At 33.9% G+C, this 71739-nt stretch overlaps 7 protein-coding genes across 18 annotated transcripts; 1 reads left to right on the top strand and 6 right to left on the bottom strand.

Annotated features, from left to right (window-relative positions):
- Positions 1 to 17637: 17637 nt before the first annotated feature.
- Positions 17638 to 29726, top strand: LOC102622993 (G-type lectin S-receptor-like serine/threonine-protein kinase SD2-5). 6 transcript variants are annotated; one of them, XM_052445050.1, is made up of 2 exons: positions 17638 to 19026; positions 27439 to 29726. In XM_052445050.1, the coding sequence occupies exons 1-2, from the start codon at positions 18468 to 18470 to the stop codon at positions 29187 to 29189; spliced, it is 2310 nt and encodes a 769-aa protein (XP_052301010.1). In that variant the 5' UTR covers positions 17638 to 18467; the 3' UTR covers positions 29190 to 29726. The 6 variants fall into 6 exon arrangements, with proteins under 6 accessions (XP_052301010.1, XP_052301011.1, XP_052301013.1 ...); XM_052445051.1 differs by having other exon boundaries at positions 17652 to 19896; positions 28309 to 29726; XM_052445053.1 differs by having other exon boundaries at positions 17655 to 20121; positions 28534 to 29726.
- Positions 29727 to 36899: 7173 nt separating this feature from the next.
- On the bottom strand, positions 36900 to 38821 carry LOC102623473 (uncharacterized). Its single transcript, XM_025092486.2, has 3 exons — positions 37941 to 38821; positions 37687 to 37859; positions 36900 to 37328 (listed from the first exon to the last, which is right to left on the bottom strand). The coding sequence occupies exons 1-3, from the start codon at positions 38595 to 38597 to the stop codon at positions 37163 to 37165; spliced, it is 996 nt and encodes a 331-aa protein (XP_024948254.2). The 5' UTR covers positions 38598 to 38821; the 3' UTR covers positions 36900 to 37162.
- Positions 38822 to 41933: 3112 nt separating this feature from the next.
- On the bottom strand, positions 41934 to 44461 carry LOC102624242 (uncharacterized). Its single transcript, XM_006465269.4, has 2 exons — positions 44225 to 44461; positions 41934 to 42271 (listed from the first exon to the last, which is right to left on the bottom strand). The coding sequence occupies exons 1-2, from the start codon at positions 44451 to 44453 to the stop codon at positions 42138 to 42140; spliced, it is 363 nt and encodes a 120-aa protein (XP_006465332.2). The 5' UTR covers positions 44454 to 44461; the 3' UTR covers positions 41934 to 42137.
- Positions 44462 to 45557: 1096 nt separating this feature from the next.
- On the bottom strand, positions 45558 to 46216 carry LOC102622001 (EPIDERMAL PATTERNING FACTOR-like protein 8). The gene is made up of 2 exons (XM_006465422.4): positions 46038 to 46216; positions 45558 to 45932 (listed from the first exon to the last, which is right to left on the bottom strand). The coding sequence occupies exons 1-2, from the start codon at positions 46150 to 46152 to the stop codon at positions 45703 to 45705; spliced, it is 345 nt and encodes a 114-aa protein (XP_006465485.2). The 5' UTR covers positions 46153 to 46216; the 3' UTR covers positions 45558 to 45702.
- Positions 46217 to 50247: 4031 nt separating this feature from the next.
- LOC102624529 (26.5 kDa heat shock protein, mitochondrial) lies at positions 50248 to 51397 on the bottom strand. The gene is made up of 2 exons (XM_006465270.4): positions 51015 to 51397; positions 50248 to 50922 (listed from the first exon to the last, which is right to left on the bottom strand). The coding sequence occupies exons 1-2, from the start codon at positions 51307 to 51309 to the stop codon at positions 50510 to 50512; spliced, it is 708 nt and encodes a 235-aa protein (XP_006465333.2). The 5' UTR covers positions 51310 to 51397; the 3' UTR covers positions 50248 to 50509.
- A 901-nt stretch (positions 51398 to 52298) lies between these two features.
- On the bottom strand, positions 52299 to 56350 carry LOC102625001 (hypothetical protein). 7 transcript variants are annotated; one of them, XM_015530798.3, is made up of 6 exons: positions 56192 to 56350; positions 55971 to 56091; positions 54209 to 54470; positions 53929 to 54019; positions 52704 to 52812; positions 52299 to 52615 (listed from the first exon to the last, which is right to left on the bottom strand). In XM_015530798.3, the coding sequence occupies exons 2-6, from the start codon at positions 55977 to 55979 to the stop codon at positions 52562 to 52564; spliced, it is 525 nt and encodes a 174-aa protein (XP_015386284.1). In that variant the 5' UTR covers positions 55980 to 56091; positions 56192 to 56350; the 3' UTR covers positions 52299 to 52561. The 7 variants fall into 7 exon arrangements, with proteins under 7 accessions (XP_015386284.1, XP_006465337.1, XP_006465335.1 ...); XM_006465274.4 differs by having other exon boundaries at positions 52704 to 52770; XM_006465272.4 differs by having other exon boundaries at positions 54209 to 54465.
- Positions 56351 to 63224: 6874 nt separating this feature from the next.
- Positions 63225 to 64147, bottom strand: LOC102626047 (uncharacterized). Its single transcript, XM_006465276.2, has 2 exons — positions 63737 to 64147; positions 63225 to 63612 (listed from the first exon to the last, which is right to left on the bottom strand). Exons 1-2 carry the CDS (start codon positions 63882 to 63884, stop codon positions 63386 to 63388), a joined length of 375 nt encoding a protein of 124 aa, XP_006465339.2. The 5' UTR covers positions 63885 to 64147; the 3' UTR covers positions 63225 to 63385.
- Between the last annotated feature and the right edge of the window lie 7592 nt (positions 64148 to 71739).

Below are 71739 nucleotides of genomic sequence, written 5' to 3'. Positions count from 1 at the left end.
ACGACTTTGTGAAATAGTAAACCACTTTGTCAAGTACTAAGGACTTAATAATAAATATTACCTAATAGTTATTGTTTTCTCTTTCTTTTATTTAAAGATAAAGAGTAAACAAGAGTCTAACTATAATCTCTTAATCTTCGTTCTCCGAGAGCCAAATAGAGTGGCTAGTAAAACAAAGGAGTAACAAAATAGATTGACATTTCTTAATTTTGCTAATACTTGCAAACAAAGTCACAACTTTAAAATATCATGTTCACACGTGGGGTTCACTCGTGCTCGCCTAAAGAATAAGATAACATTCTTAAATTAACTGATCTAGAAAGTAGGTTTCGCATCCGAATGTGATGGTCTTTCCTGTACAAGATTGCTAAAAGATATTGATTGTTGATGCATAAATTTAGTCGATGGAGTTGTGACTAGGTGTCCATACCAACACCTAAATTTATTTTAATGGGATACAATACTTGCTAGCAACTCCTTTCTTCGAGTAAACACTAACAACCATAAGCACTTCCTACGAGATTCACCTGCGTTCACAAAGAACGGTTAGAGGAATGCCAGAGGTTTTTCTAGCATAAACCCTCTGGCGCTCAAGTTAGTTATCTAGGCTTTTTAGAAAAACTTGTGCCGTAACCCACGTGGCTCAATTATGGTTGCTTTTAAACAAGAAAGATTTAAAATAAATAAAGAAAACTGGAAGAAATTTAAGAGATAGAAAAAGAAAATTTAGTAGTAGAGAGAGATTACTTACCTAATTTTGAATTTTCAGGGATATGTATGGAAGACTGAGAATTACTAGATAAAGAGAGTAGCCGTTAGTGAGTCATGCCCTAGTCTTTCTGAGGAGATCCGCGAGTTAACTCTCAACCAAGTCTCCGAGTTAACTTGATTTGAGCCTCTTCTCGCATGATTCTTACGCGACCACATTTATCAAGCAACCTGCCCACTTCTTGATACCTCAAGCCAATTATTTTTTAGTTCTACTAGATCCACACCCTGAGGAGGCTCATGGCTACTCCCAATAATGAAGAGAGCATGATTTACCCAGAATTATGTCTAATCATGCTCCCTAATTTATCCCTCAAATACTAGTCCCTCAATTTCTAATGTTGAGAGTGAAACTAATCAAAATTGGAAACTAAATGCACTATGCTGCTTATAATGACTAGGTTGACATCTTTACTTACTCGACCTCAAAACATGGAACTAATAAGGCCACTCATTTTACGAGACCTCACCTGATTAACTGAGATCATCTATTTACCCAAGTAGTCACTTAACTTTAAATGTGTGTGACGTAGTGCACGTTAAGCCAAACATTTGAATTTCAAATGCATCAGTTTTGCATCCTCGAAGCATGTCTCCTTAAATGTCGTGCTAGTTACCCTAAGTCGTTTCATTTTCCTTCCCTTCGAATCTTTAATTTTCTAAACCACACCATCTTCTTTTTCGTATTTCCCTTTGCGTTTCCCAGAGAGTGTGAAATTTCTTTGCCAAAGAACAAGTTATGCAATACCACCACCACCCCAACATTGATTTCAGCTTGCCTTAGGTACTATTTCTTGAACTTCATCATTGGCTATTTGTCATTTTTGCTTGGGTTTGTTTGAGTTCTTTGGGGTTATTGGTTATCTTGGCTTTTTGGACTCCCATTCTAGGTTTTAAGAAATTTGTCAAAAAACAAAGAGAATAATTGACATTGAAGATGAATTGGACTTTTGCCCAATATGCTTGAAGGGCTTGCTTTAAATCCAAAATCCCTTTAGAGGATATGGATGGTACTAGTGTTGGGGTTAGTGTTAGAAAAATGTCTCCTGAGACTTTCACTTCATCTAAAAGCAAATCAACTAGTATAGATATTGGAGAAATTTCTAGTTCAGACCAAACTGTGAGTGAAAACCAGGAAAAAAGCTCTGGTGAGGATGAGAGCGACGAAGAAACGACACAAGAGGAAAGTCAACAAGAAAAGAAAATGAAGATAGGTAGCAAAACTCTGGCCGAGTCTTACCCTATTGATGAGATGAAGTATAGTACAACAAAGTGTGACTTAGATAAGCTTAAGAGATTTTACAGCATACTTGATGACGTGATTCTTAGGGTGCCTAGTCCTAAAGACACTTCTTGTCATCCTCTTGAGAGATAGATTATCTTATACTTGAAGTGCTTCAGATTGGGTCATTGGGGGTTAGGCTTCCTTTACAGCCTAACCCCCAATGACCCAATCTGAAGCACTTCAAGTATAAGATAATCTATCTCTCAAGAGGATGACAAGAAGTGTCTTTAGGACTAGGCACCCTAAGAATCACGTCATCAAGTATGCTGTAAAATCTCTTAAGCTTATCTAAGTCACATCATTGGGGGTTAGGCTTCCTTTACAGCCTTACTTTGTTCGAGTATTAGAAAGAATAAGTTTATCCCCTGGTCAGTTAAACTCAAATGGATAAAGAGTGCTTTCTAGTCCGTTCGTCTTATGGAACAACTGCGGGCAGGGTAAACCTATAATTAAAGAGATAAAGCATCTATACCAGCTAAAAAATAGTTCAAAAAACGAGTCATGTTATTATTTCATGTTGAGCACCAAGAAAAAGAAACCCATAACAAATATCTCCACTTCGAGTGAAAACTGAAAAAGCAAATTCTTTTTTATTGGGGGTAATTAGGGTCGGATAGCACCTACATATAGAGAGAATATACATGTTCCTTCTTATTTCTCTACTCTAGGTTTTTTACTAGCTCATGATATCTCTTAGCTGTTGGGACTAGGCAAAAAAACTTATCCGACTCGTTTCAATCTGAAAAAATCGAGTTAGAATTGGATCAGATTTGGTGAACAGATAGCTTTGTTGCCAACCCGATCAGATCATGATCGGATTTGGTGAAACCTGATTCGATTCAAAAAACCGATCGCGTTAGCTTTGAAAAAAAATAATAAGTGAAAGTAAATAACACTCATATTTCACAACCACACACCACACGAATAGTTCACACACAACACACATGTATTGTTTCTCTTTAAGAACAATACAATATACACACACAAAGCCTCAACTCAGGCCCTCACGACTTCACCCTCAAGCCTCAAGTTTTCAACTCATGAAACGCACATTCATACACAGAAATAGTCTTCATGCCTTACGCCTCACAGTTTCAGTTTTCACACACACACATCAGAAAAGCAAGTGACATCGATGTAGACATAGGCACGCAGCGTAGCCCCCAACCATCGATGTAGCCCACAATCATCGCTGACAACGATCAGATCTGCTGCTCTTGACTGGATTTGCTGCTCTTATGCTCTACGCCTCCAACATCACCAAGTTCCTCCAGCTCCAAGCTCTACTCACTCAAACCCAACAACCCGAATTTCCTTTTGAAGTTTTAATGGCATATACTATATAGTAATGATATATTATATATGCTATGTTAAATTGACATTTGTTAGTTGTTAATTGTTAATTGTTAATTGTTAATAATCTAAACACGGTTTCAGTCTTCACGTATTGTTTCTTTTCAAGAATCATATCTAATTTAAATTTAATCTGATCTGATCTCATCTGAATATGTTCGGATTGGATAGGATCAGGTTATAGGTTTAGGTTGAGTTTGAATGAATTTTTTCTCAACCTGATCGGGTTTTTACCCAGTCATATTAGTTGCTCATTAATTTTGAAACACACTCTTCATTTCCCTCTCCCTTTTCTCTTTTTTTTTTCCCTTACTCATCTCATCTTTGTGCTGCAGATTCCTGGAGCGTGGTCTACAAGATCAAAAGTAACCAAATGCAGAGTGTTGAGGTCGCCTTATCTAACCAGTATTCGTCCATGCACGTACTTTTTACGACCAACCTAGTGAACTACCATCTAGCATCGGCAACAGAAAATATGGATGAACAAGAAACACCCTGGTTCTGATGGTGCTTTTGAAAGCTCGAACAAAGGTACTACCTTGATGAAAAAGTTTGAGGTTTCTCAGCATGCCTCTCCTCTAAAAGTGCTTCCCCTACCTCTTTCTGTCGTGGGTGGAATAAAGTAAAGCGTCTAAAAAGAGTTTCAAAAGTCCCCTCTTCTCCAACTGCTGATCTAAGACCTTACTAGGCAGATGAGCGAGTAGATTACTTCGCCTCATACCGCAATGAATATACCAAGTTAGTGAAAAAGAAAGATCTTGAGAACATGGAGGGCCGTACACAAGGATGGCAATAGCCACTGCTCGCAGTGAGTTTGTCATTACCAAAACCAAACCCACACAAAATTTAAAATACCAAATCCATCCACAACCCATTCACTGCTAGTTTTGACAATTAGCAAACCCGAAATAGTACCTGGCAGATTTTTTTGTGAGTTTTCATATTTAAAATCACAAATATTTAATATGTAAATTTATAATAATAACCTAAAATCCCACATAACATACTTAATTCTAAATTTAGCCAATATAAATGGAATATTAAAATTTCAACATCAATCCAACACAAATTCTCAAATTTAAGTATAAAATACACAAATTTATAAAAAAAAAAGCCAAAAACTAGTGTCTAAAAATAACACTTATGATTTCATATTATCATTCAACACAAGCTCCAGGGGAAAAATTTCATTTCATTCACCACTATTAGCACTCATCCAACACGATTCCTATAATAATAATAATTAAGATTAATATTTTCTAAAGAATAATATTTTTTAGCAACTAATCCAAAGGATAAAATTATAATAATCAAATAATTCATGCATTAAGTTAAAGAATAATACTCCATACAAAATTATAATAAGTATATAATAATCCTTGCATTACGTTAAAGACTATTAGGACTTAGGCATGTTGCGACTTGCACACACATTTGCACTTTACATTATTTACTTTATATATGTTTATTTTTTAAATATTTTTTTATTAAAATTAAATTAAAAAATATTTTAATCAAAAAATATTTAAAGAAAAAAGCTCTGGTTTGGTGGATACTCATGCGGGTATCCACCGAATATTTAGCTAATACCAAATCCACCCGCAATCTAGTGCAGTTTTCAATTTATAATACCAAACTCGCCTGCAACCAACAAAAGTACCCGCAATGAGTGGGTTTGTGGATACCATTACCATCCCTAGTCGTACACTTAGTGACCAAGTGAATGCTTAGCACTTTGGGGTGTTTTAAATGTGTACCACAGCTTCTTACTATAAAGGCAAGATTGCTTACTACGAGAAGAAAATTCAGACTGATAATCAAACTCTAAAGAAAAAAAAATAAAACTTACTGAGGAGAGATCAGTAAAGCTCCACGTTGAGAACTTACAGCTAGAGGAATGAGCATCTCTGTTTGAGGGTAAAGCAACATAACTTGAGAATGAGTTAAATAATGTAAGAGAAGAACTTGCCCGCCAGAAATCCTTCAACGAGCATCAACAATCGACCTACCAGAGTCAGGTCGAGGCTCTTGGAAAATAGATTAATAAGAACTACAATGCTGAGCTTAGACCTCTTAGAAATGCATCATTGTTGTCCTCGAAAAGTAACGCCCCGAGCTGAATATAGATGAGTTGGCAACTGGAATTATCGAATACATGAATAAACAAGAAGCCAAAGAGGATGCAGGAAAAGATAAGCTTCTTAAAGCTGCTGAGAATGTCCCTCCTCTTGCTACCAATGATGACCTCCCAATGCTTCTCAAACAAATGGATTATCCTTATGATAAAATAGATCATAAATCCTACTGAATGTAATTAAGAATGTACCAATTGATGATTTCAAGAATTTTTGTTTGTATTTCTATTTCTTTTAAATGCTAAGAATATTTTCCAAAAGCTTATTTTATTTGTCTTTGAATATTCCAAGTAACCGTTATCCAACTTATCACTATCCAGCAAAAGCAGGCAAACTTTGACTCTTGTCTCATTTGGAAAAGACTGTTGAGATTTAAAGCTTGTATTTGCCTTGGAATAAATTTCCGTAAGTAATTGTCTGCTTACTTCATTGTTGTCGAGCAGGCATAGGTAAATTTTGACTTTTATCTCACCTCAAGGAGGCTTTGAAACTTAAAGCCTTATACTTGTCTTAGAAAATTTTTTGTAAGTAATTACTTGCTCACTTCATTGTTTTTGAGTAAGAGTAGGTAAATTTTGAATTTTGTCTCACCTCGAGGAGGCTTTGAGACTTACAACCTTATACTTGCCTTAAAAAATTTTTTATAAGTAATTGCCTTCTCGCTTCATCGCTGTCAAGCATGAGTAGGTAACTTTTGACTTTTGTCTCACCTCGACTTTGAGACTTAAAGCTTTATACTTGTCTAAAAAAAATTCATAATTAATTGCATGTTTGCCTCATCATGGTCGAGCAATCATAGGTAAATTTTGACATTTGTCTTACTTCAAGGAGGCGTTGAGACTTAAAACTTTATATTTGCTTTAGAAAAATATCCCTAAAGAAGAGGAGTAACTGGGCAAATGGATTTTATTGCACCCATTTTGTTTATGGCTTATGAATTACAAAAACAACTTAAGAAATATTGGATCAGTAATAGAGGTAACCAGCTTATTACAAGAAATTCTTACAAAAATGATTTGCATCCTAGGATGTTTTGACTTTGCGACCATCTGCATAGGTGAGCTTATATGCTCCTGGTCCCGTTGCTCGCAGAACTCTGTATGCCCGCTCTTAATTGAGACCAAACACACTATGGCTCGGATCTCTAATGTTTTAATTCACCATTCTAAGCACTAAATTGCTGCTTCGAACTGTTATACTCGTACATTTTGGTTGTACTAGAATGCAATTCTCTACTGATAAACGATTACCTTTTTAAATAAAATTTCTCTGTCGTACTTGTACATTCTAGTTGTAATAGGATCTCTTGACATTTTTTATTTAGTAGATCCAAGTTTAAGCACATCTGCTCATTGTTTTCCACATTATTAAAGTTCTTCATTCGATGCATGCTCATTCTTATTTTGGCTAGAACCTCTAGTTCATGATCAAAAGCTAAGACAAAAATGGTGTTTTATTTGTTGTTTTCTTTAAGTGGTTCTGTAGCCTATAGTATACCAGACAATTTGTCAATCCATGCCCTTTTTCTCTCTTAATCGAGTTTTCAAGAGCTTCTTAATAGTTTTGTTCGACACCTCCACTTGCCTGTTTGCTTTTGGATGTGCAGACAAATAGAATCTCAATTCGATGCTCAGTTTTCACAAAACTCCTTGAAATTATGGTTATCGAACTGCTTACCATTATTTGTTATGAGTGCATAAGGAATTCCATATCTACATACCACATTCCTCTAGATAAAGTCAGTTGTCTTTATCTTTGTAATCTTACTGAGAAGCTCAATCTCAACCCACTTCATGAAGTAGTCAACTGTCACAATAGTATGAGTTGTCATCGCCTGGTCTTTTCTTCTGCATTTCAGTGCATCATTGGCTAGAATCGCTTTAAAGGCCAAAGACCTTGCCCCCGAGTGATTTCCACATATCCCTTTAGGTATCTCCCTTAACACGGAATCTACTTCATCATCATCCAAGCAAAGTATATTCTCATCTATATAACACCCCGTCAATCAATGCATACCTAGCTGCTTGGCATTTGAGCTTCCTTGGTTGTGTTTTATCTACTGGCAATATTTCATCTCGCATGTATAAGACTATTGGATTTATCCATGAGCTCTGATTGTCTATCTTCATCATATATATTTCTTGTGCAATGCTTGGGGAGGTTTTAACTTTAACCAGAATTGACTTAGGCATTCTTGCATCTGTTGTGGCAATCATTCTAGCCAAAATATCTGTTCAGTAATTTTATATTCTCGATATCTACTCGATGTTAATATCCTCAAATTTCTCTATCATTTATGTGGTCTTCTTCAGATATAACTTTATCCTCTCACCTCTGGGTTAAAAGTTCTCATTTAAATGGTTATCAATGAGTTGGGAATCTATTCGAATTCTTATTATATCTACTTGCAAAGCTTGAGCCAACTTCATTGATTATTAATTGCTTTGAATTCAAACATTAAGGCATATGAAATTTCATCTTCTTCTGGACATTTTAAGTTCACTCATTCCCCGACTCATCAGTCACTAAAAGACCCATCCAACGTTACCAGCCAAATCTTACTGGCTACTACTTGCAGCAACTTGTGCACTATTAGCCTCCATATCTAGTTCCGTGAATGATTAGTATTAAAAATTGTTTAATTATCATGCGATAATAATGTTATTTTGTCCTTATGTTATAATTTATATTTGTGAGTATGCAATATATTAGGAATTATTAATTATGTATTAAATATATCTAATTTTGTGTATTTTTGTGTGTTTATTAGGTAAAATATTAATTTCATGCAATTCGAGGCTGCAAACAGATAAACGGATGTCAAATTTGGATTCTGGAGGTCCGAAAACCTTAAAATAAGTCAAGATTAGCTTAAAATTGGGCTTCTGTAAAAAGAGTTGACTTTTTCTGTTAACCGAACACTAATTGAATGATAAAATGAGCTTACAATAGATATGAGGGCATGGGATAGCTGACAATTTTGACTAAATTTCAACCGTTCATGATTCAATGGCCATGATTGTTCCACGTGGCAATGGTTGGTGAAATAAGTTGTAGGATCTGAATCTTTGTATTCGGATCGACCAGATCCACCCATTAACCCGCCAAATCTCAAATGTTCTTTGGCCAAATTAGACGAGTCAAATGATGCCACGTGTGATGTTGACTTTTGAAGTTTGACCGGCCGTTGGATTTTGATCTAATGGTTGTGAGGAGCGCATGCATGAAGATTATGACGGACCGCAAAACACTGAATTATAAATTTATTTTTCTATAAATAGGCCTCATTTTTATGTTTTTAATCATCTCTCTTCTTCTCAATTTCTCTCAATCTCCCTATAATCTTGATTTTCAGGTGTGTTTTTAATATTTTGTTTAATTATTTTTATAAATAAATTTAGTTTTATTTTCAATTTTAGTTGTTTTTATTACTTTTAATTATAAGTAATTTAATTTTAATAATTCTTTTTATTTCAATTATGCTTAACTAAATAATAATAGTTAGGGTAAGGTGAAACTCTTAGGAAATAAATATAATTTAATCAAATTCTATTTTTAATTTTATAAATTCAATTATTTTCTATTTAATTTTATACATATTTTATATTTTAAAATTTTGATTTATTGTAGACAAACAAGAGAGTTTGGCGTAATAAATTCTTAATATCTTAATATAAGGTATGATAAAATGGTATTTTGACTTATTGTAGACAAATTAAATTTTTGCACAATAAATACTTAATCCATCATAAAATTAAAGGGAAAATAATAATAATTTATATAATTAATCTTTTGGGCAATAAATCTAAAAAAATAGAAAAAAGAATTTATTAACTTTTATTTACTACTAAAAGTGGATCCACAACTTTAACTAGTTCAATTTCATAGTTTCATTTAAATTAAATTGTTTATATTCAAGTTTTATTTTTATTTTTAGATAAAATAAAATAAATTAATTAAATCTTTTCTCTGAGGATCGACCTTGGACTCACCGAACTATAATATAACAAGACACTCTTATACTTAGGAGTTAAAAATTACATTTAAGTTATGTGAGTAAACGCTGACACAAAATCTGCTAATGCTTGTGCTTTAATCGCTACTCCAAGCTTGTAGCTTATATCAAATTCATTCAGCTCTACTGACCATTTTACTAAGCATCCAGAAGCCCCCGGCTTGTACAATGACATGACTCAAAAGTGTATTACTCTCAAGTATAAGAGTGTCTAGTTATAATATAACCCGGTTAGACCAGGGTCGAACCACATGGAGTTTTAAATCTAGTAAAACTAAGAAAATTAATTGCGGGCCAAAGAAATTATTTGAAATTGATTTAAAAATAAGTTAAGGTTTAGGATCCACTCTCTGTATTCAAACTATAATTTTAATACTCTCTCATTTATATTTTGCCTCACTTTTACCAATTAATTATTATATCATTTAATTCTATGTGTGTGGATAAATATAGAATAAAGTACCTAATGTGCCACACTATATTAATGTGTCAATATTATGTCAAAATATCATAAAATCCACTGAGATTTATAAATTAATATGATATAAAAATAATTAGAAAAGAATTAAATAAACTTAAAAACTCATTTGAGAAAATAATAATAATTAATAGTTTGAAACATTGAGCTTCACCCTTCACCTCAGCTTAATAAAATTAGTTACTCATATTGAAAGAAAACACAATACTCTTTTTATTTGATAAACTTTTTGAAATATAATTCAAAGAAAATTGATACAAACAGAAACAAGAAAATAAAAGAAAGAAATGTAGAAATTCTTCAGTCTCGGCTTCAGCTCTCAAAATAGCTCTCTAGCTTCTCCGCTCCTCAATCTCTCCTCCCTTTTTATAGGCAACAATTGCCTTTAACTTTCTTTATTTTATTATTTATTTATTATTTTAAAATATATAAGTGTGTTGAAATGTGTGATGGTCAGGAGGCCATTGTTTTTGTTCTTTTGTTCTTTTTTATTTTATTTTATTTTATTTTATTTATTATTTATTATTACATCTCTTCAATTTTGTTCTAGTAATTCTTCTTTGTTCCCGCTTTCAATTCTAATTCTATCTTTATTTCTGAAAAATATTTACAAGATAAAAATTAACAAATTACGAATTAATTTAACATAAAATATATTTGGGGAGTATTAAAATAATTTAGAAATAATGAACGCATTAATCGACACAATAAGTGAAAAACTAATAATTTTATCCTTATTAAATGTACACTTTTTTGTGTCAATCATGCAGTGTTTATTAAAGCAGTTAATCTATCACCACAACAACAGGATAAGCCTGAGGGCCTCAACTTGCAAGCAACTATGACCAAGGCTAGAGCCCACTTTTCTATCTTTGGGTACCTCGTTTATGCCTTGAGTAAAGGTTCGCTAGTGTAACATACTAGATGTTGAACTCATGCTTACTCTCATACTAGCACTAAGCTTGTAGCCCATCTTGACATTGCTAGGTATAAGTACAATATATGACCTTCTCGTGGTGTTAACAGTAGCAGGGCTTTGAGCAGATACTCTTTCAATTATTGAAATGCCTCATCGCATTCCTACGTTCACTCTGTCTTCTTTTCTTTCCTTATGACCTAAAAAAATATGGCACTCGTCTGTTGTCCTAAATATGAACCAATCCAAAGCTATTAACTTTTCTGTAAAGCTTTATATCTCCTAAAGTGTGCGAGGAGACTTAATCTCTACTATCACCCGAATCTTCTTGGGTTCACCTTGATCCCTCTATGACTTACGCTGAACCCCAAAAACTTTCCCGAGCTAACTCCAAGTACACACTTCCCAGGGTTGAGTTTCACCTTATATTTCTTTAGCAGCTTAAAGGTCTCATGTAGATGCCTCACATGCTAGATCAGGTTTTTGAACTTGGTGATCATATCGTCTACATACACCTCTGTCGTGTGTCCTTGATCAGTGGCTTGAATATCTTATTCACCAGCCTCTAATATATTACTCATGCATTCTTAAGGCCGAAAGGCATCATTCGTGTAATAAAATAACCCATGGTTAGTGATAAAAAAAAGTATGCTTCTCGTCCAACTCGAACATAAGGATCTGGTTGTAGCCTGAAAACATATCCATGAAGTTAAATAAACCATGTCTAGCTATGGAATCGACTACTTGGTCGATTTTAGGCAAGGTAAAGTTGTCCTTAGGCAAGCTTTATTAAAGTCCGTAAAGTCCAGGCACATCATTCGTGTAATAAAATCCAACTCGAACATAAGGATTTGGTTGTAGCCTGAAAACACATTCATGAAGTTAAATAGACCATGTCTAGCTATGGAATCGACTACTTGGTCGATTTTAGGCAAGGTAAAGTTTTCCTTAGGCAAGCTTTATTAAAGTCCGTAAAGTCCAAACACATCCTCTATTTTCCATTAACTTTCTTCACCAGGACCACATTGAAAATCCACTCAAGGTAGTTAACTTCTCTGATAAAATTTTCTCGTAAAATTTTATCCACCTCATTATGTATGGCATCATATCTCTCTTGATTAAAACATTTTCTCTTCTGCTTTATTGGTTTAGCATCCTTACTCATAGCCAACTTGTGGCAAGCTAAGTTAAAGTTGATTCCAAGCATGTCTTCGTGTGACAAGTGAATACATCAGCATAAGCTCGTAAACATTCTACCGACCTCGCTTTTAATTTCTCCTCTAACTTTGATTCAATCTCTATAATCTTCTTAGGGTCATTACACCTTATACTTATACTTCACCTTGTTCCTGCCTCCCCTTCTTGAAATCACCTCGTGTATCCAATGAGATCATTTGTATAGTTCCCTAGCTGTTGTTGCTTAACATCCTCTTGCGATTATCTTATCGCCCTTCACAAGTCCTACCATACCATTTACCTAGTATTTATGCACCAGGTAATGTTATGACAAAACTAATTTACTAATCCATAAAAAGGGCCTACTAAAAATCATTTGGTATGGACTGTTTTCCTCTATCATCAAAGAATCCAGCATCACAATTTTCTCAAAGGGTCTCAAGCCTATTGTCACTAGTAGTTCCATCACTCCAAGAGGCGTCACCTTTCCTCTACCAAATTCCTTCAAGGAGGTGTTGGTGTGTTCTAACCTCAAATCTACGATCCCCATCTCATACAAAGTGGACTTAAAGGGAATATCCATTGAACTTCCTGAAGCCATGAGTATTCTGTTGAACTCCTTGCTCGTAACGTTGGCTTTTATCATTACGAAATCTTCATGGAGGTTCAGTATTTCCTTCTTATCATCTTCAATCCACAAGATAGAGACTTGCTTAGTTTTTGCTCGTTTAACTGCCAGCATGTTGAAAAGCACATGGCTAGTTATTGAGTATCTCTAATAATTTGTTTATACTCTATTTGAGTCTCTAGCTAGCATCGGGTCCCCTACAATGACTCTAACCACGAGCTGCTCGTGAGTAATGTCACAAGTATTATCCTCTATTATATATAGCTTATCTAAAATATTTTTAAAAAAAAGTCAATGAACTCATCGAGATAAAGATTCCTTATAAGATCCTCCACTAGATTTTTTAGATCGCAATATTGAAGTGTGGTATGGCCATAAGTATCATGAAACTCGTAGAACTTATTTCGATCTCATTTGTTAGCCCTCTGTGCGAGCAGTGCAGGAGGATACAGAGATCCCGATCCTTTATTGCATGGAACAACTTCTCCAGCGAAACTTTCAACGATGTGTACTGTCTGCTGCCTGTAAGCAGTGCTCTAGTCAATCATTTACATTGCTGTATCTCTTAAGAAATTACTATGAGCATGTCTAGGTAATAATGGGTCAGTTATATTGAATATGGTGCTTTGTGTGTAGTTGGTGTTGATGTGTGGTCGATGAGGCTCCCTCCAATGATCTTTGTTTAGATATTTGTAAGATGAAAACCTATCTTGGTGAAATTAAGGTGGTCTTTGATAACGTAGGTATAGAGCTGCTCGCCTATCCACTCCTTTGCTCATTGGTGGTTTTGCATGGCACCTCACTGACCCACTTCCTTTCTGAGCTTTCTTCTCCTACCATCTCATCTCTTATAATTATTCACTTCTAATTCTTGCTGATTTTTCTTCCCCAATTTTAATATCCTTTTTTGTCTGTTTATATGCAGCGAAATATGAACATATTATGGATTTCTTAAGTTATAACACACCTGCCCTATCTTCACTCCCGCTTTTAATAACCTCAAGGCTTAAGGATGACTGAAGGCTCTAAGGTCGAGGATTGCTTGATGGTACCTCCTTACAAACTTTCGAAGTGACTTGTCCTCTCCTTATTTGATCTAATTAGCTCTGTTATATCATCTTTTAGGGCCACCGCTCTACAAAATTGTTCCATAAACTCTACACACATCTGCTCGAAACTTATGATACTTCCGCGAGGCAGTTTATGATATCATTATGGTGCTTGCCTTTCTAATGTCAGCAAAAACTCTTTGCATATTTGCACTTGTGTCAGTCCTTGCACCCCTGTCATGCCATTGAAACTCTAAATATGCACCAAATGTCGCTTTTTCTAGATTTAAAAACAGAAATCCTTTAGGATTATGGTGCTCATAATTTCTACTGAGAGTAAGGACTCGTTGTTCAGTATAATTCTCCAGCTTAGAGCCTTTCCTCGACCTTACATCTCATCGATAATTTAAGCCAACCTTCACACCTCTCATTTTAATTCCACTACATGACTGGGATTCCTTGCAGTAATTTGTTCGTGTTCTCGTACTATATCATGTAGATGCTTCCTTAGCTCCCTTTCTTCAATATTTGTTCCCCTTGCAGCATTTGACAAATTCTAATTACCTCGAAATTGATTTCCTTCTCCAGGATTCTGCTCGCTACAAAACTAGTTTCTTACTTTAAGATCTACTCACCTCGAGATGTTCGATTACTAAGTTCTATGGAATCTTGATTCTCCTCCAGGTTTCCTCCACCAAACATCATCTGCATATCCCTCAAATCATGTAGCATTGCGGTGAGGGTCTCCATCTATCTTTTCATAAATTTCATTCACTCATGCATTGTCCTATCCTTGCTTCATTCGCTATCTCTCACAAAGTGACAGACTTATTCACCTCGGTCTCAATTCCTTGAACATAATTACCTCTCATATTTATGTTTGTTCGCCTTTTCTTCAACTTGTTGTAGTAGTGGTTTGCTTTTTCTTCAACTTGCTCTGGTAGTGGTTTGCCTTTTCTTCAACTTGCTTTAGTAGTGGTTTGCATGTTCTTTAACTTGCTCTGGTAATGGTAACTTTTCATTTTGTCTCCACAAATAACGCCAAAATATTGATGCAAGAATCTGGTCGATGTTGTTGCGACCAAGTGTTCACGCCAACACTTAAATTTGTTTTGATGGGACATAGTACTTGCTTGCACCTCTTTTCTTCGAGCAGACACTAGCGACCGTAAGCACTTCCTATGAGATTCACATGCGTTCACAAAGAACAGTAAGGGGGATGCCAGATGTTTTCCAGTATGAACCCTCTAACGCTCAAGCTAATTATCTGAGCATTTTGGAAAAATTTGTGCCATAAGCTCAATTATGGTTGCTTTTAGACAAGAAATCTTTAAAAGAAGTCTAAAGAAGACTGAAAAAAATTTTAGAGATAAAAGAAAAAGCAAAAGAAAGTTTAGTGGTAAAGAGAGATTACTTACCTGATTTTGAATTTTCAAGGGTATATATAGAGGAGTGAGGCTCTCATTACTGGATAAAGAAAGGGAAAATGTTACTTTCCCCAAGTCAAACCTTGGGTCAAACCCCGAATTATTTCAAAACAGCGTTGTTTTGGTTTTTTTTTTTTCTTTGCTTTTTGCTTGCATGAAACGTAGTTGTTTCAGCTAGTAAAAACAAAACAAACTAATCGGTCTTATTTCCTCATTAACATTTAAGTACTCCACAACAGAAAGCAACGAGCAAGCAAAATAACACATCTTTCTTCTTGAATTTGATCATTCTATCTCAATGGGAACTGTACAGACAGAGGGGCCGCCAAGCAAAGAACTAATAGTGGCGACCGAGGATCCTGCAATAGAAGAAGAGGAGATGTCCCCAATAGAGCAAATTCTTATAAATTCATCTTTTGTTCCCCCCACCACTTCTTCAACAGAAAAATATGCTTTTCTCCCTGACACTCTTAAAAAATGCTAAGTTCAATATCTTTAATTTCCTGGCTTCTTGCAGTCTATTTCTTCATCCATATTCTATCAAAGAAAATTCCTACAAAGTGTAAGTCTTGACAGAAATATGGAATAGAAGTGTTGGTCAAGCTCTCCAATGCTTTATCTGATGGCAGAGAGGTAATCATGGTCGATCAAATAGGTGAAGGAAATAAGCAAAAAAAATTTCTGGGTTCTGATTCAAAATCGAAACAAAAATGCTTGGTAGGGAAACAAATTTCTGGCTTCAGAATTAAAATCTTACTTCTGTTTTTATGAGCAGAGCAATGGGATACTTCTGATACACCTCCCTGCAACCAAAGGATGTATCGGTTAAGTTTACACTCTTCGAGCGAGTGCTAGCTCCAAAAAAATTAGAGAGAAAGAGCAAGATTGAAAAGAGAAGTTGAGAAATAAACCACCCAAGGGAAGATGAAAACGAAGAGGGGAAGACGAAAACGAATGACAAAAAACGAATGGCAAATTTCCCTGGTGAAACGAAGAGGAGAAAACGAAGAGGGGAAGATGAAAACGAAGAGGAGAAGACGAAAACGAAGAACGAAGAGGGAAAGACGAAGAGGAGAGCTTTTGCTAGGGTAAAACGGTAACGTTTCATGAAGAAGAGGAAACGGCGTCGTTTTAATTTAGTTTTTGGGATTTGACCCGAAATTTGACCTAAGACAAATAACAGAACTCTAAAAAAAGTAGCCATTAATGAATCTGGGTTGTACCCTAATCTTTCGAAGGAGATCCGCGAGATGACTCTTGACCGAGTCTCCGAGTCGACTTGCCTTGAGCCTCTTCTCGCATGATTTTTACATGACCACATTTACCAAGCAACGTGCCCGCTTCTTAATACCTCAAGCCTACTGTTTGTGAATTCTACTGGATCCACACTCGAAGAAGGATAATGGCCGCTCCCAGTACGCATAATTTACCCAGAATCATGTCCAATCATGCTCCTTCTTTTATCCCTCACATCGAACATGATAGTACCACTTAAGCGTCAGTCAATCAAGCGCAACGATCAATAATAAATAAACGTTAATAAATTGGGGAATATGCGATAAGGAATAAAAATAAAATAAAAAAGAATATTCTTATTTGATTTTTTAAATTCATTTCCAGTTGGCCTTGTCCCTCTTGGGCCTGGTAGATTTTGCTGAAAGCGTTGCATTATTGCCTTTTTTAAATCACGTAGGACCCACTAAAGTCAACGAAGGCTGAATTGGGGAAAAAAAAAAAGTTGTTACTTAGCAATTAACGACGGACGATGGCAAATTACTTTTCGATCAATTGTTAACAGCTTCAATTATTTTTATTTACCGAGATAAAAATAATTATCGAATCCCAACCGATAAAATATTCTAATTCTTTTTTAACATAAAAAAATGGCACCAAACTGCAAAGTGAAATCACACCAACTAAGATGCGTTTTGATTGGTTGTGGGATCTTGACCCTTATCATGGAGTCTTAATTTCACGGACAGCCATCGTCCTCTAAAACTCGTTCGAGCGAAGAAGACAAGATTGGGGGAAGCTTTCATTAGTGGCATTATGATTAGATGCAACACCTTGGTATTAATTTATTATGATCATGCAAATCTCAGTTGAGCAAATTGTATGATTAAATAATTGATTGAGCAAAGAATTTATAATATAGCTGATCGTATTATTAATTTGGCTTTATCTTATCCATCCATTAATTACAAATTAAGCTAGTGGTTGTAATTTGGAAAGCAGCAGTGAAGGAGCTTTCACAGTTTACATGCACTATGTTGTACATCAAATACATTCACACTAATAGTAGATAATCAAATTGTAAACAAAAGACATAAATTGTTGCATTAGAGACGGATATCCTGGATTTCAGGTCTGATCATAATTGGCACAGATTCTCTTATAATCTAATTTTTGTCAAGGTTTAATTTTTATTTTTATAATCAGTTAGTATCCAAATATACTGATGGGTATATGAGATAAGGTTTTAACTTAAATTAACAGTGTTACTTACTGATGCAATTCAAAGAAAATGAAGATCATGAGTAAGAGTTCATCTCACCCAAAAATAACGAAAGGCTGAAAATTCAAAATATAAACAGGGAAAGGCATCCAAGAAAGGACACACAGACACTGAAGTTGGTGGAAGCTACCGTGATAAATTTGGTATCAATCACATTCAATGCACGTAGATAAGAAACAAACGGAGCTGTACATGGATTAACATCATTGGAATTGAAGTCTAGGATTTCCGTCGCACAATCAACTTGCATTACCTGCTTTTCCAACTTTCTCTTCCTTTTTCTCTCCAGAGAAAGCGAAAGGATTGGCTTCTATTTCCTTAAAATAGGGGAAAACAGAAAAGAATGTGAAAAAAGGCACTCATAATTGAGGTCAGTTACCATGTTTCCAAGTTTATTTAGTCTTTTTGCTTTTGCACTTTTTAGCTTAAAGAAAAGATTTTTAACTCTTTGATTCACGCAGCTTGTAATTTGACTGATTCTTTATTTAGAAGGTCTGCAGAACAATTGCTATTCATATATTTTATCAGTCTTTTTACGATTTTTTTGTGATATAATTTCAACACACTTTGTTCTGTCTCAAAATTCTCCTGCAATTGTTTAAATTTTAAGAAATATAGCAAAATCTGTAATTTTTTTTATAATTATTTTGAGCTAAATTTTGGTTGTAAGTTTCTCTGTGTTTATTGGGAAAGTTGAGCGCGTTTTTGCAGTTAAAGAAGTTATGGGTTTATTTAGATACACGGGGGCCTTGTGTTTTTGCCTACTCCTTGTGTTCAAAACCTGCATTGCTGGCTCCCAACATATTGGCAAGCTTTATCCTGGATTTGAAGCAACCCAGATGGAGTGGATCAATAACAATGGGCTATTTCTAATCTCTAATAACTCGGTTTTTGGTTTTGGCTTTTATACTGCTTTAGATGTTCAATTCTTTTTGCTGGTTGTTATTCATATTAGTAGCACAAAAGTAGTTTGGACTGCCAATAGAGGCTTGTTGATTAGAGATTCTGATAAGTTTGTGTTTGAGAAAAGTGGGAATGCGTATTTACAAAGAGGAAATGGTGAAGCTTGGTCTGCAAATACTTCAGGACAGAAAGTTGAATGCATGGAATTGCAGGACTTGGGCAACTTGGTATTGCTTGGGGTAAGTGGAAGTATTCTTTGGCAGAGTTTTAGCCATCCAACTGATACCCTTTTACCTGGCCAACAGTTTATGGAAGGGATGAGGCTTAAAAGTTTTCCCAATAGCAATAACATGAGTGTTTATCTTGAATTCAAGTCGGGTGATTTAGTCTTGTATGCAGGGTATCAAACTCCACAAACGTATTGGTCCTTGGCTAACGATAGCCGGAAAACCAATACCAGTGTAGCTGCCAAGGTCCATTCTGCTTCTTTGGTGTCCAATGCTTGGAATTTTTATGATATTAAAAAGGCATTGCTTTGGCAATTCATCTTCTCAAAAAACAATGATGAGAATGCTACCTGGGCTGCCATTTTAGGCTCTAATGGGGAAATTACATTTTCTAATCTTCGTAACGGAAGGGCAGCTACTTCTGAGGTAATCAAGATCCCGCAAAATTCTTGCAGCGTTCCTGAGCCTTGTAACCCGTATTTTGTGTGCTATTTTGACAATCGGTGCCAATGCCCTCCTTCCCTCGGATCTCAATTCAACTGCAGACCTCCAGTTGCTTCAACATGCAATGAATCCATGAATTCGGCAAAGCTTTTCTATCTGGGTGAAAGGCTTGATTATTTTGCTCTTGGGTTTGTATCACCCTTTCCAAAATATGATATTAATACATGCAAAGAAGCTTGCCTACATAACTGCTCCTGCTCTGTGCTGTTCTTCGAAAATAGTACGAAGAATTGCTTCTTGTTTGATCAGATAGGTAGTTTGCAACGCTCTCAGCAGGGTTCTACCAGTTATGTTTCATATATGAAAATATCAAGCGGAAATGAGGTCTTAAACTCTAAAATTCGAGAAAGTGATGGAGGGAAAACCATCGTACTAATTGTTGTCATAGTTGTTGCAACTATACTTGTAATTGCCAGTCTACTTTATGCAGGACTCTGGCACCACAATAAAAGGAAGAGATTAACAAAATTTTCTCAAGAAAACTTGGAAGAGGATTATTTCTTGGAAAGTTTTTCAGGTATGCCCACTCGTTTCAGTTACGATGATCTTTGTAAAGCAACTAAAAACTTCTCTGCAAAGCTTGGACAAGGAGGGTTTGGCTCAGTGTATCTAGGCATGCTACCAGATGGTATCCAAGTGGCAGTCAAAAAGCTGGAGAGCATTGGGCAGGGGAAGAAGGAATTTAGCGCTGAAGTCACAATAATTGGGAATGTACATCATGTTCATCTGGTCAAACTCAAAGGTTTCTGCATAGAGGGAGCTCACAGGCTTCTTGCTTATGAGTACTTGGTAAACGGGTCTTTGGATAAATGGATCTTCAATAGTACTGAGGAAAGCCAGTTTTTGAGTTGGAATACAAGATTTAATATTGCATTAGGTACGGCAAAGGGATTAGCTTATCTTCACGAGGAGTGTGAGGTAAAGATTGTTCATTGCGACATAAAACCTGAGAATGTTCTTCTCGATGATAATTTCACTGCCAAAGTTTCAGATTTTGGTTTGGCTAAGCTGATGAACCGTGAAGAAAGCCTTGTATACACGACACTGAGGGGTACCCGGGGGTACCTTGCACCAGAATGGATAACAAACAATCCTATTTCAGAGAAGAGTGATGTATACAGCTACGGTATGGTCTTGCTAGAGATCATCGGGGGCAGGAAGAGTTTTTCTGTAGGGGATGATTCAGAGAAAGCTCAATTTCCTTCCTACGCCTTCAAGATGCTAGAAGAAGGTAAACAAAGAGAAATCCTTGATCCGAGGCTAGATATGGATGAAAATGATGAGAGTATTGCTACTGCAATTAAAGTTGCATTGTGGTGCATACAAAATGAGATGCAGTTGAGACCACCGATGACTAAAGTTGTCCAAATGCTTGAAGGTCTCTGTCCGGTACCTCAGCCTCCAACCCCTTCTCAGTTGAATTCATGGGCTTACTCAAGTTTCTCTAAGTGGAGCAGGGAAAAGGGTACTTCTTCGGGAGTAATTGATGACAATAGTGGTGCATTTTTGTCAGAAATTCAATTATCAGGCCCAAGATAGAAACAAATACTATAGACAGCAAATGGAAGTGTCTTCACTCACCTGCGGAAGGTTAGCTTTTGCGTTCATAGAAGAAACTTTATAGTTTTCTGGTCCTTTATGTGCAAATTCTTAAATATGCTTACAAGTTCTTACAAATTAGCTTTAGTGAATATGAGCTTTTAGTCTTGCCTTTTGGTGAAGTTTCCGAATTCCGATCACAATATCATTACTATATGTTATCCTTGTTCTACTTCTGGTTTCGAAAAAAGGCTAATGATCTCTGATTTAAGGTACCGGTAGTAGTTTGGATTGTTTGCGACAGATGAAATGGAAACTGTCCCATTTAATCTTAGTTAGATTCATTTAAACCGGAGGAGATTAATATTAGCTTCTATAATTTTCCTTCCTCCAGTCCAGCTTCAAGTTTTTTAATGTTTGGTATCAACGTCTCTCAGATTATAAAAAGATTGTTCATACTAGTATTCTATTACATCTAAAATTGATCTTGTTATTTGATGCGTTTCTACTATTTTGTGACAATCCCATATATAACATATGCAGAAAATATTTTTATGATTATTATATAGAGATATTTAATCAACTTTCAAGTAAGTAATCAATTGAGAAGACATATCACATCAGAGATTCAAAAGCAAGACTATTGCTGCTAAAACCATTTGCCATTTGCTCAATATCACACACTGTAAATTCAATCAGGAGGATTCAAGATAGATCTAGTGTTTCTGTTGCAATTTATGGTAGCTAGTGAACATTTTCTTTCGATGGGGTAAATGCATGTTAAGTCCTTATATTTTAGCTTAATAGGCCATTTAGTCTTTATATTTTAAATAATACCTCAAAAACCTCTACTGTTAAAAATATTATGTTCCTACCCTTAATTTTTCTTTCTTTTTATAATAATACTCTTGCAATAATATTTTTCAGATATTACTGAAAAAATTTTAATTTATCAAATTAATCTTAAACATAAAATAAAAACTAATGTAAATTTTTATGTTATAATTTCACTTTATTAATTTGGTAAATTAAAATTTTATATATAATTGTTAGTAAGATTATTGAAAGGATATCAAATATTACTTTAAGTTAGTCAATATTAATTTATTTATAAATAATTATTAGTAAGATTGTTCTGAAGGTACATAAAATCTTATTTTTGATATATTGATACTTATTAGTTAATTTGTTAATAAATATTTATTGGTTCATCTGCTAATTAAATTTTTTATAAATAAACTAATTAATGTTAAAAGTATTGTTGTTAGGATATTATTGTAAAAATAAAAAGAAAAATAAAGATAAGAATGTAACATAATTAATAATAGAAATATATTTTTAAAACATAACAACTAAACAAACACTTAAATTAAAATATAGAGATCCGTCCCTTTTAATATCTATGACCAACATATTATAAAATTCTCAATTTGCTTGCAGAGTATGAGATTTTCTTCTTGTTGCTTTCATAGATAGTCTTTGCGGATTGAGTTGTGGTAACATAAAATAATACCAGATTACATCACAAATCATTTTTTGCTTTTGGCTTCATTACCCCGGGAAAATTGTCCCCACGCTTTCACAATGAGACCATTCACAAGCTCTTCTGATGGAGGATTCTAGTTAATCTCAAGAGAGATTTTTTATGTATTTTAAATTATATTTATTGAAGAAATATCAATTGAATTGGAAACTATTCACATCCACCAAATCTCAAATGGTTGATATTGGTTCTGTTTCCCCGCTACCAAAGCCAATTCTAAGTTCAATGATTGAGATTTTTGTTCTGCTAAAATGTTCTTGGATCCTCAGCTTGATCTCTATCTTCCAATCCAATCCACAGATTGATTAAACTCAATTTAAATCCAATCCATACATCTGCGGATCGGATGCGGATTTGACTCAATCAATATTAAATCCATACTTCTGTGGATCGGATACAGATTTAACTTAATTCGTATCCAATCCACCATTTTATGCATTAGTTTCCGATTAAAATTTTTAGTTCTCCACAATCCATGAACTAATGAAATAAAAAAAACTAATATGAAAATAATTTTACTACCAATTAAATTTAAAATTAAATAATATTTAAACAAATTAACTGTTTAAATAAAACTAAAATAATACATTCAAAATTTCAAAATATAGCACATCGAGATTAATTGTTCAAATAAAGCTACAATAATATGTTTAAAGTTTCAAAATATAACACACTAAGATTAATTATTCAAATAAAGTTACAATAATACATTAATATAATACCGAAATTAATTGTTCAAATAAAGTCACAATTAATTGAAATGGCGAAGTTTCTGAAACCAAACATAGTCTAATCCTTAACCAGGGCTGTTGTACTTATAAAAAAGTGGTGATTACAAAGCCGTCAACGATGGGAACTAGGAGAAGTACGGGTGGTGATCTTAAAGGTTGTGATAGTGCAATTGTTTGATTGGAACTAGTGATTGTAAAGTGGCTCGATGGACTCCAGGAAGAAGATAGCTTGCTCTTGCTGGAATCGTGCAGCCGACATCTTTCAAATTGGTGTCGAGAGTACTGTATCGAACCAGTATTGGGTGTTGCTAGTGCATGTGACGGCGGGGAAGCTTAGGGTTTTTTGTTTACAAATTGTTGGTGACTTGACGTTATGTTACTTTGATTTCGGGTGACTTTGCAAATTGTTGGTAACTTGGCATTATGTTATTTTGCTTTTGCTAGTGCGTGTGACTTTGCTTTTATTTTGTTTTACAAGTTATATTCGTATATTTGATTATTTGATTATTTTTTATTATTATTGGGTAATGGCTAAGATATGTTATAGTGCTTATGTAATTATGTAATGTCACATTTATAATATTCTTTAATTAAATTTATAATAATTTTTTAACTAAACAAATATATATTTTTTTTTTTTGCGGATTCGCGGATTTTTACGGATTTACAGAAGTAAATCCATATCTAATCCATCAACTGCGGATTTTTAAATTTTCAATTCATATCCAATCCACGGATCGGATTTTCGCGGATTAGACGGATTGAGCGGATCAGATTGGATTCTGAACACTCCTAATAGCAACATAAAAAATATTTAGTTGTCAAATACTTAAGAAATAAATTAATATTTAATTAACATTTTTAGCGACAAATATTTCGTAGCTAAAGACATACATTAGCAACGAATTAGCTTTTTGTTGCTAAAAGTTTTAGCGCCAAACTAAATATTTTGGTACCAAAACATTTAGTAAGAGAATCTTCGTTGTCAAATAGTTTTGTTACGAGAGAGTGACCAATGGCGGTCTATGTAGTTAAAATTCTGAATTTAAAGATTTAACTTCTTAAGTTCTTGACTTTTTATGACAAAATTTGAGTTTTGTTGTTAAATGTGTATTTATAGCAACATATTCTAATTTTGTTACTAAAAGTCAAAGATTAAAGATTAAATCATTTTATTTCTACCAAACATTTTTATTTTTTGAGACAAAGATAAAGTTTATCACGAATGTATACTTTTAGCAACAAATGTAGAATTTTGTCTCTAAACAAATTGAAAATTTTTAAAATAAAAGGCGGGTGGTTTGCCGCCAAAATAAGTTTTAGTGACAAAATTTCAATTTTATCGCTAAAAACTCCATCTCTCTATTTATATCTCATACACTTTATTTCTTTCACTTTTTATTCTTTCATTCTCTAACTTTTATTCTAAATTCTCTCATCTATAAGTTTCTTTAACTTTCATTCCCTCATCTCAAATGTATAATTCTCATTCTTTCATTCTCTAACTCAATCTCTATCTTCATATCTCTTCTATTGTTCTTCAATATGGTGTAATTTTTCTTTATTTTTTATTTATCTTTTTTTATTACAATATTACATGATTATTACATTTACAAGTTAACTAATTATTGTTTGTGTTTTTTTGTAGGGAATATTGAAGTTCAAGCATGGGAATATTGAAGTTCAATCATACCACGAGATGAAGAAAATTAATAAAGTTATATTCATTTGTAATTTAAAAAAATAGATATTACATCTTGCAATAATTTTTATGTATTTGTCATCAATAATAGTAATTCTTTTGAATTAATTAATTTCTTTTTTCTTATAATGGTATTAATTATCATTGTATTAAATTTAAGAAATTTTAATATAATTATTTTGTTGAAAAAATTTTATTTCTACACAATTGTTTTGTAGTAAAATTATTTATCCTATTTCTTAGCAACAAAATAATATTGTTGTAAAAAACATTTAGTGTAAGGGCAACAAAAGAGTTTGTTGCAAAACAATTTTGTAAACTAATTGGACACTTTTTTATTACGAATCTATTTTGTTGCAAAAAAATGTTTAAAGCAAGAAAACTTTTGTTTTGTTGCTGAATATAGAGCGCGACAGTGCTAGGTCGACGACCTTAAAGACAAACGTATTTTTGTTGCAACAATCTAAGGTAACAAAATTTATACTTTGATCAACAAACCCTTGTTGTTGCAAAAGGTCATTATTGTTGTAGTGACAGCTTCAATCATTTTATCGAGATAAAAATAATTATCGATCCCAACCAATAAAATATTCTAATTCTTTTTTTAGCATTAAAAAATATCACCAAACTGCAAAGTGAAATCAGATGCGTTTTGATTGGTCGTGGGATCTTGACCCTTATCATGAAGTCTTAATTTCACGGACAGCCATCGTCCTCTAAAACTCGTTCGAGCGAAGAAGACAAGATTGGGGGAAGCTTTCATTAGTGGCATTATGATTAGATGCAACACCTTGGTATTAATTTATTATGATCATGCAAATCTCAGTTGAGCAAATTGTATGATTAAATAATTGATTGAGTAAAGAATTTATAATATAGCTGATTGTATTATTAATTTGGCTTTATCTTATCCATCCATTAATTACAAATTAAGCTAGTGGTTGTAACTTGTAAAGCAGCAGTGAAGGAGCTTTCACAGTTCATATGCACTGTGTTGTACATCAAATAGATTCACGCTAATATTAAAATAATCAAATTGTAAACAAAAGATATAAATTGTTGCATTAGAGACGGATATCCTAGATTTCAGGTCCGATCATAATTGGCACAGATTCTCTCATAATCTAATTTTTGTCAAAGGTTTAATTTTTATTTTTATAATCAATTAGCATCCAAATACACTGATGGGTATATGAGATAAGGTTTTAACCTAAATTAAGTAACAGTGTTACAAAGAAAATGAAGGTCATGAGTAAGAGTTCATCTCGCCCAAAAAAAGTTTCCAAGAAAGGATAACGAAAGTCTGAAAACTCAAAATGTGAACAGGGAAAGGCATCCAAGAAAGGACACACAAATTTGGTATTTGGAGTCAATCACATGTAACGCACATAGATAAGAAACAAAGAAAGTGAAAGAAACTAGAAAGGACAAAACGCAACCACACATGGATTAACGTCGTTGTAATTAAAGTCTTGGTTGCAGTTGCACAATCATCTGCATTACCTGCTTTTCCAACTTTCTCTTCCTTTTTTCTATCTGGAGAAAGCGAAAGGATTGGCTTCTATTTCCTCAAAATAGGGGAAAAGCCAAAGACCCCAGCTATGCAGTCGCATTTGTTTCTGTAACACAATTGAGGTCAGTTGCCACGGTTCCAAGTTTCTTTAAGTCTTTTTGCTTTTGCCCTTTTTTGCTTAAAGAAAAGATTTTTGACTCTTTGATTCACGCAGCTTGTAATTTGACTGATTCTTTATTTAGAGGGTCTGCAGAACAATTGCTATTTATATATTTTATCAGTCTTTTTATGATTTTTTTGTGATTTAATTTCAATACACTTTGTTCTATCTCAAAGTTCTCCTGCAAATGTTTAAATTTTAAGAAATATAGCAAAATCTGTAATTTTTTTAGTTATTTTGAGCTAATTTTTGGTTGTAAGTTGCTCGTGTTTATTTGGGAAAGTTGAGTGCGTTTTTGCAGTTAAAGAAATTATGGGTTTATTTAGATACACTGGGGCCTTGTGTTTTTGTCTACTCCTTGTGTTCAAAACCTGCATTGCTGGCTCCCAACATATTGGCAAGCTTTATCCTGGGTTTGAAGCAACCCAGATGGAGTGGATCAATAACAACGGGCTTTTTCTAATCTCTAATAACTCGGTTTTTGGTTTTGGCTTTTATACTGCTTTGGATGTTCAATTCTTTTTGCTGGTTGTTATTCATATTAGTAGCGCAAAAGTAGTTTGGACTGCCAATAGAGGCTTGTTGATTAGAGATTCTGATAAGTTTGTGTTTGAGAAAAATGGGAATGCGTATTTACAAAGAGGAAATGGTGAAGCTTGGTCTGCTAATACTTCAGGACAGAAAGTTGAATGCATGGAATTGCAGGACTCGGGCAACTTGGTATTGCTTGGGGTAAATGGAAGTATTCTTTGGCAGAGTTTTAGCCATCCAACTGATACCCTTTTACCTGGCCAACAGTTTGTGGAAGGGATGAGGCTTAAAAGTTTTCCCAATAGCAATAACATGAGTGTTTATCTGGAATTCAAGTCAGGCGATTTAGTCTTGTATGCAGGGTATCAAACTTCACAAACGTATTGGTCCTTGGCTAACGACAGCCGGAAAACCAATACCAGTGTAGCTGCCAAGGTCCATTCTGCTTCTTTGGTGTCCAATGCTTGGAATTTTTATGATATTAGAAAGGCATTGCTTTGGCAATTCATCTTCTCAGAAAACAATGATGAGAATGCTACCTGGGCTGCCATTTTAGGCTCTAATGGGGAAATTACGTTTTCTAATCTTCGTAACGGAAAGGCATCTACTTCTGAGGCAATCAAGATCCCGCAAAATTCTTGCAGTGTTCCTGAGCCTTGTAACCCATATTTTGTGTGCTATTTTGACAATTGGTGCCAGTGCCCTACTTCCCTCAGATCTCAATTCAACTGCAGACCTCCAGTTGCTTCAACATGCAATGTATCCATGAATTCGGCAAAGCTTTTCTATCTGGGTGAAAGGCTTGATTATTTTGCACTTGGGTTTGTATCACCCTTTCCGAGATATGATCTTAATACATGCAAAGAAGCTTGCCTACATAACTGCTCCTGCTCTGTGCTGTTCTTTGAAAATAGTACGAAGAATTGCTTCTTGTTTGATCAGATAGGTAGTTTGCAACGCTCTCAGCAGGGTTCTACTGGTTATGTTTCATTTATCAAAATATCAAGTGGAAACGAGGTCTTAAACTCTAAAAGTCGAGAAAGTGGTGGAGGGAAAACCGTGGTACTAATTGTTGTCATAGTTGTTGCAACTATACTTGTAATTGCCAGTCTACTTTATGCAGGACTCTGGCACCACAACAAAAGGAAGAGATTAACGGAATTTTCTCAAGAAGACTTGGAAGAGGATAACTTTTTGGAAAAATTTTCAGGTATGCCTACTCGTTTCAGTTACGATGATCTTTGTAAAGCAACTAAAAACTTCTCTACAAAGCTTGGACAAGGAGGGTTCGGCTCAGTGTATCTAGGCATGCTGCCAGATGGTATCCAAGTGGCAGTCAAAAAGCTGGAGAGCATTGGGCAAGGGAAGAAGGAATTTAGCGCTGAAGTCACAATAATTGGGAATGTACATCATGTTCATCTGGTCAAACTCAAAGGCTTCTGCATAGAGGGAGCTCACAGGCTTCTTGCTTATGAGTACTTGGGAAACGGGTCTTTGGATAAATGGATCTTCAATAGTACTGAGGAAAGTCGGTTTTTGAGTTGGAATACAAGATTTAATATTGCATTAGGCATGGCAAAGGGATTAGCTTATCTTCATGAGGAGTGTGAGGTAAAGATTGTTCATTGCGACATAAAACCTGAGAATGTTCTTCTCGATGATAATTTCACTGCCAAAGTTTCAGATTTTGGTTTGGCTAAGCTGATGAACCGTGAAGAAAGCCTTGTATACACGACACTGAGGGGTACACGGGGGTACCTTGCACCAGAATGGATAACAAACAATCCTATTTCAGAGAAGAGTGATGTATACAGCTACGGTATGGTTTTGCTAGAGATCATCGGGGGCCGGAGGAGTTTTTCTGTAGGGGATGATTCAGAGAAAGCTCGATTTCCTTCCTATGCCTTCAAGATGCTAGAAGAAGGTAAACAAAGAGAAATCCTTGATCCGAGGCTAGATTTGGATGAAAATGATGAGAGTATTGCTACTGCAATTAAAGTTGCATTGTGGTGCATACAAAATGAGATGCAGTTGAGACCACCGATGACTAAAGTTGTCCAAATGCTTGAAGGTCTCTGTCCGGCACCTTAGCCTCCAACCCCTTCTCAGTTTAATTCATGGGCTTACTCAAGTTTCTCTAAGTGGAGCAGTGAAGAGGGTACTTCTTCAGGAGTAGTTGATGACAATAGTAGTGCATTTTTGTCAGAAATTCAATTATCAGGCCCAAGATGATAGAAACAAATACTATAGACAACAAATGCAAGTATCTTCAGTCAACTGTGGAAGGTTAGCTTTTGCGTCAATAGAAGAAACTTTCTAGTTTTCTGATCCTTTATGTGCAAATTCTTAAATATGCTTACAAGTTCTTACAAATTAGCTTTAGTGAATATGAGCTTTTAGTCTTGCCTTTTGGTGAAGTTTCCGAATTCCGATCACAATATCATTACTATATGTTATCCTTGTTCTACTTCTGGTTTCGAAAAAAGGCTAATGATCTCTGATTTAAGGTACCGGTAGTAGTTTGGACTGTTTGCGACAGATGAAATGGAAACTGTCCCATTTAATCTTAGTTAGATTCATTTAAACTTGAGGTGATTAATATTAGCTTCTATAATTTTCCTTCCCCCAGTCCAGCTTCAAGTTTATTAATGTTTGGTATCAACGTCTCTCAGATTATAAAACGATTGTTCATACTAGTATTCTATTACCTCTAAAATTGATCTTGTTATTTGATGCGTTTCTACTATTTTGTGACAATCCCATATATAACATATGCAGAAAATATTTTTATGATTATTATATAGAGATATTTAATCAACTTTCAAGTAAGTAATCAATTGAGAAGACATATCACATCGGAGATTCAAAAGCAAGACGATTGCTGCTAAAACCATTTGCCATTTGCTTAGTATCACACACTGTAAATTCAATCAGGAGGATTCAAGATAGATCTAGTGTTTCTGTTGCAATTTATGGTAGCTAGAAAACATTTTCTTTTAATGGGGTAAATGCATGTTAAGTCGTTATATTTTAGCATAATAGGTCATTTAGTCTTTATATTTTAAATAATACCTCAAAAAACCTCTACTGTTAAAATTATTATGTTCCTACCCATAATTTTTCTTTCTTTTTATAATAATACTCTTGCAGCAATATTTTTCAGATATTACTGAAAAAATATTAATTTATCAAATTAATCTTAAAAAAAATAAAAACTAATGTAAATGTTTATGTTATTATTTTACTTTATTGATTTGGTAAATTAAAATTTTATATATAATTGTCAGTAAGATTATTGAAAGAATATTAAATATTACTTTAAGTTAGCCAATATTAATTTATTTATAAATAATTATTAGTAAGATTGTTGTGAAGGTGCAGAAAATATTATTTCTGTTATATTGATACTTATTAGTGAATTTGTTAATAAATATTTATTGGTTCATCTACTAATTAAATTTTTTATAAATAAAATAATTAATGTTAAAAGTATTGTTGTTAGGTTATTATTGTAAAAATAAAAGAAAAATAAAGATAAAAATGTAACATAATTAATAACAAAAATATATTTTTAAAACGTAACAACTGAACGAACACTTAAATTAAAATACAGAGATCCGTCCCTTTTAATGTTAAAGAATAATAAGAATATGGAGGCAAAGAATAAAGAAGTTTTATTAGGATTTGAGACGTGTTTGCAAACAATCTTTAAGGTTTTATTTGTGCAAATGGAAGCTGAGAAGAGTTTGATATCATTTATGAATTCTAGTGTCCATCTCGATCGTTTTGATGGAACTAATTTCACTCGTTGGAAGGGAAAATTGTTCTTTCTCCTTACTGTACTTAAAGTGGCATATGTTGTGGATCCGAAATTGGAACCATTTCCAGAACCAAGAGAAGATGATACCGAAGTTGTTAAGGCTGCAAGGAAACGTCGTGAAGATGATGAATTGATGTGCCGGGGTCACATACTCAATACACTTTCTGATAGGTTATACAATCTCTACAATTCTATGACTTCTCCGGTTGAAATTTGGAATGCTCTTGAGTACAAATACAAAACGGAGAAAGAAGGTACTGACAAATTCCTTGTATCTAAATATTTTGAATTTATTATGGTAGACACAAAATTCATTCTTGATCAAATACATGAGTTACAGATTATTGTTGCTAAGCTTCGAGAGTTAAAAGTTGAAATTTCTGAATCATTTCAAGTTGGGGCTATTATTGCTAAATTGCCTCAAAGTTAGAATGATTATAGAAAGAAACTTCTTCATAGTAAAGAGAACATAACTTTAGAAGAATTGCAAAAACACTTGGTAATTGAAGAAGAGACTAGATCTCGCGAATCCAAGGATAAGTATGATTCTACTAAAGTTAATGTTGTTGAAGCTAGTAAATTCTCAAAGAATTTTAAGGTCAAGAATGACAAGAAATTCAAAAAGTCCAGCACACAAAAGTTATCTGGAAATTGTTTCTTTTGTGTTAAGAAAGGTCATCGCCAAAGTGATTGCAGATTCAAGAAGAAAAAGGAAGAAGTGAATTCCCATAAAGCTAATGTCATTGAAAACAAATCTGAAGAGATTTGTGCTATGGTTTCTGAAATGCAAATTGGCATGATTACCGAAACCAATATGGCTGAAACTAAGTCCTATGATTGGTGGCTCGATTCGGGTGCAACAATTCATGTTTGTAATGATAAGAAATTTTTCTTATCATACAAAGAAGAAACGGAAGGACAAATGGTTCTCATGGGGAATAATAATGCAGCCATAGTAGCAGGGAAAGGAGTTGTTGAGATCAACTTCACTTCTGGAAAGAAAGTCACATTGTATAATGTCTTTCATGTACCTTCCGTTAGGAAGAATCTTATTTCTGCTAGTTGTATGTGTAAGCATGGGCTTAAGACTGTGCTTGAGAGTAATACTTGTATTATCTCAAAGAATGGATTATTTGTTGGAAAATGGTATTCTTGTGATGGAATGTACAAACTCAACATTAATAATAATAATATCAACTTAGCTTATATTGTTGAGTCTTGTGATGTTTGGCATGCTAGATTAGCACATTTGAACTTTAGATCTTTGAAATACATGTCTAAGCATGGTTTGATTAATTGCAATGATGTTAAAGGTCATAAGTGTGAAATCTGCATCCAAGCTAAATTAACTAAGAAACATTTTCCTAAAATTGAACGAAATACTCAAATATTAGATTTGATACATACCGATATTTGTGAGTATAATGACATTTTAACAAGAGGAGGTAAAAGATACTTTATCACTTCTATTGATGATTGTTCTAGATACACTTATGTGTATTTACTTAGAACAAAAAATGAAGCTTTTAATAAATTTAAAATTTTCAAAGCTGAAGTTGAGAACCAAAAAAATAAGAAAATCAAAATGGTTCGTAGTGATAGAGGTGGTGAATATTTCTCAATTGAATTTAATAATTATTGTGAAGAAGTTGGAATTATTCACCAAAGATCAGCTCCATTTACTCCTCAACAAAATGGTTTGGCTAAAAGGAAGAATATGATCTTCACGGATATGATAAATTCCATGATCCTTAATGCAAAACTACCAAATAATTTGTGGGGGGAAGCATTACTCACTGCATGTCATATTCATAACAGAATTACATCTTTGAAAACACATATATCTCCTTATGAAATTTGAAAAGGAAGAAAACCAAACTTGATGTATTTAAGGGTCTGGGGTTGTTTAGCTTTTTATAAAAGACATGATCCTAAGTCATCAAAGTTGCGTGCTAGAGGTATAAAAAGTGTTTTCGTAGGATACGCTGAAAATTCCAAGGCATATAGGTTGTTAGATTTAGATTCTAATGTGATTGTGGAATCTAGAGATGTTGAATTTATTGAGAATAAATTTCAACATGATTATAATATTGAATTAGAATCAAGTATTGATCAACCATGTGTTAATACTCCTAGTACCTCCACTAACAATAATAAAAGAAAAGAGTCTATGACATCTTTCGAACCAAGGAGGAGTGAACGTGAAAAGAAAGAAAAGAGTTTAGCTCCGGATTTTATTTCATCACAAGCACTACTCTTCTTGGTTGAAGGGGATAGAAAGAATGTACTTAACAAAGTACCATTGTTGTTAAATATTAAAAAAGATCCAAAGACATTTAGCGAGGCTATGTCTTCTAGAGATGCTTCTTTTTGGAGAGAGGCGGTAAGTGATGAAATGGATTCGATTATATCGAATCAAACATGGGTCTTGGTTGATCTTCCTCCAGGATCTCAACCAATTAGCAGCAAATGGGTATTTAGAAGAAAGTACAATAGTGATGGTTCTTTGCAAACTTTTAAGGCTAGATTAGTAGCAAAAGGGTTTAAGCAAAGAAATGGTATTGATTATTTCGATACATATGCTTCGGTAGCTAGGTTAACTTCTATAAGAGTGCTATTTGCAATTGCTTCATTGAACAATTTATATGTGCATCAAATGGATGTTAAAACAGCTTTTCTTAATGGTGATCTTGATGAAGAAATCTATATGGAACAACCTGAGGGATTTGTTTTGCCAGGAAATGAGAAAAATGTATGCAAGTTAGTCAAATCTCTTTATGGTTTAAAGCAAGCACCAAAACAATGGCATGAGAAGTTTGATTCGGTAATTTTATCTCATGGCTTTAAGCATAATAATGCTGATAAATGTATATATTTTAAATTTACGAATGACTTTGGTGTGATTATATGCTTGTATGTTGATGACTTGCTTATCTTTGGAACAAATATGCAAGGAGTAGATGATACAAAGAAGTATTTAACTTCATAATTTAAGATGAAAGATCTTAGTGAAGTAGATACTATCTTAGGTGTCAAAGTGAATAAACATAGTGGGGGTTACTCGTTGTGTCAATCTCATTATATAGATAAAGTGCTTTTTAAATTTAATTATTTGAAATTTAAAGAAGCTAATACCCCATATGATTCTAGTATTAAATTACTAGAAAATTCAGGCCGAGTAGTAGCACAACTAGAATATGCTAGTGCTATTGGTAGCTTGATGTATGCTATGCATTGTACGAGGCCTGATATAGCATTTGCAGTTTGTAAAATGTCAAGATTCACGAGTAACCCTAGTGTTGAACACTGGAAAACAATTGGTAGGATACTTGGTTATCTTAAAAGGACCATTAATTTGGGTTTGTTTTATAATGATTATCCTGAAGTATTGGAAGGATATTCATATGCTAGTTGGGTAACCAATACAAGAGATAATAAATCCACTTCTGGTTGGATTTTTACAATTGCTGGAGGAGCGGTTTCTTGGGCTTCAAAGAAACAAACGTGCATAACTCATTCAACAATGGAAAGTGAGTTTATAGCACTTGCAGCTGCAGGCAAAGAAGCAGAATGGCTGAGAAATTTGTTGTTTGATATAATGTTGTGGCCACAACCGATGCCATCTATTTCTTTGTACTGCGATAGTGAAGCTACATTGTCTAGAGCTTATAATAAAGTGTATAATGGAAAGTCTAGACATATTAGCTTAAGACATGAATATGTGAAACAATTAATAGCAGATGGTGTTATTAATATTGTTTATGTTAGGACTAATAAAAACCTAGCAGATCCTTTAACAAAAGGTCTTTCAAGAGACTTAGTTAAGGATACATCTTTTGGAATGGGATTGAAACCTTTACACAATAAAGTCACCAACGACGGTAACCCAACTATGTAGTAGTTACACCGCTACTCCATAGTTAAATCGGTAATAACAAGTTGTTGTTATGTGACTGGATTGGCACCGAGTAATAAATAATCTCATTCGAGATATTCGGTGCAAATAGCTACGAGGTTGAGGTTGAGTATTTATTCTTAATGAAGTTCAAGTCTTATAGTAGCTAAAGACATGATTTGAAACTTCACCTAAGTGAACATAAGAAATGGTGCCGTTTCTAACAATGTCCTGTTTTAATCTTGTAAATGTTCATGAATCCAAGATAGAGCACAAGGCCGGAATAGTGCTAACTATTGGAACACAACTTTGAAATCTGGGATAACTTATATGTGATGTATCTCCGGTATTTACTTAAGAGACAAAGTTTAATGCTTAGCACACTATTGTCTTGTAAATGCTTTGAAATACACTCACTAATTAAAGGTTAAAATCGAAAGATACCTTTTTGTATGTATAAGTTTATCATTAATAAATCTCAAAAATATTACAATTTAGTGAGGATTGTAAGAGAGATTGTAACATCTTTCAAGTTTTTTGGTTTGATATTCTGGACGAAAACGGTTTGCCGTTTATTGAGAAAACGGCTAACCGTTTAAGTCCAGAGAGCATGTTTTCTGTTCTGGGTAAAATAGCGTACCGTTTATGGAGAAAACGGCTAACCGTTTAACTCCAGAGAGCATGTTTTATGGTCTAGAGAAAACGGCTCACCGTTTATGGAGAAAACGGCTAACCGTTTAAATCCAGAGAGCATGTTTTATGGTCTAGAGAAAACGGCTCACCGGTTATTGAGAAAACGGTTAACCGTTTATGTACAGAGAGCAACGTATTTGACATTCTGGAATAAAACGGCTCACCGTTTATTGAGAAAACGGTTAACCGTTTATTTCCAGAAAGGCGTCAACTAGAAACGGTTGACAAGCTTGAAAATTTCAAGTGTTAATCGTTGCAAATTCAAACCAAAAGAGTTTTTTGAAGAAGTACCATTTCGAATGGTTGCATTCTTTTGAATTAACATCTTCTTCATAAAGGAAACATATACAATTAGATTAATATCAGATTTTGCAGGTTTCATATATGTTCTGGAAATACAATCTTATTTGTTAGAGATTGTATTCAGGATTTGATATATCTTGGGGGTAATTTGCCATTAAAACTCTATAGCAAACCAAGATTGGTGAGGGCAAATAAAACCTTAAAGGAAAGTGTGCAAACACGTCTCAAATCCTAAGAAAACTTATTTGTTATTTGCCTCCATATTCTTATTATTCTTTAACATTTAATATCTATGACCAGCATATTAAAAAATTCTCAATTTGCGAGTATGAGATTTTCTTCTTGTTGCTTTCATAGATAGTCTTTGCAGATTGAGTTGTGATAACATAAAATAATATGCCAGATTACATCACAAATCATTTTTTGCTTTTGGCTTCATTACCCCGGGAAAATTGTCCCCACGCTTTCACAATGAGACCATTCACAAGCTCTTCTGATGGAGGATTCTAGTTAATCTAAAGAGAGATTTTTAATGTATTTTTAATTATATTTATTGAAGAAATATCTATTGAATTTGGAAACTATTCACATCCACCTAATCTCAAATGGTTGATATTGGTTCTGTTTCCCTGCTACCAAAGCCAATTCTAAGTTCAATGATTGAGATTTTTCATCTGCTAAAATGTTCTTGGATCCTCAGCTTGATCTCTATCTTCCAATCACTTTCTTGGTGATGTTATGAAAAAAATAACTTGGGAAGAGATGTCATTTGTCCACCAAGGCCACCATGTATATATCTCATAATCACCAAAGAAAAATGACAAAGGAGTCTCTGCAACTCCATAACTAATAATTAATAATCAGAGCATATCAACTTATCCTCTTATCGTATATGAAAGAAAATGAAATCTAGTGACCCACATAAATTGGTTAGAATGTAACAAAGGATTTTGAGACACAAAAAGTAAAGAAATGAGAGGACTGATTCTGTTGGCCATTCATTTACCCACTCTCCCTCGTCTGTTCTAGATTATTTTAAGACTTAGAGATGGTTGGACTTCTAACTTAAAATTATTGGAAAGAATGAAGATCCTGAAAAGTGTCTGTCCATAATACAGAAAAAAGGGCAAGTTACATGGTACATGGGCTCATCATGTAGAAAGATAGAAAGATACATATATGATACATGGTTCGCTCCCTACATTTTACATATTTAGGCATAGTTATTGTTAGGATATTACAGTGAGAAAGTAACTATGTTAATATTTTTGTTGGCTACACATTAGTAATATGTTGGCTTGGCTATCTTACAACTCATAGCAGCTATCATTGGTTTTAACTCTTTTATGCTTCTTATGATGCAGCAGTTAAAGGAGAATGATGAGAAGCCCCGTGGAAGAAATTAGGTGGTGACGTATGGCTGTGATCAGTTTGATGTTGGCCCTCTTCATTGTCTTGTTCTTCTTCTTCATCCTCTCCAGCATCCCACAGAAATTTAGCATATGATGCAAGCACATAACTGCACAAAAAATTCAATTTTCAACATAAGACTTCTTCAGTGAGTATTTAACAAGCCATATCACAAACAGGAAAGCACAAACAAACTTCTGAATATCTAGACACCCCAAGTTCCAAAAGATCCCAAATTGTTCTGATCAAATTCCACTTCGAAGAACCTACATGGAGTTATAAAGTTACTACTTGCCCGTTAGGCATTGACGTGCCGTGGCTTTTAGAATCACTAACTATCAAGTAAAAGCTCGACAACTTGTCATGCAGTCACTATAAGTAACAAAGTCAGCGTCTAAGTAACAATCAAAGGTACAATTTAATCAAATTCAATCAATGCATGCATTCATATGGGTTTGATCCCTTACCAATCATCAGGGGCAGATTTAACAGCTTGATCAAAGTAACTCTCAGCTCTTGAAGCATCTTTATGAGCTTGCCATATTAGATCCGCATAGAGTGACAAGATATTACCATCACTTGGGTTAGCCAAAATTGCTCTTCCACATAACTCCTCTGCTTTTGCAAAATCTCCTCTGACCTGTCCATTCATAACCAAAAAATCTCAGCAAAATTCTTTTTATTTAAAAAAAAACAATATCCCCAAAACTAATAACATTACCTCTTTCAAGAACCTGGCATAATTTCCAAGCAACAAAGCGTTTCCAGGATTTGCTTCTATCATCTTCTCATAATAAGCATCAGTGCTACTACTCCCATGATTGTTATTACTATAATTATTATTACTCCCAGAAAACCCTGACCCCCCACCCCCACCACCAGCATCTCCGCCGCCACGGCCGTCGCATATTTTCCCGCCATTATTTCCCAAACCGCCACCCATGACCATTGTTTGCACATAACTACCACCACCGTCTTCAACTTCACAGCCTTCTTTTTCATCATCATCATCCTTCTTCAGTAATTTCTCCCCCAACCCAGAACTTGAAAACAGTCTTTGAATCCTTGAACTTGATTCTTTTGCTTGATGATGATCATGAGAATGACTTGCTGGTGGTGGCTTTAAAGCTCTGATATTGCCTTTCTTGTTCATTTGTGAGTCCCTTATTTCTTTCCTTTGGTAAATTGTAGTTAAAAGCTTCTGCTTTCTTGACTGATGATGATGATGATCATCGGATAATGAAACTGATCTTGTTCTTTGGAGAACCTGAAGCTCTGGCTCTGGTGATGAATTTGATGATGATGATGATGCTGAGTCTTTGCTATACTGGGGTAGCCATGAGTGCAATATTGGCGTTGACGAGCTTCTTAGCAGCATGTTTGCTGAATGTAGTAGACTGAGAAAAAAAAAACGCTTTTTGAGAAAGTGCTTTCCTTTAGGTAAATAAGCAGAGGAACAAACTCCTCTGTTTGGAGCTGCAAAGTATTGTTGGAGAGTGCTTTCACAGAAGAATGAAGAAACTGGGCGTGATGAAATCTCCGCCGTTGACTTTAGTTGATGATAAGAATCAAACGGGCTGGCAGAGAGCTCATGATTACCGTCTATGGCATGTAAGCCCACGAGGTGAGACATTCACTTGTAAAGCGGCCACGGCCTCTGATCAAACGACACGTCGATTGCCTGTTTATATTGGGACCCAGCGGCCTCATTTGTTTATTTTGTTATTGCGGGGGAATTGACGGTCGAGAATTAAGCTTAGGGAGTGACTGAAGTGGACATTACTGTAGTTTAGCTTTGCTGAATGTTTCGACGAAAAGATGATCGACACGTGTCAGGTCTTTTTAATAGATAAATTAGAAAACGACTTAACAGGATTTTTCACTTTAATGCTAGTGAAATGAAATTGTGCCTACTTGTTCACAAAGTGTCAATTATTTAGAATTATTGAGCCAGCAATAGTGCTTCGATGGGAGGAGAAAGAGAGTAAGAAAATTTATCAAATTGGCCTAAAATTAGGTTCTCGATCATGATAAACAATTTTTATCAGCTTGCAATGTATTAATATTCACAATAAAAAAATCTATCGAAGACTCTTAATTTTATTTAGTGATAGTTCAATTTAATTTAGATATTTAAATGTAACAATAACACATATATACTTTTACAAATATTAAAATAAAAATAATCTTCTCAATACATACGAGAGGACCTAAATCTCAAGAGTGAGACAAGGAGATGGTCATTACTCGATCACAAAACGACTTGCCAACAAGGAAAATTCAATAATGTTTGGTAATAGAAAAAAAAAAAAAAAAAAAACAAAGAAATGATGGTAAAAACAAAAACAGAGCAAACAAAAAGCCATCCCTCTTATCATCATTTAACAATTGTTCCATTACATCGCATGCAGCTGGTATCCATTTGGGATTTTCACTTATGCAGTAAATTAAAAATATATATATATAAAACATAAATTTGATAATTATGAACTGCTCGATGTCGAAAGATAAGAATGCGGACAAGCCGTGGCTTGTACTTATATCTCATTATTAAGATTTTTTTTTGGCTTCATGTGCGGACTCCTGACAGAGCCGAAATTGATGTTTTGAAGATTTGATTTTTACTGAAAGACGATGGCATAATAATAAATTGTGTTTTTCAACTATTTATCAATTTTGAGTACAAGATGGCAGCTCATTACTATTTAACCACTATAGAGATCGTATCAACCCCAGTGGCTTGATAATTTATTAATGAGCTTAATATGAGTGTTAAAACTCATTGAACTTGTAAACGCTTGGGATAAGATTAATTTAACTTTTTGTTTCTTGTGATAAGATAGACGGTTCATTGGTCTTGTGTTGGGTACGAAGATTATACATTAATAAACATTATTATAGTCACAATCACGGTCACCTATTGATATAAGATTATCATCGGCCAGTTTGAAGAAGAAGAAGAAGAAATTGGCTTTTTGTTTGTGGGTCTGAAAATGGCATCTTTAGCTAAGTCACTATATTGGGTTATTTTCACGTACCATCAATTATTATCTTCATTCACACCAGATCATGTGTTGTTCACTTGGAATTCCAATTATTACCAAACCACTATTTGCTATCACATGTGAATGATAACATGTTAATAGATAGATTGGTGTTTAATGTTATGTTCTATGTTTGATTTTACGCATCATACCATCAGCGACTACCGAGCTTATTGGGAAATACTAAGCTTCTGGTTAAATTTTCAATAGCACAACGGGCTAAAATGCGTAATACATGTCAACTTGTACTCGTATCTAATGTTCACCGGAATATTCATCAACTTATATGCTAAAATTGGTGATTTCCATTTTACGGGGCTGATCACGCGTGCAGTGCGGGTCAGGCTCCCATCGGGGAACTGTGTGCTCCACAACTCAGCTCCTCATAATGAAAGCTTGACATGCACAGAGTCGCGCATCAAATCACACTCCTTCATTTCACAGCAACTAAGCTGGGCGCGACCTGATCACACTCCATTCTACGGCAACTAATTTGGGATAATACCCTAAGGGCCAGTCTGGTAATGATGTAGCCTTTAAAATAATTATTGTTAGCTGTATTGTAGAAATAATCAGCTGTAAAGAGAATCAATTAAGTGTTTGGTAGATTTTATTTTCAAAAGTACTATGAATTTTAAAAATAGTTACGGGTATTTGATAAATCTTACTGTTAAACTACTGTAAGAAAATAAATAACTAAAATATACATAAGGTATGATGAAATTTACTTACACATATAAAAATATACACATACAATATCTTTAATTGTGTATTATAATAATTTTAACTAAAATTAAAATTTATACTATAGTGATTTTATTTCTTTTTTATCTTAAAACAATTGATAATTAAAAAATCAACTACAATTTTCATTAAATAACACCAAGTAAAGTATAACTAAGTATTCCAAAAATAAACGTAAAAAAATGTGATGAGCTACAAAAACTCAAAACAAAAACAAATAATAGATTGTCAATATCATATTCACATTAAACTTGCAGCAATATTATTTCTTAGAAGGATAATTTCGGGTTTAAGTAATAATAATAAGGATATTTATGGAATTATATTAAAAGATAAAATTAATTTTCAAAATCAAAATTTAAAAGCTACTCCTTCCCTACTTTTTTAAATTAACTGTAAGGGAGATTGATTCTGACAAAAGTGATTTTGATTTTTTTTTACCAAACACCAAAATTAACTTTTAAATTTTTAAAATCACTTTTAACTTTCTCAAAGGCAAACCCAAACGAGGCCTAAATCTTCCAGATAATTTTGGACCGTTAATTCCAAGATCACTGATGTTAGAAATGAGACAAGCTCAAGCATCAAGTCATGAGTGGCTCTAGGAACTACTGAAGGGGTGTATTATGCCCAGCCAAGATATTTTCTAGGAAAACCCTGGAGACAATCGGTCGAAAATCTGTAAATGGGCTGCCTTTGACTAATCTAGGACCACTCAAATCTGAAGATATGCAAGAAAATGAACCCTCAAATACCGTAAGTTGACGGGAGCATTTTGAAATAATTATCAGCCATACAAGAAATTTAATACAAATGGCCAACAATCGAGAAGTATAGCACATTGATAACCTAGTCTGAAACCGGACGTATCGTTGCTGAAAAGAGCAAATATAACCTGCTAAAGGAAATCTCTCACAAGCAAAGTATTGAAAAAAACCTGGAATTTTATTTCCATTTTGAAGTTTGTTTCCTCACGTGATACACAAAAGTGGACATGTAACTTCAATGAACTAACAGATGATGATTCATACAAGTTTCTGAAAACTATGCATCTAAACAACATTGAATTTTCTTCGTGTATTTCTAAACCTACTCCAAGTCTTACATATATACGCGATAATGTTTCTCAGTTACTTTCTAAATCTTGATCCCTTGTTCGGTGTACCATTATTTCTGTTATCAAATGCGGATGCCCAGAAGAACAGAGACATCCAGAAAAGAACTGCAATGAAGATGCGAATGCGGTCTTGGAGTTTAGAGAAACCTGTTCCATAATCAAAACATGTAATTTCAAAGCACTTCAGTAGTGATTTTAAAATTTAAAATGGAATAAAGAAAGAGAAGAGCCAAATTAGGGCCAAAGCAAGGATTGCATATTGCGAAGTATAGCACTAGGCACCAGGTCGAGAAACTAAATTTCCTGCTACAAAAGTTTGCTTATTTCTTTCTTATGACGTATATATCTTTGATAGGAAACTCTAGGAAACCTCACCGTTAACATCTCAGCTAAGGGCTTTAAAAACCCACTATTTCCTACACCGACATCATACTATACTTTCTAACATACCGTAAATATTAATTCATGTCTTTTTCTTTTTTTTATTTTCTATTTTCTTTTCTATTCCTCGTGTTATGCTCTTCCACCAGATTGGTATAGAAAGGTAATGGTACACTAGTGCATGTATAAGTTTATTACCAGTCAAATAGCATATGCATCACTTAGCAACCACTTTGTGGAATGTAAAATATGAGATTATTTATTCTGATGACAAAAACGCATACATTTTATAGCTTGACCAGGTCTAACAACTAAAATGATTGGGTGATGTCAGAGATTACCTCTGGTAAGAAAATTACCATTATGTGGTACTATTTAATCTTGGGACAGTTTACAAAACTCAACTTCAGAAAACAGGCAGTGAAAAAGCATATTTATTCTTTATAAAATCAGTGTAATTCACTGTATTCCGTTCTAGTTCATGAAACAAGTTTATATTCCTTGATGCCATAAAAGGTCATTTACAATGTTTGCCTTCCTTTGATGATACATCATCTTATTCAGACAACACCTTAGATTTTAGGCCTAAAATGAATGCTAACTGGATTCATTTTGCTTCAGAGTTACAAAATGAAATGAAGACAGTGGATTTCGAAATGACAACTTTAGAAGACTATGTATTAGTAGCTTGACTTCTTCCACTTATTATTGAATTAGACTACCAATGGAGAAACTAAATTAATCCAGACTCTCAAACAAGAAGTTATGCAATATTATGAATAAAGAACTTCAAAGACTCTTCTTATCAAATTACACTCCTGGGTTATTGCCATCACAACAGCCCATCACAGCAAAACAAGAAACTAGAGAACATCCCTGGTCTCCAAAAACAGAACTCTTAAGGGTCCATTTGGTATTGTATAGAGAAAAAAAATAATAATAAAATTGTAATAGTGAAATAAAAGTAGAAAGTTTTTAGTAAATATGATTTTTTAAATAATAATTTTGACAAAAATAGTAAAGATAATATACATTCTACATCATACAAGTGAGGGATAACTTCATCTTAGCTTCCAATCCATAGCTGTAAGTGTTTACCAAACACTTTAGAGCTGTAGCAATATCAATACCAAACGCATCCTAAATATATTGAGTATTATACATTTAGGCTCTGTTTGGTATGCTAACTAACAACTATGGCTTTTCCAGCTACAACTCTAAAGTATTCAATAAACACCTGTGACAATAGTTTAAAAGTTAAGGTGATTTTACCCTTGAGTTGTTTGATTACCTTTACTATCTTTTTTCAAAATTATTTATTATTTAAAAATCATGCTTACTGAGCTAAAGCTTTTATTTCACGGCAGCTATAACAGCAAAACAGAGCCCTGTGATATTATGCAAAACCATGGGATTTTTTTTTTAAACTCATTTCCACCATATTCAAAATTTCCCATGTTATAAATTTAGTGGATAAGTGAAAAATACAAAGGTTCAACAAAATATGAACATTTACAACTGATATAACAGTGCTAATACTGTTAATAATTTTTTTTTTGTGTAACAATAATATGCAAGAAAAAAAAATCAACATAATGAGCTAATAAATACGCATGAACCATTAATTCAATTTCAAAAATGACATAGCGATTTCATCAACAAACTTAAATTGCCAAATGAGAATATTTGACCATTCAAATTTCAGTTAAAATAACTGACCTGTGGGCTGAATTGGGTCATCCGGGGGAGGCGGGTTGGACTGGGGAGCCGGGCCGGGGCTAGCTGCGAGACAGCTGCGGAGATGCGGCCTACTGGGAGTTTTACGGAGGAGCGGGAGAGACGGACGGTGGGGATAAAACGGCGAGGAAATGGTCGGTGGAGATTGGTTTGCGTGGAAATACTTCAATGGTGGTTTAAGGAGTGTGCGTGTCGGAGAAAGAATCTCCATTTTGGTTTTGTTTATTTTCGTCATTTTTGGATTTGGAATATATAGTGGGACTTTGAATTGGGCCCGAATTTGGGTAAATATTAATTGGGCCTCCAACGTTTTTAAGCACACCCACTATGAGAGTTCTACTCGATGCTATTTTATTGGATTTGAATTCAGTACTAACTAGACTTCGTATAATTTGTGATGGGTAGTTATTGGATAACTAGTAATTTATTTAACTAATCTTAATCGTACCCTTGCTATAATATGCCTACAAGGAGGATGGGGGTTAATCAAATGAGCATCATCGCTCGACTGCATCATCGCTCCACTGCCTATAATTTTTTTTTTTTTGTTTAAACCACCCGGTTTCCGGTAACTGCATTAGACCCTAACTAATTCAGATTCAGAGTGTAGTCACAGTTAAAGCTCCTTACCCATTCCAAATGGTGTATTTAGTGGGGATCGCCAACTGAGCTACAACTGTTTGGTTATTATTATAGTATTGTTGCAATGTAGTTTTGTTACTATTCCAATTAGGATGTGGTTTTCACCTCTAATAGTTGAGCTTGGTCAATTAAGTCAGTGCCATAAAATTCCTCTAATACTTCGTGAGATTTTACTGTGCGAAGCCATTTAGTCTTTTTTTTGTTTTAAAATTTATAGTTCTTAATTACTTAGTCGTTGGGTGTTCTCTAACTTAAAACTCCTATAAATTTTATTTAATGCTGACCTTACATTTATATAGTGATGTATTGTTGGTCTTTTTTAACCCCAGTAATACAGTGATTATTGTCAAAAAAAAGTCACAAAACAATGATTATGAATTGATGCTTTATGTTTTCTCGTCCTTTACTTGCATTGCTAGCTACTCATTACTGTTAGAAATGGTAATGTTCCAAATTAAATCATCACTCTGTGCTAGCGTTTTGTTTGTATTATATGAATCATGTGCAAACATGACATTACATATAATATTATTGACCTGTCGTTTTATCACATCCAGAGATTAGTCTTTTCATCACCTTCATGTTAGATTGTACAGCTTGTTGATCGTATTATTGTACAAATACATATAAAATCAAGAAAAGATCGAAAAGAGAAGTATGCACGCATCAAATCTTAAGCAAATAACTAATCAATCATTAAACATCTTAATTATGCATTCGTCACATATAATACATAATATTTTTCATAAGCACACACACGCACAATACCACAAGTGAGATTTAATTAATTAATTAATTAGCTGCTACCAGCTAGCAAGTCAAGGTTGAAAGAGCTTATTCCCACATCTGCATTTCCACGAAAGCAGATAATAACTATCATCATCTCCATGAGAATTAAATGACGCTTTAAGAAGATTCTTGTGAGAAGGCACAACAAGAGTGGCCACACAAGGCCTGCAACTCGAGCACTTGTTGACGCAGGCGGGTGGCTTTGATCCCAACACCATTTTCTTTTTAAACAAACTCTCATATTCATTACCCTTTTCACCTGAAAATTAAAAATAAAACTACCCAAATCATTAAAACTCAAAAAAAAAAAAAAAGCAACTATATATAACAGATGCATATGTGGGAAAGAAAAATTTTATTATACCTGCTGATGTGAGAGGCAGCAGCAGGAATATTATGAGAGAAATGATGAAAGCCACAGTGACATGTGGGCGATGATCATTTGATGATCTTGATGCTGTACCCATGATGATCGGCATACGGGGTGTGTGTTGGGAGAGAGGAGAGAAGTTAACAAGAAGAGATGTAATGTGCGGGGGGGGGGGGGGTGAGGAAATGAGGAATGGATAAAAATTGCTTGATATATATACAGTGATTTTTAACACTGTTGAGGACTGATGCCTGTAGAAGAGGGGACATGTCTCTGATTCAATGGCTTGTTAACCAATTAAACAGTTTTTACCGCGTTGGCAAACAATAAATTCTTCTTTTTCCACAGTCTTTCTTTGGAAACTGGTGAGTTGATGACTGATCAGACATTGGTTCATCAACCGTTAGAAGACTTGACTATGCTAGCAAAAATACTCACCATTTCTCACTCAAATCGTATTCATCTCAAACAAAAAATATATATTTAAATCCCATTATTGATGACACTTGACATTCTGTATTCATCCATAGGTTGTGCCCTAATTTTTCATTTGTTTTCATGTTTTAACAAGGGAATAAGGATTAAACCGCAAATTTTGAATTTATACTATCATTCTTTAGCACATATTCATACCTGACAACCAATATGTTTTTCAGAATTTTTAACCATCTTTAATGATTTTCGAAATTATTCTATGTGAAAACTCACCAAGTATAACAAATCTTGTGTTGTCTTTCAAAAATATCTTAGCTTTCTCTATTATAGCACTGAGATCATTCTTTCAAATTTCAATCAGAGTGTTTTAGGGATGATATTAATATTAAAATTATTAACTCATATATGTTAGATGGAGTAAAATTTGAATAACCCTTAGCTCAGAAGTTACATTTGCATAAAATTTGGCCCGTGAACTACTAGTATTGATCATGATTCATGCTCATTCCTTTATCATCTTTCAAGTTATCAATCGTCACACAGGCATTTAATGCTATTAATTGTGACCACCACCAATGTCTCGATATATCGGTATTGGTCTGATACGGCATCAAATCAGGACACCTTGGGATGATGCCTTGGACTTCTAAGTAAGCCTCTCTTTTTTAACTTTGAGATAAAATATGGAAGCTGGAGAGTAAATTCAGGGTGAGTTTCAAAATTCAGATGTCCTAGTTATTCTACCAGCCATAGCAATATTCACAAGGATGAACAATATTCATGAAAATGATGCTCCACATTAAAAATTACAGAATATTTATCTGTTATTTAGAGTAGTTTATGTTAAAGGTATACATATAAATATTTTAAGAAGACTTTCGATGTTTAAGTTTCGCAAAAAGATAAATTTCATTTTTTAGCATAACAACTGCAACTACCTCGTTTTATTATTAAAGTCGAGAGTAACCTTCTCGCTTCATCATTGAAGATTACAAAAATGTCTTCAAGCGTTCGTCTAAAATTGAGTAAGATACGCTTAAAAATTTTATATCTCAAATGACGTGGTATTTGATATGTCATTCATTTATTAATATTATAAAATTATCTTAATAATGATGATATAAAAAAATCAATTATATATTACAAAACTCAAGACAATCACCGATTAATTTCGTGTCATTCTGGATACAAACGTTGTCTCCCAATTTTATAAGTATATCATTATCCATTAAAATTGGATATTATTTATATTTTAGTAGTTATACCACAATCCCTAATTTCGACTGCTTCTTATCTTATATATGATATATGTTTACGGTTTTCTCATTTTATTCTAACTGTATATCTATAAATAACTTGTACCCTAATACAAAGATGATTATTACCTTAAGATAGTTTTCATGATATCAAAGTCAGATCATGTATAAGTGAGTGTTAGTTTTCGTTAGATTTATAGTTTCCATAAAGAATCTGAGTTCCTTCCTGTGTATGTTTTGCGAATAAAGTTTTTATTCCGACATTGGATTTGAATGGAATTTGGTCATTGGTCTCCAGCCAAGCATGTTCGAGCTGGGCAAACTTTTGATGCAATTGTCAATATACTTGTAACTGACCAGATTTGAAAGCCAGACCTGTTAAAAATCCAACAAATCAAAGTCAACACACTGAATCAAAAACCCCCTTCAAGAAAAAAAAGGGGGGGGGGTGTAAAAAGATCAAGATATTATTCTTTTTTTCATTATTGAATTCATGTAGGGTCAAGTAAAAGGTAAAAGATCCATGTCGGTGGCAGCATTAAATTCTTTATCCGTATATGATATATCTCGCTCTGAAAGTTAGACATATATATTTCGCCCACAAGTAAGTAATTAAGGTCTTCATTAACTCATAAAAATCTGAAGTTAGCTGCCTCTCTCTTATCTGTTATAATAATTAATTAACCTACTACTTTTTTCTCTTTGTGTACAAGGCTGTGATTGTAGTATCCGGGGGTTTCACATTCCACAGCTTACACACCGTCAAATGATTGAATTTTATTAAGTTTTATTAACTTTCTAATTCTCTGATGGTGCAAGATACAACGGTATCCATGGCGAATCCCATAGCATAAACAAATTTACTGGTAAAACTATTTTGTTTGTTTGTTCATTTTTGTGTGTATGTGCGCGTGTGTGAAAGCAACCAAACGGAGCAGAACTTTAACGTGGAAACTTATTGGAAAGGAAAGAAGAAGGAAGTGGAAATTGTCATTTTGGATAAAAGAGAGAGATCAATGTATAAGTAGTAACCAGTCAAGTCAGGTGGGGTTCAGAAAAGGCCACTTTTACGAATGCTTGTCAATTTAAAGTGTCGGCTAGCTAATTTAGCTGTGCTCGAATTGTAAAAGCAGTTCTTACAGTCTGCCCAAGACAAGAAAACAGTTTTAAGAGATGCAATGGTTAAAACAAAAGGATATTATCATTTTACTACTAAAGTTTTACGCCGTTATCAATTCACTACCATTTCGTTAATAACGTTAAAAATTTACTGATGTCATAAGAACATCAAAGATATTTTCAGCTGTAAGAGAAAAATTATCTGTTAATTTAATAGATAAATTATCACTTTACTATCAAATTTTTAGGGAAATTATCATTTTACTACCGAATTTTTAAGAAAATTATTATTTTACTACCAAACTCTTGGGGGTAAAATCGACTTTTAACTCAATTTCCGTTAAACATTAACTTTTTCTTAACGGAATGGTAGTGAATTGATAACGGCGCAAAACTTTAGTAGTAAAATGTAATTTTCGGTAAACTTTAGTACTGACATGATATATCAATAAAATTTTAGTAGTAAAATGATAATTTCCCAAAACAAAATCAACTTTTCTTTTCACTTTGTAAAAGCAAACAAATAGAGATGAAACTTTCAAAATACTTTTGACTTTTACTAGTTACAATAATTTTTTTTTCCATTATACATTATTATAATCTACAGCTAGAACCCGATGACTGCAAATATTTTGAGGATATTATACCAAGTGTGTATTTATAATGATTTACAATGAGAGATTTAATTAACTTAACTATGTATGGTACTAAAAACCTATTTGATAGTGAGGTGTTACGAACAGAAACTGTTATTTATCAACAACAAAAAAAAAAAAACTATGTTTGTATGATTAACAATAATTTTTTTTGTTAATTTTTACATCTAATAATTATTATAAAATGAAAAAATTTGAAGCCAAAGCCCAACTTCATTTACCAAACACCACAACATGTATAGTTAAGTTATGACAGGCCGGCTATGAATCTCGGACTTTTTATTTCTCTGTGATTAACTAACTAAAGAATTTTGCTGAATATATTTTTAACATGATTTTCCAGCTCTTAATAATTTGTGGCCTGGCCTCTAAGTGACTGATACATGTATTTGATGATATTGCTTTCGTTTTCCGCGCATGCGTTGAATGATGAAATTAAATCGAAAGGATCAAGCCCTGCCTCTGTTGATCCGTCAGTGCGTCTCTACGTCCGTATTTCAGACTTCTAATCTTTCCATTTTCTATTTTCGGATGTAACATAATTTGACGATTTGTTTAGTAGATCATTATTTCTATGTATATAATTTTTTAATTATTTTTTATTAATTGAAAAGTACACACAGAAAATATAGCCAATAAGATGAGTGATATAGAACTCATTTCACAAGAACACATAGTAATTATTTTTCAGATCCAAAATTGCGAAACCACCTTATGATGTCGTGCCTAATTCCTCCATTGTACACAAAGACTTCATACTTTCTTGATTCTCTTAAATTCAATGGATTCTGAGTTTTTGATACAACTCCAACAAATAAACATATTTATTACAAACTTGGAAACAAAGATGCTTCTGAAACTCAGTAGGATCTTTCAGAAATTAAACACAAAGTTAATTATCTTTTAATCACAAAGCAAAGTTACATAACTTATTTCCATTTCAAAACCAACCCAAAACCCTCCACAAAAACATCACAGACCATGCATAAACGCCACTTCACTAATGGATTCTCACTTCCTTCACATCCTGCTTAGGCTTTTCGGTCCTAGGAATTACAATATTAAGAACCCCGTTTTTCAACTCGGCCTTAATCTCGTCAGCCTTCGCATCATCAGGCAGCGCGAGGCTTGTGTTGTAGTAACCATAGCTCCTTGCTGACCAGTGTTCGTCGTCAGAGCTTTCCTCTTCCTCTTCCTTGTGCTCACCCTTTATTGTCAGAACCCCATCATGAATGGTGATCTTCACATCATCTTTGCCTAGGCCCGGAACGTCATACCGCAGCTTGTAGCAGTCGTCTTGCTCTTTCACCCGCCCCATGAGTTGTGATGGTGTGAAGTTCAAGTTTTCGAATATCCTGTTAATGTTTTCGGTTGCTTGCATGAGTGCATTTCCAAGCCCTGAAGGAAAGAACTCTATAGGAGACAGTAACAGAGACAAAATTACCACTCATTTGCAATATGAAACGTAAAACTTGAACACACGAAAGATCAGAAAGAAGTATTACCAGCAAGTACGGGAATGTCATTGTTCCTCCAAAGACTCCCCCTCCTGCCTCTTCTCCTTGGAAAGAGCCTTGATCTTTTTTCAGTCACGGCGACTTCTCTGTCTTGTTTTTTCTCATCATTGGCAGCTGTTGCCATGAACCTCTTCAACAACTCATTACTCCACTTTTGCCTTTGTACACCACCGATGGTACTAGCACTTCTCTCACCAAGATTATTATGCAAATTTGCCAGAGAAGGGGAAGAAGTTGACACCCTTTGCTGCACGTTCCTCAAAGCCAAACGAGCCAAAGCCATTTTTTTTCGGTAACTAGGGGAGTTTTTTGAGAAATTGGGTTGTTCGTCTTTAGTCCTCTTGTCTTTTTTGCCTCTTATTGAAAGGATACATGAAAGTATTTAAGGGTGCCGGTGAGTTGAGCTTTGGATAATTTGAGAAGTCTCTGAGATGTTCTAGGGGCTAGTAGACGCATCAAGTAAAGGTTCATTTCTGACTATGAATGATCTCATGACCAATAGATGATTCTTGGTCTTTCTCAAACTCACTTGCCTCCCCTTTTTTTTTTAATATATTTTTCAAGAGAAAACGTTTAATGAATAGAGATTATTTTAACATTTTTTTTTATTTTTTTTATGCTGAGGAGTGTTCCACAATCCAGAGGAAAATGAATCGGATGCCCAATGATATTGCTTTTGGTCACTTTTTTCCCCTTCAGTAGATGGAATAAAAATTAAAATTATGCTTCACGTTGCTTTTGCTCATGACTGAAAATTATCTACAGGCTCTACATAATCTAGACGTGCTCCTCTTTGATTTCTTAGCCTATGAAGTTTCTCCTTCCTGGCCTGGATCTAGAAGAAACTCATCCATATTTGACTTTGAATTTAATCCCCAAATGGAGTTGAATTTATTGCTTCAGGAGTAAATCTTCAAATATATTACATATCCACCTGAGAAATGACAGACCGCCAGTACAAACACATTATGAAAGGACTCAGAAAAAAGAATGAAGAGATATATTTACTAGAGTAATCGAGATCTTCTGCGAATAACCATGTAGTTCAACCATTTGACACAGATTCTCTTAACCAATATGAAAACCTTGAAACCATTTCAAGAATCCAATGAGTGCGGATTAATCTTCCCAGTCCTCGCATGATGAGGAGAATTTTGCAATGTTGGCAATGTTTCACGGGACATTTTCATGTTTTAGTGTGCACAAACACATATATACACAGTCGCACGCACACACGCGCAGAAGGGAGAGAGAGATATGAATCATGGTGACTTTCAATCAATGCATAACATGTTGCTCTAAAAACAGAGCAGCAGGTGTTTTCTCTTTTTCATTTTTTTCCAATGAGTTTCAGTGCATACAAGGTCATCCAGAAAGGCCTGTAAAGCAAAACAAAAATCTGCCTAGTGCTTATGACAGATCAGTTTACAACTGATGTATACTCCAAGCTAACTATAGAAGCAAATCAAGTGCTACTGCCGCTAAGACGGTGTTTTAATATTTGACCAACCTTTACACGCCTTATACTTCTACAGTCAATCATACATTCCCTCCTGCTCCCAAATGTCCACAAGAAAATCTACCATTTCCTGCCAGTATTGAGATCGAAGAATGATCATTTTAACTGTATTACATCTAGAGGGGGGGAAAAAAGGGGGTCATGGAAGTGGAACTTACTGAAAGAGGAATAGGTTGAGGAAATGGTTTGTTGCTCCCAAGCAAACTTTCATATGTTGCGTTCCAACTGCAAAGCCAGAATTTTTTAACCAGGCAGAGACAATGAGTGCTGACAAAATAAGAAAAAAGAAATTCATGAATGATCAATGTTTACCTTAAAGAAGTACGCAATCCAGAGATGGTTTCCTACTATATACGTGGACACCTACAAGAGACTCCTAAAACCTACACATGAAGGCTGTAGACCAACGTATCTAAACTCCAATAGCTTGGTCACTTTTAAAATGACTATAGTTTGGCCACTTTTAAAATGACTATGTCCTGAGCTTAGCATCCATACATACGAACTGCACTAGCACAGAAACTATGGCTGGTTTACAGCGAATGAAAATGAAATACTGTTTTCTGTTTTCTTACTAGTTTCATATTCATAGCAAATAGAAACACTGGAATCATGATGAAATGATGCTACCCTTCTCCATAATTTGGCAAAGAAATTGCAATTTGCGTTGGTCTCAAAGAAACATTAGTTCAGGATTTTTCATTTTTTTCAGTTTCTTTCATATGCCAAGCCGGAAAAGGGAATGATTGTTAGCCGAGGAGTTGAAGTTGAAAAGGTGTGAATTTCTTTAGCTATTAGCATGTGTAAACTGAGAAAGTAAAACCATTTCTGATAAGTTTGAATCATTTGTAATTACCAATGTGCTACCTAGAAATATTTAGCACAATTGACAGTTGTTTCAACATATTAGTTTCTCTACAAGCAAAAATTGTTCTCATGAGTAATGCCATTATCTCCTCTCCCCTGGTGAAAAGGCCAACCAAAATTGAAATTAATGGTGTTCATCTCCATATCCCACCACATGCACTAATGACTTCTTTGAATTGTTGTCTCTAAATGCCCTTTCTAGTTGTCTTGGTATCATCACCTACCAAACACATATACCTTAGAAACCCCAGGAAGGAACATTACATATTGACATAGAACCCCTATCCAAATGGTACTCAGTGGTGAGAGATATGGACCGGCATTTACACTAGCATGAAGGTTTCTCTATAAATAACTAAAATAAATCACCTGCTCAGTTAAGATTGTGAATTTGTATCTTGAACATGCGTTGATGCCAAGTCCCTTGTAAAAAACAAGTGCAAAAGGTATTGCAAGCGGATTGTTACATAGTAAGCATGTTTGATTGATTTAACTTGGGAAATTCAAGAAACTCACTTTAATTTGGGTTCACGAACTTGATGAGTTCGGTTCTCAGCCTTTTTATTTCCTATCCAACGCTGTCTGGTCTGATTCCAGAGAAGAAAACCTGCAACCCAAGAGGTTGTATGAGGTACTGCAAAGACAGTTTAGTCTTGATCGGTTTTCAATAGGGAGCCATTACTGACCAATAAATGGTGGTATAAACTATATCTTCTAATGTAAACAGCCTGCTCAAATATATTAACATGTATGTATAATCAATTCCATATATATCTGAGGAGAAATAAAAACTTGCCATGGTTTACAAACTCTGAAGGTGCACTAGCACTCCCAGAACCACCATTAGTGTCAGGGATCAGATTGTTTGTGCCAAGTGATGAGATGCTTCCTTGTGACTGAACTGCACTGTTGTCCATATCACAGGTGCTGGTGGTCCAAAAATCTTCTGATATGCTACGTTTCCCTGCTGAACGACCTGGAACTCCTAATTCTTTTGATAGGTTACTTGCAGAGGTGTTTACTGGGGGCCTAATAAAGCATCCAAGACAGCCACTGCTCTGTTGCAAATGACATAAAATCATGACTGATTAAAACAAAACACCAGACTCAACTACCAAAGCTTATACCTAATTACTTGATACAGAATTAACATTCTTGGGTATTTCTATCCAAATGCTCAAAAAGGAACCATGATGACAGTTTACTAGTGTGTGAAAGCTATCTTGTCTGCAACTCCTAAGAAAATTACAAATAACTATTTGCATAAAGAAGAAAGAATTAAGGAGACAGCAAGAGTGAACTGTAAAATAAAAGCTATTAACAAGTAGAAAACATGTTGATGTGTGCAACACATCATGATATTAACAGAAGACACAAAAATATTTAGCATATAATGAGAACAGAAGCATCTGAAAAAGCACATACTTAGCAGGCCTAGAAATCATGAACTGACATAACTTAGCAGGCTCTATATAGTCAAAAACTGCCGAATGATTAGCATTACTATCACTAGAATACGCATCTAACTGCCAATTCAAACCAAAAAAAAGAAATGAAGTCATCACCAATTCTGTAATTGGAAACAAGCTTTGGGATGACTACTCGCATAATACTTACAATTACACAGTAATATCATCATTGTCAAGCAATGAGTTTATATGTAAGAATGGTGACATTCATATAAACCATTTTGACAAAAAGAACTACTAAAGATCTTCCTCAACTTGTACCAAAACTTTAAAATCAAACACAAGTTGTACCTAAATATTCTCAGCCACGGGATGTACTGTTAGAAGATCAAAATGTTTGATCAAAGTCAAAGAACTCCTTTGGGATAATGATAAAAATGGTTTTCAGGTACATTTTGAAACATTTAGATCAACCTTGAAAAGAAAAATAAAGGATATTCGCAGGGTACAGAGATAGGTTTCCATTTATGCATCCACTATCTTCTGCTCAAGGAAACAAATCTTATTTTTGAAACCTAAACTGATGACGGACATAAGACTTCCACAGTGACAACTAGCAACAAAAAATGAAAGATTTTATTTGATACATTGAGTTTGAGGACGAGTTTTAACAATTGAAAAACTGCTAATAACGCATAACATATTGCAAGAATTCCAGAGCCATAAACTAATATTAGCCATTGACATTCCCAATGTTTTGCAGAAACCACACACTCAAAGTTGCAAAATCAAGCTATAACAAAACCAGCAAAATAGAGCAATGCTTTACCATATCTTATCTCCATTGACAACAATGATAGAGCTCCTAGAATGAAAAAAACAAATCCTATATTCTCCAGACTAAATTCATTAAAAACAAGTTCCATGCCCATTTCATTCCAAAACTTTCTAAGCGACAAAACGCAGCCGCAAAATTGAATATTTTAAATCTCATATTTTTCTTAGTTTTCTCAGCAACCAAACAACAAAACAATCAACCAAAACCAGATGACAGCTCACAAAATAAAAGAATCCCACAAATCTCAAAGAAGCCATCAACGTATTCCCCTCCAAGATCACAAATCCATAACATGAAATCAAAAGGCTTACCCCATGCATGCAATACAAGAACCTCTCACAAGCTCCAAAACAGATCTGCAGATAAACACTTATCTTGCAAACAAAACCTCAAAATAAGTATCCAATTCCAGGAAAGAAGGATCAGAGAGAACTGAAAACCACAAAACAGAATAAGTGAATTGAAATCAAAATACAAGCTTTGGCATAAAATAAAAATCCAAACTTGTAAATAAATTGACCCAAAAAAATACCTTTTTTATTGCCTCTCTGTATCTCTTTTTCCTGAGATTTTTGGAAAAAAAAAAAAAAAAAGGCTCAGATGGGTTCGCTGATTGGCCTTCGGGAAAAGAGGCGGTTGGAGAGGCTTATATACAGTGGAGTTCAGTTTGGTCTGATGTCATGCTTCTTTCAATTATTATTATTATTATTATTAGGGTTGTTTTAGTGAATTTTAATAAAAATTTAATTCTTTTAAAGTTTGCTTAAAAAAACGTTAAGTAATCAGCATCTTGAATAATAGGAATCTTTTAATTTCAGAAAAAAAAATATAATAAGGATATTTTACAGCAGTTTTTTATTATGATTTTTTTCTTATCTTACATATCAAAGTTGAATCTAAACTTAATAAATATGAAATAAATAAATAAACTCTCACAACCGCAACAAGATTATAACCCGTATCTTAAAAAATGAGACGAAAAAGTGCCGAAAGAGTAGAATAACATTCGTGCATTGCCTCTTCTCTTTGAATGAAGAAGAGAGGGGCTTTGTATAGACACCCTTGAGCCATATTCGTCGCCCTAGGCTCACCATCATTCTATTTATGGGTTCTAGCTACAAAGAACATATACATGGAGCTATGTCGACTTACGTACGTCTCATTCTTAACCAAATTATTAACCCAAGATATAAAATATATGTTTATCTACTAAGGTTCTGTTTGGTACAACTTTTTAAGTAAAACTTATTTAAATAGAGATTTTATAAATAGTGTTTTTACCTAAAAAATTTAGTTGTTTGATTGTCAATAAGAGTTTTTATTAAAAATTTATGAAATTATTTTAATAGCTAAGTTTTTAAAGTCATATTATAAAAAAAATAAAATAAAATTATCAAATAATTTAAGGATATTTTAGATATTTTAAGGAAAAATTTTCAACATCTACTCTCAAATGTTTCAAATTTGAACTTTTACTAGCAGACAAAATAACTTATTTAATTTTCAAAAACTCTATTAGAAAAACAACCATAAATAAGTCATTAAATAAGTACTTATAGCCATTAAATAAGTTATACTAAATAGGCACTATGTAAAATTGACTTCTACAAAAATATTTTAAAACATCTCTTTAAAATTTTTATATTAATGATAAATTCAAAATAGTAATAATGATAAGTTGGATTGGACGATTATTGGAATTAGAAGTTTATAACCCTCTAACGGAGGGTCCCAAGTTCCCAACTCCCCCACATATTTTCTGGTCGACTTTTCAAAGAGCGAGATGCAGATTTCAAGCTAGTGCATTGTCGTTTTGGAAACTAACGAGGACTTATTTGAACCACCCCTTGAATTTTGGTTATTGATCCAATAATCTTAGGACTTTTATTCTCTCTAAACTTCAACTTTCAAGCTCCTCGAAAATAAAAAAATGAATGGTCAAAAGTAGGGCTATGATTTTTCAAATTAATGGTATCAATTTAATTTATTATGATATCAATGTAATTTAATATCAATCATTCACACTTTAATATCTCCTTCCCGTACATGTGTGTATTTGATCTGCTTAGAACAACAGAGTTGATAAGGGAAGTCTCAATAGATTTATATATATATATATATATATTACAATCAGAGTGCTATTGAAATTTACAATTAGAAATCACTCTCCTGAATAATCATATTATAGTATAATCTGAATGTCGACTCTCACTTAAAATTGGAGAGAGATCTTACCCTCGCTATTAATATTAGAGAAAGAATGATTCTACTCCAATGTGAGGAGCCTACTAACTTTCATTATACAAGAGAGTCAAGTTCCTGCGTTGACCCTGCGCTGGGACTTGAACCCATGCCCTCGAGGTTGTTGAGGGCATGGGCGTGCCAATGGGCCACGTGCCCATTGGCAAGTCTCAATAGATTTAAGATGACAAAATATCAATAAATTAATGTAACACACACATATTATCAAAAAAATAATAATAATAAGAATGTAATACATGACATGCTATGCTTGGCATGATTTTAGGTTGGTCCAACTTGGGCTACCTCTATCTCAAAACTTTCATCAAGACAAGTAAATTTCACAACTTTCAACTGTAAGGTTTATACTATTTTTGCCTAATTTACTTTGACCCATAGTGATCCCTAGCACACCATGTCCTACGCCACAATGTGATGTGAATAATATGATATCTCTCAAGCATAAATTAACTAATTGTTTTTTCTCTGAAATTGATTACTTGGTCCTTATTAGACCTTGCGCCTCAACCAATGAAGTGGACCTTTTATCACCCCTCTAAACACTTCAAAACACGAGAAATTCTAGAAGGTATTATGTCAGTCATACAACAAGTAAATGATGTTATGAAATATATGCATTTATTTTGAAAAACCACAATGCAAGTAGTGGTTATATTAATTTCAATTACACATGTATCAATTAATTGTAATACATCAGAGGTATTCTAAAACTTCTCTCAAAACACAACTTTTAAATTTTATTTCCTAAGATATCTACAATTTTTTTAATAAAATACAAATTATTCTAAAATTAACCGTCTTCCCATAAAATCTCACACTAAAAAAAATTTCTTTTCAGTTTTTATTTATAAAAAAATATATATACATTCTAAAATCGTAAAATATTTTCTTACTATATAGTTTCTATTTTAATAACTCTTATAATTTAAAAAAAGTATTTTTAATTAAAATCTGAAATATAAATGTAAATTATGAAATAGGATGGCGTAAAATAATAATTTATTTTTCAATTGAATTTCTATTCAAAATAAGAAATGAATTAATTTGATTTTGATTATTTAGGTCATTTCAATTGAAAAGTGGTTTTATTGGAATATATAAGGGTGCCAAAAGACCTCCTGACTTTATTAACCAAACTGTATCATTCTTTGGCCCGACCCATTGACTCGCTGAAGAACACTCTTGGGCCCTCAACCAATTACATGCAAGAAGATGCATGTTCAACTTTTTGTACAATTTTGATCAGGACATGGCTACGGTGCAGATTGCAGAAGCTGCAAGTAACAGCTTCGAACTTTCCCATTTCCATCACCTTGCATTGGGACCCCTTTCTCTCTCCTCTAGCACCCGTGGAAGTTCCCCATTGGCTATTGTTACTTACAGAAGCCGTAACATAGACTTTCCCGATCAGATCAAACAGTAATATTTTTTTTGGGGGAATAAAATTCAACCTTGAGAGAGAAAAAGGCTCAATTCATATCGTAAACAAAGGATGAACCTGCATTCGTGTAGCCCAACTGGTGCCTGTCGGTGGGAAATTCTCATTCACCTACCTTTCTTTTACTTAGTATGAAATAACTACTTGGAAGTATCAAAACATTTTCAAAACTACCCAAGTTATCGGGAAATTAATATCACTACTTCTGTATCCAAGTTCTTTAGCTTTTATTAAACAACCGTGATTTGAATAACTAATATGCCCATGGTCATTTAAAAAAGATATAAGAATATGGGTATACTTGTAAGTTGCACCCCATAATATGTTCATCATGACACAAAAATGTCTATGAATGAGAGAGATTTATTTTATGTATTTTGTCCCTGAATTTAACAAAATTATGTGTACAACATTTTAATATTAATACTAGTTATTTAGGTTCTGAGTGGGGTTATTTTAACTTAAAATTTCAACATAAATCTTAAACTATTAATTTTTAACAATTCAATAATAAATATTAAAAGTCAAAGTAATATTTAATGATAGTTAATCATATGCCATTAAATTTTAAAAAAAATCAATAGATTAAGATTTGTGTCAAAATTTTCAATTAGCAATAACTTAGGGTAATGTTTGCATTTTTGTCTGAAATTTAAAAGTCTAAATAGGTCTTAATATAAACATTTGATTGATTTAATAAATGAATATAAGAGGCATCTTATTTGTTCTTATATGTAAAAAAAAAAATTAAATATAGTTATTTAATATTTATGTTCTTATAATTCAAAACGCATTAAAAAATTAAGAAATAAGTGTATGTAATAGAGACATATAATATTTAGCTTTGGGATAGGTTCAAGAGACAACTTTTAAACACAACTTTAGATACAAATTTTAATATTTGGTAAGTTAATGTTTTATCTTTCACCTCTCTCTCCTCACTCGTCGATTTTTATGTTTTATCTATCATCTCTCCCATCTTTCTCGTTCTACTGTGCATGCACCCTTCGGGCCACGAAAAGCCAGAGTAAAAACAAGACATAACCACCAAAATCATTGTTTCATTTTGCTTTAAAATAAATATAAAAAAATAGTTTCACTTGAATAAGTATCGATGTTATTACATGTTGTTAGACTTTACATAAGAATTTAAAGCTTAGACCAGGTCTTTTATTTGTAACAAGGGAGGAGTTTTGGTGGTCACGGCTTACCTTGGCATGATAAGGCATTTTATAGCAAGGAGATAGACACAGAAGATGAGAAAGAAGACAATCGGAAGAGATAAATTAGAGAACAAATCTCTAGAGATAAGTGGGGGAGAACAAATCACAAAACATTTATGAGAGGAGAGAGAATTTTGTTTATTAGTTCTTGTCTCTTGCTCAGTTTTATAGTTTAGCAAATAAGTATATTTAATAGATAGATATTAATATTTAGTTTCCATTTAAATAAAAGTGATATATGTGTGTGTGTGAAAATCAAACATAAATTAAAAAAATAAAAAAATAAATTTAAAAAATATGAAATTAATTAAATTTTAAACTTTAAATATTTAACAAATATGTCCTAACTCTTTAGAATTATACTAAAATTCTTATTGATGGCAGGAATCGAGTATGTGTCTCTCAATTTTCAAAATGTAAGTTATCCCACCGAACTTTAGAGCCCAATGGTTAAAAATTAGGTAGCTGAGTAAAAATTTTTAAATATAATTTTTTTATAAAAATTACAATCAATATGATCTACTATATAGTCCAAGGTCAACCATTGATATAGGTTCTTCAGGTTTAATAATTAGATAACGATTTAGTGTTGTGTTATTTTTTCTAAGCATTAAATTGGTAGTTATTTGTAAAAGAAAAAAGCTCTTCTCATTCCTAGAGTTTCATATAATAGCTCATTTCATTCTTACTTTTTAAACAATAGATCAAAACATCTTTTTGTTAACTCACCGTTAGTTAAATGTCGTTTGTTAGTAATTCATTGATGTTAAAAAATGATTTTTCATTAAAGAGAAAATTAAAAAAAAAAGTTGACATCTAACTAAAAATGATTTTTATCTAATCCCACTAAACAAGAAATACCGAAAATATAAAAAAAAAAACCTCTATTTCAAGCAATTGTTTTACACTTCTCTCTATTTTGTTGGCATGAAAGCCCAATAAACAGTAAATCTAAATAATAATAAAAAATCATAATTTTCATATTCGCATAAGTATACTCTCTAATTGCACTATAAGTGGAGCAGACAGTGGTAAGGATTTGGGGAGACAATAATAGTCAAAGAAGAGTGGTGGTAAAGTTCAAAATGAAAATTGGTTGAAGATTAAGAAGACATGCATGCACATAAAAACTAGTTGTATTTTTTTAGTTTTTCTTCTAATGATTTAAAGATATTGTGTTAATTACAGTTTGTTACTTATGATGATTATTCAGTGGTTATATCAAACTATTTCATCGTTGATTTTATTTAAGAAAAAATTAATAAATTTTGTATATTTTGTAGTGTTATTTAATTGTGTAAAAAAATTATTTTAATATAGTTTATATCACTTCAATAAGAAATCATATTTTGCCCTTAATAAATTGCTAGTTAATGACAAAAAATTAATGGTGAGTTAGTGAAATAATGTTTTAGACTATTGTTTAAAAAGTAAAAAAGAAATGGTTTATTAAATGAAACTTTAAAGTTGAAATTTTTTTTTATTTGTAAGTAATATATAAAAAATAAAATTAAAAATAAATTTTAACCGACAATTTGCCGCTAAGTTAAAATTCAACTTAGTACTGAACCTTAATTCTGCAAAAATTAAATGCAGTACATACTGTTAGCTAGCTGATTTGGCCTTTGCTCCCACGCTGCCACCCACCTGTCGTGCTGCTGCTGATTAAACTCAGAAATTCTTAAGAGCCATAAATCTAAAATATCTGTCCTTTCGAACATATCCAAAAGTAGCAACAATAAAACGAGTTAATGAAAATAAACCAAAAAAAAGTTTATAAAAAAGAGAGAGAAGACCCATTGCCAGTGGTCCAGTTGCTTGGTCAAAATTGTTAGGCTTCTTGTTGGATTGGTATCCTTTTTTTTCTCGTGCAACTCTGGCACTCAATAATTGAAAGCGATCATCAACTCCACTCCCTTTAGTTCTCCCAAGTGCACCAAGTACCAACTTGCAAAAGATTTCACACTTGCACTGGGCTCCATTTTGTTCGTGTAGCTTCATTATCCAGATTTACACATGATGCGTGTGACATGCCACCGAAAGTGGATTGAATTGATTGAGCGGACGTGAGTATCAAAATCATTCAAAAGAAAAAATAATGTATAGATGATGATCTTGTAATTAATTAGAAAGTTAAAAGATTATCTCTTACACGAGAACCTCTTTGATGCTTCCAGAATATTACTCTTTATTTATGTAGATACATGCATTATTATGATGATTGATTGAAACATATAATGATATAATTAACCAGAAATGAATAAAAAAAAAAATACTCCGTAAACATCTGAGACTTCTTTTATTCACACATTCATGCATACGCGAACAAACATATTCCTGACCACATACATATCCAATCTTTATTGCCGAAACAATGTTAAATTTCGTCTTCAAACGTTGCAATCGTTCTCACATGGATAGAACTACTAGAAGCAATTATCGAATTTTATTGGATTAAGCTGAATTGACTAGATTCTTCCACTGTTGCATGGAGTCATATTTTATTATTATTTGTTAGTCTATACGTGTTAGATCGTGCTTCACGCCCAAGTGACTAGATTCTTCTCTTTTCCAATTTTAAGAAATTCAAACCTAATTAAAATATAAACGATTTCAGTGGGAAGACATCAGAACACCAAAAATGTCAAAAAGATACAGATTAATTTATTAACTTGTCAAATTTTACATGGAGAACTTACAATACGAAATCTATGTCCAATTTTTGTCATTTAAAACTAGCATTAATTGGACGAAATTCAGCTCTATTTACGACATTTACATTCATTTGACTAATCAAAAACTTTCAATATGAGTACTCCATTCTGTGGACTCTGTCTCTAAGAATTCCATTGTACAAAGCAACCCTATTAGCGGGCATCCCTTGAATTTGATCATTTCTGCAAGTTCTATCAAATTGTTTTGTAAATTTCTTGTTGTACTCTTTCCTGTACTCCTCTCCGTTCCCAGCTGTGTCCTTCACATTCTCCGCAAATTGCACCCTCTTCTTCTTCCTCCCCCTCTTCTTCTCCTCTACAAAAGAATTTACAAAACAAAAGAACAAAATTTAAAAGAATGATCATAAAATTTTCTTTGCGAAAGAAAAATTCGACGAATAAAGAAGTCTGAGATTCGAATCCTGCTCGACGTATCATACCTGAATACAAGCAAGAACGAAGAGTTTCCTCTTGAGGTTCTTTAGAATCATTTTTTTGCTTGGAGAAAGCAAGAAAGAGGACAGTGCTGGAGACGACCATGGCAGTTGCCAAGACTAAAGATTGAGTAGAGTTAATGATACAAGTCATGCTGGAGATAACGAACGCTTAAACGAAACAACTAAATTAATATTTGAAGAAGCTTTGAAGCTCCGCTAGCTTGCGCAATAAAGAGAGTGGCTAGCAATTTATAGTCGCGTGAAAAATTGACGTGGGCATCTGGAGTTCTCGGTTGCTTCCGGGGAGGGTGTTTGGTTCTGGGTTTTGTTTTTGTTTTGCTTTTGGCTTTCGCTTTTGGCTTCGGAATGTGATTATTGTTGTGAGTGCACCACACGGAAAAGCTAATAATTAAGGAGAGGGAAAAGAACTTTTGGGTGAAGTCAAGTGGTCAATAAATAAGAGTTGTTGTGTTTCTAGAAAATGGGAATTGGTCAAAATTTGGGAGTTCGGGGAAAGGAGTGTTGATTGTCAGATTGTGTGTGGAAAGTTTGGAGTAGTGAGAATTTATGGGACTCAGGATTCAGGAGCCAATGGTTGAGTTGTTTGGTTTGGATTTTGGGGAGTTGGTTGGTTTTAAGTGTAATGGCAAGGACAGGAAAAAAATAATAATATATATATATATATATGGCAAACACTACCTTACAATCAATGTATGGTACATTCCTCACTCATGAATAGTGTATGAGTGTGACTCACTCACTGTTCATATGAGGAATGTACCATACATTGATTGTAAAGTAGTAGGATCCTATATATATATATATATATATATGTGTGTGCGTTAAGGCTTCGCATGTTGGTAGAAAAGTCAATACCAAATAACTACTAAATATAAATTTAGAAAAAAAAACTACAACCACACTTATAATTGTAATATAACAATAATATATTTTACAATTTTCGGTTTAAGGGTGAGTAAATTTGGTTTCGATTCAATAATTTAACAAATCATGGATTGTATCAAAAAAATTAATGGGTCTTTTTCTATTTTTTAGTTTTATTTGAAATAAGATAAAGTGATAAACCATAAAATTGGGATAAGTTTTTCTGAAAAAGTATTATATATATATATATATATATAGTCATTTTCTAGTATAAATGCTCTCATTTTTTTATGAGGACACGCTATTAAACTGTATGATTTTATACTTCATTAGAAAAACTCTATTAAACCATACAGTTTAACATGTCAAAATATTAAAAAAATTAAGACACCCACACTTGAGAATAATTATATATTAATCATTTTTTAATGTAGGTGCTCTCATTTTTTTATGCAGAAATGCTGTTAAGCTGTGCGGTTTAATAAAATTACTTTTTAATATTATTAAATTACACAATTTTATAGTGTATTAAAAATTAACTTTATTAAATTGTACGATTTAATAGTTTGTTCCCATAAAAAAAATAAGAGCGCTTACACCTAAGAATAATTATATATATACGGTCAACTCTATTCTAAATTTAATTTTTATTCAATCTAGATAAGCATATTCTAACCCCAAACATTTTATATCACCCAAAAAAACTTTTATCAATTAAGATAACTTACATTATTTTATTATTTTTTTCCTTTGAAATGGTTAGGTACTCTACCTAAAAAACAGATCGTCAATTGAAAAGACGAATGGTGAATTGAGGGATTGGATGGTCCATAAAATACACCAAAGGGGTTCTCACATGAGATAGAATCTGATCATCAAATCATCAATCATCAATCATCACACTTGTCTGCAGGTTAGGTTGGGAACTCCGGCTGGGACCCTCAAGAGAAGCAATTAAGTAAATTATCAGTCGCCTTGTGTCCCTGTAATCATACCGCGCCAGACATTGGATGATCGTGATGCCTTTTACACATGTCCTTCAGACAATAGCACCTTTGGACACTGAAACTCTGTTTGTGTACACCAAGTTCGCCACGTGAGTTGCACACATGCATATGGATCGCGTCCGTGACTAATTGGCCATCGGGATAGTCCGAAATTATAATAATTGGAATCAAAATAAAAAATAAAAATAAGGATAAATTATTTATTTTAATTGTAGAAATCAGAATTAAAATAAATTACATTGTTATTGATGTATTTACATTATTTTAGAATTATAATAGATTATTGCGAGTTATTAAAATAACCTTAGTTGATTAGTATCATTATTTATTATAATTATTGTTATTCAAAATGATTATTTTTAATAATAATATAACAACAACATATCATCATCATCATCATCATCATCATCGTTGTTGTGGTTATAATAACAATAATAATAGTAATAATAATTGATAAAAATTACAAAAATAAGAATAATAACAATAAAAATAATATAATAATTGTTAATGCCAAAATCCGGATGAGTTGGTTAGTGACTTGATCTCAGATCCTAGCATCAACATTAAATTTGTTTGGTGGGAAACTGTTAGTTAATCTCCAAGAAGATCTTCCGATTATGAGCAGAATATTCATGAGCAGATAACCTTCAAGCTGGTGATCAGCAAATACCTGAAATTACAGAGAATGGTCAGAGGCGCTGGAAGTTTTTCCGGCGTAAACCCTCCGACGCTCAAGTCAATTATCGGGTTTACAAGAAAAACAAAATATGTCTTTTTTCATTTTTATGAAGAAAATAATCTTAATTAAATGTAATAAAAGAATAAAATAAAAATTCCCAAAAGAAAAGTCCCTTCTGGCGTGATTTTCTTGGGGTTTTTATAAACACCCCATACCCACATCCTTAGGTCGTGACAATAACCATTAATTGATCAAATTTGTGCCCTGATTTTTCAGAGGAGGTTTGTGGTTGTTTATTTTTACTGAGTCTTGTTTCCTGGTCATCACCTAGTCGAGGTGGTCTGCTCAAGCTCATAGCACCTAATCGACGTCATCTGTTCAAACTCATAGCACCTGGTTGAGGTGGTTTGCTCAACCATTTGCTCACTTTCACTTGGAGGAGATCATAGTCACCCTATTTAACTCATAGATTATAAACATCACCTTAGGTCCGTCATCATAAACATCACCTCAGGAGGATGCTACCCAGAGGCGACTAGAGTCAACTCTTAGTTTCTAATTTCAACTCGTTTCACTCTTGATACCAAAAACTGGGGGACTGGTGTTGAGTAATGAAAAGTATCAGTTCAGCTATCTCCTCATCTCTCACCCTGGGGCGAATCTCCCCAGCTGAATGGCACGAGCAGAGTCATGGTAATACTTCCTGTACGGAGCATATGCTAACTAGAAACGAGTACCGACCAGAGGTACATACCGACCAGATACTCATCACCCAAAGAAAGAGGACACAATCTCACGAACTCAAAACAGTTTCGCCATGCCCCAAACCACTGGGGAGAACATGACGTCCTGCGTTTACCCACGATTCGGTGGTTGGAGACCCATGAAGGTCCGTCATCACCATAAAATGGGAGGCATGAAGAATACTCAGAAAATGTGGGATGATTGCTTATAAAAGGCTAAGAAACCGATGAAGAAGAGGGACAAAAAATTGAGGGAGAATGGATAACTCTGCCAAATTGAAACCAAAATTTATTCTATACAGATCTTTGATACACATTATGTTGAGAATATTATAGTTAGTTTACTCAACTTAAATCACATAGTTTTCCCGTAAACACCTTGTACTGACTTAAGCATCGGAGGGTTTACGCCGGCAAAACCACCGGCTTCTCTGACTTGTTTCTGTGAATTCAGGCTTGGAAAGAAGAGAAAGAGTGATTTAGGTCCCAGGAGTTTGGGCAATTGCTAAAGCAAGGAGAGTGCAACCTCTTCTCCGTTGTCGACACAAGCGTTGGTGGAACGATCTGGTCGGGCAAAGGGCGACTAGATTTCAGCATCAACATTTTGGCGCCGTCTGCGGGGAATCGATACAAAAAGCCAACCTTTTGTCTCTATCTAGGGCAGAATATTATCATGCACGAATCGCAGCAAGCTCTCTTTTATTTCTAGATTCACGTGAAAAAGAAATTAATCGAATCGGTAAAAATTAAACCAATGTCGACATTCATGAGCTTGAGAGCAGTAAAATCTGTCTCACAATTTTCATTTCTGCTTGTATTTTCTATTAAATTGATGTGATTACTTTCTATTTATTTACTCATCGGTACAGTTTGAGTTTGTTTCCCTATTGGTAAACTTACGTATTCACATGACACCGACTTGAGAAATTTAACTTTCATAATAATTAGAAATTGGTTGGGAAGCACGAATTTGAGAAATGTTGAATTCTAATACTAGTTGCTTTATAGTCAAACTTCTCTCTAGATCATGTGCTTGCCATAAAATTATGTACATATTTCAAGCTTAGAAAAATTAAGATCTTAGTTACTTTAAACATGATGGCACATGCACATGATCTAATAACTTTATAAATGCAAGACTCACAATTGGATTGTGCCACGGTTTTAGCATAGTTGCTATAGATTAATTATTTTAAAATAAAGATTTGACTACTAATTTGGTGCAGAGATATGGTGTTTTACGATTATGGAAACAGGTGTCAGAATATTTGTTAAAAGTGGTGACACGAGATCACACACAACAAATGTTCGACGAAATAACTCACAGAATTGAAAAAATTTCGCAGCCTCAAATTGTAAGGAACAAGCTCAAGAATCTACAGAAGAACACTCACGATGGTGAGATTAATTGGATTGGAAAGCAAAGGCAGCAACTAAAATTGAAAGGAGTGATGCTCAAAAGAGCATTGTCTAGGAGCCAAGGACTAAAATCCAGGTTATGATTCAGTTAATTCAATATACTCATCAAACTAATTGAGAGCATGAATTATTCTTAATCATAGCTCTATTATACCTTTGCATGAGAGAACATTAGAAACTAAGCATATATAGTTGTCTGTAAATAATGGTTGTCATCTACATTGCACAAACTCTCATAATCGTTAATGAGTGTTGGAAAAAGTATAATTAACATAATCTAGATGAGGCCGAGTATTGGTTATTTTGGCTCACTTTAATAATGCTTTTAAAACAAAACAAATGCTTATTGATGATGAGAATTGAAAGGCATATTTTCAAGCTTCAAAGCATTGACAAAGTTGGATTTTTCTTTCCCACAAATTTTATTCGTTTTATGCCCGAGTTATAATATTGCAAGAATGCGAAGTCAAGCTTGGAATTTGCTTGATGAAATGGCAATCAAATAATGCAGAGCACAATTTCAGGTGCACTTGTTCTTTAACCTGAATTCTATATTTATTCTTTAAAACTAATTATTGACTTAAGATATATGTTAGATCGAGTTTTGACTCATCATTTTTACCCATTTTCTAGTACAAAATTTTTATGTTACCATATATAATTTAGTTCTATATTATCATAGCACTACATCCCCTGATATAATGATATGATTTTGTTTAATGGTTTAAACTACCATCTCTTTTATGATTACGTGTTCTAAAATGCTATGCTTTATTTTATGTTTAAATTTCAATATTCATAGCAATAATAAATGATACTATGGACCTTTAGCAAAGGACTTTTATCATATTGGTAAATGAATATATTATTGATAATCATGGAGCATAAAAGATGTTATCCATTAAAAAACCCAGATGCATAAATAAATGACCAGAATCATCAGTCGTAAATGGCTAGAAGCCCTACTTATGTGTTTGATTTTTTGAGCTACTTTTTGGGTAATTTATAAGTTGCAGTTTGGTTTGAGATATTTCCTAACAATGACGACTTTAGACACTTGCACACTAGATTCGTTGTTATTTAAGCTACATTTTCGAATCATAATCCTAGTGAATGATATCACATCGATAATTCGTGTATGATACTTATCACTTTTACAAACTCTTATTTGACTGGCCAAGTCAATTTTGATACATTTGCGAATGAGCCAAACTATGCACCTGGAAGGAGAGATTGATGCCAAAAGTTGCATCCTAATCAGGTCAGAAATTTTAACAAATTTATGTCTTGATGTCTACATGAAAACATACATTTGCAGCCTTTATTTGCGGGTATAGTATTTACCTACTAGTAATTTAGTAAATGAGGATAGTTTGCACATGTCAATCTGATGGAGCTCATATTAAAGCTAGTGATATAACTCAATCAACTTGATTTCTTGAAAGTTACTCAATATGAGAATAATTTATGAAAGGGCGAGCAGGTAGAATTCGCAAGAAATTTTCAAAGGCACAGAGTGCCGAATCCTGCTCAGCCACGTGATGACGAGCAGGCAAAATTGGCAAGAATATTTCTAAGGCACAGGGTGCCGAATCCTGCTTAGCTGCGTGAGGGCGAGCATGCAAAGTTGGAGAGAAAATTTTTAAGGCACAGGGTGCCGAATCCTGCTCAGCGGCGTGAGGGCGAGCATGCAAAGTTGGCAAGAAAATTTCTGAGGCATAAGGTGCTGAATCCTGCTCAACCGCGTGAGGGCAAGCAAGCAAAATTGGCAAGAATTTTTCTAAGGCACATGGTGCCGAATCCTGCTCAGCTGTGTAAGGGCGAGCAGGCAAAATTAGCAAGAAATTTTATAAGGCACATGGTACCGAATTCTGCTCCGCCGCGTGAGGGCGAGCAGGCAAAATTGGCAAGAAATTTTTCTAAGGCAAAGGTTTGCCCAAACCTGCTCAGTCGCGTGAGAATGAGCAGGCAAAATTCGCAGAAACATTTTTTAAAGCAAAGATTTGCCCAAACCTGCTCAGTCGCGTGAGGACGATTGGGCAAAATTCGCAAAAAAATATTCCTAAGGCATAAGTTTGCCAAAACCTGCCCTGTCGACGAATAGGCAGAATTCTCAAAAATTACGCTAAGGAGAAAGTTTGCCAAAAACCTGCTTCGTCAACTAAGGATGAGCAGGTGAAATTCACAGGAATACACTAAGGCAAAGGTTTGCCAAAAATCCGCTCTGTCACATGAGGACAAGCTGGTAGAATTTGCATAAATTACGCCAGGGCAAAGGTTTGCCCAAATCCGCTCTGTCACGTATAAAAAAAAAAAAAAATTCATTCATGAGTGGATTAAGCAAGTGCAAGGTTAGAAGCCTTAAAACCTATTCTAGGTAAGGCTTAAGACCTTAAAATTGATTAAGACAATAGAAGGTTAAAAGCCTTGAAACTTGCTATAGATAAGGCATAAAACCTTAAACTAACGATACCTGCTCACCCATATATATATATTTGGCATGGTCAGCAGGGAAAGCAAATTGTTTTAAGTGCTTAAGGTTTTAAGTTTGTAAAATTATAAACTTTATAGTTTCCAGTGTTGATTCGTTTTACTCTCAACACTAGAAACTAGGGGACTGGTGTTTGGAAAATTAAATAGAGTGACTATGATCTCCTCCAAGTGAAAGTGAGCAAATGGTTCAGCAGACCACCTCGATCAGGTGCTATGAGTTTGAGCAGATCACCTCGACCAGGTGGTATGAGCTTGAGCAGATGACCAGGTGGTATAAGATTGAGCAGATGACCAGGTGCTATGAGCTTAAGCAAACAACCTTGACCAGGTCCTATGAGTTTGAGCAGATCACCTCGACCAGGTGGTATGAGATTGGGCAGATGACCAGGTGCTATAAGATTGAGCAGATGACCATGTGCTATGAGCTTGAGCAGACCACCTCGACCAGGTGCTATGAGCTTGAGTAGATGACCTCGACTAGGTGATAATTTTGATGACCTCGAGCAGACCACCTTGACCAGGTGATGATCAGGAAACAAAACTCAGTCAAAATAAACAACCACAAACCTCCTCCAAAAAATCAGGGCACAAATTTAATCAATTACTGGTTATTGTCACGACCTAAGGACGTGGGTATGTGGTGTTTATAAAAACCCCAAGAAAATCACGCCAGAAGGGACTTTTCTTTTGGGAATTTTTATTTTATTCTTTTATTACATTTACTTAAGATTATTTTCTTCATAAAAACGAAAAATGACATTTTGTTTTCCTGTAAACCCG

The sequence above is a fragment of the Citrus sinensis genome, chromosome 7 (genome assembly GCF_022201045.2).
Source record: "Citrus sinensis cultivar Valencia sweet orange chromosome 7, DVS_A1.0, whole genome shotgun sequence".
NCBI classification, from domain to species: Eukaryota; Viridiplantae; Streptophyta; class Magnoliopsida; order Sapindales; family Rutaceae; genus Citrus; species Citrus sinensis.
The sequence above is the reverse complement of the archived record's forward strand: the minus strand, read 5'-3'. Positions and strand labels throughout refer to the sequence as shown.

Coding starts and splice junctions, on each gene's coding strand:
- LOC102622993 (XM_052445049.1), top strand. CDS start 18,468: ATGGGTTTATTTAGATACACGGGGGCCTTGTGTTTTTGCCTACTCCTT.
- LOC102623473 (XM_025092486.2), bottom strand. CDS start 38,597: ATGCTGCTAAGAAGCTCGTCAACGCCAATATTGCACTCATGGCTACCC. Junction 37,860..37,940: donor ATGCCAGGTTCTTGAAAGAG/GTAATGTTATTA, acceptor ATGAATGGACAG/GTCAGAGGAGATTTTGCAAA. Junction 37,329..37,686: donor AAATCTGCCCCTGATGATTG/GTAAGGGATCAA, acceptor TTTTTTGTGCAG/TTATGTGCTTGCATCATATG.
- LOC102624242 (XM_006465269.4), bottom strand. CDS start 44,453: ATGGAGATTCTTTCTCCGACACGCACACTCCTTAAACCACCATTGAAG. Junction 42,272..44,224: donor TGACCCAATTCAGCCCACAG/GTCAGTTATTTT, acceptor ATTATGGAACAG/GTTTCTCTAAACTCCAAGAC.
- LOC102622001 (XM_006465422.4), bottom strand. CDS start 46,152: ATGCCGATCATCATGGGTACAGCATCAAGATCATCAAATGATCATCGC. Junction 45,933..46,037: donor GCTGCCTCTCACATCAGCAG/GTATAATAAAAT, acceptor TTTAATTTTCAG/GTGAAAAGGGTAATGAATAT.
- LOC102624529 (XM_006465270.4), bottom strand. CDS start 51,309: ATGGCTTTGGCTCGTTTGGCTTTGAGGAACGTGCAGCAAAGGGTGTCA. Junction 50,923..51,014: donor TGACATTCCCGTACTTGCTG/GTAATACTTCTT, acceptor TGTCTCCTATAG/AGTTCTTTCCTTCAGGGCTT.
- LOC102625001 (XM_015530798.3), bottom strand. Junction 54,020..54,208: donor TTCAGAGTTTGTAAACCATG/GCAAGTTTTTAT, acceptor CTTGGGTTGCAG/GTTTTCTTCTCTGGAATCAG. Junction 52,813..53,928: donor GTTCGTGAACCCAAATTAAA/GTGAGTTTCTTG, acceptor TTATTTTGTCAG/CACTCATTGTCTCTGCCTGG.
- LOC102626047 (XM_006465276.2), bottom strand. CDS start 63,884: ATGACTTGTATCATTAACTCTACTCAATCTTTAGTCTTGGCAACTGCC. Junction 63,613..63,736: donor TCGTTCTTGCTTGTATTCAG/GTATGATACGTC, acceptor ATTCTTTTGTAG/AGGAGAAGAAGAGGGGGAGG.